Genomic DNA, 62,363 nt, shown 5'->3' on the forward strand with positions numbered 1-62,363 from the left:
TGACATTTGAGTATGTGGAGGGTGAGCTGAGCTCCCCAATTGATTATATATTGTGTTTACAGATCAGGTGAGTCAAAAACTCCCCATTGAAAGGTCCATTTTATGGCCGGACTCTGTCCGGTTGAATTCTTGAAATTGGGCCCAAATGGGCCTTAGAGTTGGGTGGAGGAATAGTTAGACTTACTACGGGCCTCGAGGGCTTTAGGCTGGCCCAGGTCCTAGTGCCGGTCCAGCCCATAGGTTGGGTCGTGACAAATGTGGTATCAGAGCTTAGGCTCCAGATTCATAGGGAATAATTGTCAAAAGTATTGGAAAGAGTCTAATAGGAGTCACATGTGGAAAATAGGGTCCACATTCGTCTTGCATTGTCATCTTTGCTTCTAGTTTCTACTTCATATATTGTGTGTAAATATGAGTCTATAGAGTTATGTAACATGCCGTTTTGAAATTTTGTGGGCTAATACTGCTGAATTTCAGGAAAATGCATAGAAGCAGGAGAGCTACCACTACACCAGAACCAGATGTGCCTGATGAGGTGTTGGCATAGGATGAGGCTCCTGCCCCGAGGAGGCAGGGTAGGAGGCCTAGAGCTGCTCAAGTAGAGAAGCAGCCACCACCAGTTCAGGAACAGTCTTTTATGGCACAGGGTCCCATGGACCCAATGGCAGCTACTCTAGCTAGTTTGCAGAGAACCATCGATATGATGGCACAGTATATGGTCCACCCTCCCCAACAGCAGCAGTCCACCGCACCAAAGGGGGAACCTTACAAACAGATAATTAATTTCAAGAAATTGGTGCCTGGTACTTATGATGTGTCAGACGATGCCTATCGGTTTTTGGATTCCTGCAAACAGGCAGGGATGGAGTTGCAGTTGACTGATAGGAGGCTCATAGAGTATGTGCAGCATGTATTGGGGCCTATGCCTAGACAATGGATGAATGACTACATATTACCTCGGATGGAAGGTTTGTCATGGACCCAGTTTGTGGAACTGTTTATCAATAGATTTGTGCCAGAAAGTTTTAGAGATCAAAAGCAGTGGGCCTTTGAGGCTTTAAGACAGAATGGCAGGTCTGTAGATGAATATGATACAGAATTTCTGGAATTGAGTAGATATGCTCCTACAGCAGTGGCTACTGAAAGTATGAAGGTAAAAAGGTTTCTAAAGGGGCTTGACAGGAGGTATGCAAACCTGGCCATGATGTCTGATCATTCTTTTGATGTGGTAGTTGATCGAGCCCGACAGATTGAGATTAGCTACACCGGAGATGACAGTGGGAGAGCAAAGAAAAATAGAGCAGAGGGTTCTTCAGGTGTTCCACACATGGGTGCTCCAGACAGCGGAGGCCAAAGTAATTACAGAGGAAGAAGCAGGAATAAGAGGAGTGGTTTTAGACACAAATCTTGAGGATTCAGACCAGGGTACGGATCTAGCAGTGGTCACAATTTGGGATACAGTAGTTCTGGGTCTAGTTCAGGATCCTCCTTGGCACCTTGCGCACAATGTGGAAGAAGACATTCAGGACCTTGTCTAATGGGTTCAAGAGTATGTTTCAAGTGTGGCCAACTAGGTCACTTTGCTAGGGAATGCTCGGTGTTTAGCGAGCCACAGATGGGGCCACAGCGTTCTGTTGCAAATGTTCCTCGTCAGTTTTATCCTGGTGCTTCCAGCATGGCAGGCAGTCAGTTCAGTGGCCAACAGGGCCAAGGACAAAGGGGACGTGAATTTGGAAGCAGATCAGGAGGTAGGAGTCAGTATCAGGGTTCTGCAACCCAAGGTAGGGGTCAAGCTCGGGTTTTCACCCTGACCCACCAGGATGCTCAGGCTTCCAATGCAGTTATGGCAGGTATTCTTCTAGTATGTTCTTATGAGGCTCGTGTTTTAATAGATCCAGGTGCTACACACTCATTTGTCTCCCCAGTGTTTGCCATGAGATTGGGTAGGAACCCTACAACTTTAGAATGTCCTTTGTCTGTAGTTACCCCTCTTAGTGACAACATAGATGTAGATATGATTTTTCCGGGTAGCCCAGTAGTAGTGAATGGAAAGATCCTCCCAGCAAACTTGGTTCCTCTACCAGTAATGGATTTCGATATAATTTTGGGAATGGATTGGTTGGCAACCCATTATGCCACATTAGACTGCAGGAACAAAAAGGTGTATTTCCACATACCTGGTGTGGAAGAGTTTAGCCTTGATAGTGACAGGAGTGTGGCTCCATATAATTTGGTGTCAGCAATTAGTGCTAGAAAAATATTGAGGGGTGGATATCATGGGTATTTGGCATTGGTGAGAGATACATCTGTAGAAGGTGTCAACATGAAAAATATTCCTGTTGTTAGAGAATTCATGGATGTCTTCCCTAAGGAGCTTCCAGGATTGCCACCAAGAAGAGAAATAGAGTTCTGCATTGATGTTGTTCCGGGTACAAACCCCATATCAATGCCGTCTTACAAGATGGCACCAGCAAAATTGAAAGAGTTAAAGGAGCAACTACAGGAGCTTTTGGACAAGGGTTTCATACGTCCGAGCACTTCACCCTGGGGTGCTCCTGTTCTATTTGTGAGAAAGAAAGATGGGTCCTTGAGGTTGTTTATTGACTATAGACAGCTGAATAAGGTGACTGTGAAGAACAAGTATCCACTTCCTCGGATCGATTATCTGTTTGATCAGCTCCAAGGGGCTAGATTCTTTTCCAATATAGACCTACGACCATCAGTTGAGAATCAGGAATGAGGATGTGTCCAAAACAGCATTCAGGACAAGATATGGTCATTATGAGTTCTTGGTGATGTCTTTTGGACTCACTAATGCACCAGCAGCCTTCGTGGACTTGATGAACAGAGTGTTCAGGCCATTCCTGGACCATTTTGTCATCGTATTCATAGATGACATTTTGGCATACTCTCGGACCAAGGAAGAACACGTGTCACACTTGAGGAAGGTGTTGCAAACTTTGAGGGAGCACCAGCTATATGCCAAATTTTCAAAATGTGAATTTTTCCTAGAAAGCATCTCATTTTTGGGACACGTGATTTCTAATGAAGGCATTCAAGTGGATCCTAAGAAAATTGAGGCTGTAACTGATTGGCTTAGGCCTACAATAGTCACTGAGGTGCGAAGTTTTCTGGGCCTAGCTGGCTACTATAGGCGTTTTGTGTAGGATTTTTCCAGGATAGCAGCTCCCCTAACTAAGTTAACTCGGAAGAATATTCTATTCATTTGGACAGATGACTGTGAGGAGAGTTTCCAGAAGCTTAAGGAGTGTCTAACCACCACCCCTGTGTTGACGCTACCAATGAGTGGTGAAGGATATATCGTGTACTGTAACGCCTCCAGAGTTGGCTTAAGGTGTGTTTTGATGCAGAATGGTAAAGTAGTGGCTTATGCTTTAAGACAGCTAAAGAGGCATGAGCAGAACTACCCCACCCATGATTTGGAAATGACAGTTATAGTCTTTACACTAAAGATCTGGAGACATTACCTGTATGGTGAAGTGTGTGAGATATACACCGACCACAAGAGTTTGAAGTACATCTTCCAACAGAGGGATTTAAACTTGAGACAGAGGAGATGGATGGAGCTTCTGAAGGACTATGATTGTACCATCCAGTACCACCCTGGGAAGGCCAATGTAGTAGCAGATGCTTTGAGCAGAAAATCTTCTGGCAGCTTGGCGCACATATCAGCGGAGAAGAGACTGTTGATTCAGGAAGTACATGAGTTGATGGATCAAGGTCTGATCTTAGATCTTTCAGATGAGGGGGTATTGTTGTCTCATTTTTCAGTGAGACCAGACCTGTGAGACAGAGTTAGAGTTTCCTAGCACAGAGACCAACAATTGATGAAGATCATAGAAAGAGTACAGCAAGGTGAAGGTGGTGAGTTTGGATTTGCCAGTGATAGCGCCCTTATGCAAGGTTCCAAGATATGTGTGCCAGAAGTGGAAAATCTCAAAAATGAAATAATGCCAGAGGCACACTATACACTATACAATGTTCACCCAGGCTCCACCAAGATGTACCATGATATGAAAGATAGCTATTGGTGGAATAGCATGAAGAGAGACATAGCAGACTTTGTGTCCAAGTGCTTGACTTGTTAGAATGTGAAGTTTGAACACCAGAGGCTGTCAAGGAAGCTGCAAGAGCTCCCTATCCCAGAATAGAAGTGGAAAATGATTACTATAGATTTTGTGACTGGGTTGCCTCATACCACGCGGGGATATGATTCGATATGGGTGATTATAGATTGTCTGACTAAATCATCTCATTTCTTGCCTGTGAAGACCACATATTCTGTTGCACAGTACGCTTGGCTCTACATTCGAGAAGTAGTCAGATTGCATGGGGTTCCTTCTTTCATAATATATGACAGAGGGCCCCAGTTCACTTCTTGGTTTTGGAGAAAGTTGCAGGAGGCACTTGGCACACAGTTAAACTTTAGTACTGCTTTTCACCCTCAGATAGACGGGCAGTCCGAAAGGACAATTCAAACACTAGAAGACATGCTCCGCATATGTGTTTTGGATTTTGGAGGTCAATGGGGTGATCAGCTACCTTTGGTGGAGTTTGCCTACAACAACAGTTATCATTCTAGTATAGGGATGGCACCCTATAAGGCACTATATGGTAGAAAGTGTAGGTCTCCTCTGTGTTGGACGGAGATGGGAGAAGCAAAGGTACAAGATGTAGACTTAGTGCAGTACACTTCAGAGATAATTCCTTTAATTAGGAAACGATTGAAAACAGTTTTCAGTAGGCAGAAGAGTTATGCAGATCCTAGACGGAGGGATATAGAGTTTGCAGTAGGCAACTACGTATTCCTAAAGGTTTCTCCGATGAAGGGAGTCATGAGATTTGGGAATAAGGGCAAGTTGGCACCTCAGTATATTGGATCTTTTGAGGTTACTGATAGAGTTGGGGCAGTTGCCTACCGGTTGAAGCTACCACCCAACCTTTCCCACATTCATCCTATATTCCACATTTCCATGCTCAGGAAATACATTCCTGATCCTTCTCATGTATTACAGCTGGACGTAGTAGAGTTGAAAGAAAACCTCACGTTTGAGGAGCAACTTGTAGCCATAGTGGACTACCAAGTGAGGCAACTAAGATCAAAATAGATCCCTATGGTTAAGGTTTTGTGGAGGAGTCAGTCAGTGAAAGAGTGCACCTGGGAGTCAAAGCGGGACATACATAGCAAGTACCCTTATCTATTCAATGTGTAATTCTGTACTTTATTCTGCCTTGTATAAAATTCGAGGACAAATTTTCTGTAAGGGGGGGAAGAATGTAACACCCCTAATTTTTAAATTTATTATTTTGTGAGTAATATTAATATTTTATTTTATTTAAATTTTAGAAAATTATTTGAAATTTTTAGATTTTAGGAATCGGGTTGGATTTTTTGAAAATATAAAACTTTGATGATTTTTAAAAATTAATTTAAAGACCACGTGGCAAAACTAAAAATATATTTGGACCCTACGAATTTTTCTGAGTTTTCTAGAATTTTTTCGGAATTTTTAGGCCTCGTTTTTGGTCTCAAGGTAGAGTAAAAATTTAAAATTTTGTATCCTGAATCGGACCGACCAAATCGAACCGGACCGGATCGGACCGATCGAATCAGACCAACTTTTTCTTATCTTCTTCTTTCCTTCCCCACGCGTCTCGTCCCTCTTCCTCTCTCTCCCATTTTCTCTCTCCTCCCTCCTCCCCACGCCGCGCCGCCGCCACCCAGCCCTCCCCACCTCGCCGGCACGCTGCCCCGGCCTTCCCCCACCGCTGGCTGGCCTTTCAGCTGGCCGAAAATAACGCGCAAAAAGGCGCAACTCGCAGTGCGCCATTTCTGCTTCCCTGCCGATCTAGCCACCGATTGGGCCGAGTCTTGTGTCAAACACCATCTACACCTCGAGAGCTTTCCATAGACACTAAGAACACAAAAATCCATCGAGCGGTTTGCCCAATTTTTGTCCGGAAAGCTTTAGCCCATTTCTACTTTTGGGCTAGATTTCTTGCAAAGCGTGAACCCCACGAGAAAACTGAGAGTACCAGAGCACTCCACTCGTCGAGAGCTTCGCGACAATATAAATTTCAAAATTTTTCGACACCGTTTTTTGATGGGTCCCACGAAACTTTGTAGTGTTTTTCCTAGCATTAAATGAGCTTAGAAAATTTCGTAAAAATTATATACTAACCCTCGTATTGTGGGCTTCGTGTAGGTACATTCAATTCGAGGAAATTCGACGGTTGCCCAGGTTTGTGAATTTCTGGCCAGACAGACAGGCTACCAAAAAAGTCTCAAAATTGGGTCGAGATTTTGGCTACCCCATCATTGTCAGACATCCCGAGCGTGATCCTGAGATCGGAATCGGCATAGGTAAACCCAAACCTTACTTTTTCTTAATTTTTCTAGTGCTTAAATAGGATTAAAAATCCATAAAATATCCGTGGTAGCTCAGAAAATTATGATTCTTTTTGCATTAGCTTAGTAATGTTGCTAAGGACCGCGGGGCAAAGTTTTAGAATTTTTAGAACTCATTTGAGTAGTTTTTACAAGAAGGTTAAATTATGAGGACTAAACTGTAATTTTACATGTTGTGATTGATGCCTGTTTGAATGGGCCTAGGAGGGGCTGTGTGATGTGATTGAGTTGTGGATATATGGTTTTTGGATATGGAAGTGTTTTTTAAGCCTTTTTGCAGGTTTGGTAGGTCCTAGGTATAGGGGAGACTCTGTCGGATTTTCGGCACGACTTAGAACATATTTGGTCTTTTCTTGGTTTGTATTGAGTCAATCGTATTAAATAATTATAATAAAATTGTCAGGTGAGCAGGGACAGCCTTCCTCCTCCGCTCAGTAGCCATAGTGACTTCGGTTGAGTCTGTAAGTAAAATATTAATTTTAATTATAATTTCGATATTATTATATGTTCAAGCATGCCCATGCATCACTTATAAATATGTATCTATGTAGTTAAATACTAGGCACATTTTATGTTGTATTCATAATTGTTAAAGTGCCATGGATGTTGTTGTGGTAATTTGGAGAAGTGTGCGTGAGTTGGCATGCATGTGGTATGGTGTTGGCTATGGACAGAACGAGTAGACACGGCTTGAGATCTTCACTGGGACCTGATCCTTCGGGGTAGACACGCCTTGAGTTCTTCTCTGGGACCCCGATTTGGTTTATTAAGCGAAAGTCCGGCTTGAGTTCTTCGCTGGCACAGGTTGGATTAAGAGGGCTGTATAGGGGATCAGCTCCTATATATGTATTGTTTAACATTATCGGGTGTGTGAGTGCTCTAAATTGCCTTTTTTATGCGATTTGTATGAAATTATGACGATGTTGTATTTCACTTTACATGGTGCATTAGCTTTAGATAGCTATAGAGATTATGGTTAAAATTGATATTTTACTCTCTGAGTTGAACGCTCATTTCTGTTCATTATTTTTCCAGGCTACAGGAGGATATTTGTTGTGGTTAACCTGCTTTTCTTCTTCGCAGGTCGTTCATTTATGTTTGTGTAATTCTGTTAACTCCTAGAATTTTTGCATGTGTTAGAAATATTTATTTGATTTGGGTCTGTAATATAATTACCATGTTGGACCTATAAACTTATTATATGCATGTATGTTGGACTGGATGAGGGAGCTGAGCTCCCATTTATTTTTGTGACATTTGAGTATGTAGAGGGTAAGCTGAGCTCCCCAATTGATTATATATTGTGTTTACAGGTCGGGTGAGCCAAAAACTCCCCGTTGAAAGGTCCATTTTATGGCCGAACTCTATCCGGTTGAATTCTTGAATTTGGGCCCAAATGGGCCTTAGAGTTGGGTCGAGGAATAGTTAGGCTTACTACGGGCCTTGGGGGGTTTAAGCTGATCCAAGTCCTAGTGCCAGCCTAGCCTATAAGTTGGGTCGTGACATAAATAATTTATTAAGTGGGTTATTTTAAATTTTTTAATATATTTTGAGATTTATTTGAAAGATTTTAAATTTAAATTTCTATTATTTAATTTAAGCAGTATAATACTATTTATTTATAACTTGAAAGACTAAACTAAAATAATTATATTTTCTACATATTACCACCAATTATTTTATTTTATTTTTCTTTCAAATTACAAACAAATAGTATTATAATAAATCCACTCATAGTTACAAATAAATTTATTTTACTTTAGAATAAATTATATCTTATCTAATTTAAAATCTATTTCATATATATATTCCGTTTCCGATTTATGGTGAGGATATATCACTTTTTACAACAATAGCGACCATAATTCATATTGTCGAGATTGTTATTAGTAAAACCTAATTTGTTAATTGCTGTAATATATATTTAAATTATAAGTCAATAACAATGATTTGAGAATTGTTATATTCCCGTTTATTATTGTAGTATAATGTAATGATTAAATTATATTTTCACAATAGATAAAAATCGTTGTGTTAAATAAGTGCACATCATTATTATTGTAATATCCTTGGTAATAACGTAATTTATCAATTAATTTGCAATAATTTTAAACTGCCATAAAATTATTACTTTACAAAGGCAACAATTTCACAGCTGCTTCCAAGAAATCGTTGCCTTAAATCTAATATGGAGTAGTACTATTTTCGTATTAGATTTTATTCAAATTATATATTTATTTATATTGTTAAGGAATTTTAAGGGATGCCTTTGTTCGACTGACTACAACACAAGCACATAAAAAATAATGCAACAAGTATTGGCGAGCCTTACATCGCACTCTCTTCCAAGGCCAAATAGAATAAACCAATCTTTCTTATAATTAAGAAATTGTTTTATCATTTGATTGGTAGAGTATTTAATTTTTTTTTTTTTAATTATGAATCTGATAGTTAGACACCAATTCAAAGTTATAAGTTTTGGAGAGAGGCCATCAAACTCAAATGATACAGATAAATAGAAGCAATCATTCTTGTTCACACTGAAAATAATTTATTTCAAGGACTATTAAATTATATCCTTAGGTCTATGATTAATTTAATTAATTTTTATGAAGTTATTTTATTTTATTAATTAAATTATAAAGTTTAAATTATTTAATTAAATTATTTTTGGTGGTTAAAAAGGAAGAGAAGTTAATTTTTGGTGGTTAAAAAAGAAGAGAAGTTAACTTAAAGCAAGGAGTTAAGTAGTTAGCTGAAAGTGGAAGTGTGAGTGGTTAAAGAAACCATCAGCACGTACAGGAATATCATGGGTCGTGGGGAAGTTAAGCTTCCAGGTGCTTCCTGGTGTTTTCAGTGGAGCTTATAAATAGAAGATGTCCAATGTTGTGAAAACTCCAACTCAGCCAGCCGATCAATCAACTTGGTCAATCATCCTTTATTTCATTGTCAATTTAAATTTCCAAGCTGTCTTTACATTTTCAATCACTATCTTTAATTTACAAACTTTTATAACTTATAATCTAAGTAATCAATTTCAATTTAGAGAGTATTCGTCTTAACTTATAAACTAATCAAATTTGCTCATAAACTCTAAAAATATATTACTGACTTATTTATTTATAATAATTTTTAAATTTATAAATTAAGCTTATAAACTAAAAAATAATAATAATAAGTTAGGGGACTCAACTTTTTATTTTGGTACTTATAAATCTTATACTTATAAGCTAATGTGACAAAATATTTTACTCTATTATTTTTATTTAATTTTTAAAATTTCATTATGAATCTCATTTAATATCTTTTTTAGTTATTTTAATAATAAATGTGCTTATAAGCTTTTTGTACTAAATACATTAATTACTTATTGGTCAATTATAAGCACTTTAACTAAACATGTAACTGCTTAAAATTTTAAATGTTTATAAGTTTAAATTAACTTATAAGATAAGTGCTTATAAACTGATTTTTATAAATCAAATCAAATAACCGATTAATTTTTGGTATATACTACTTTCCTCAATTCCAATATCCTTTATTTTAAGTTTCAAGTAAAACCATTATTCAATATAATCAATTCTAGTAATTGTTTAATTTAGAAGTTAAAAGCACAATTTAATAATTGATACAATCAATATCTGATAAATCCGTAATTTTTAAGTCATTAGATAGTGAATGATTTTTCAAGCAAACAATACTAGAATAAAATCATCTATCAAGCTCTCCCATCGCTCTTCTTTACTATAGGAACAATGCCACTTTAAAAGGCATCTTTCTAAATTATAATATGGTTCATTTTGTCTCTCATGAGGCTTCATTTGGTTTCCTATCTTCTTTTGTTCTTGAATGTCTTTGGATCCAATGCCTAGCTTATTTGGAATTGACTTGGGTGTATATAGAGATCAGTTTTTTTATTATTAAATTAAAGAAGTTGTATTAATTAGTGTAAAACAGTTACTCATAATCAGCCAACCTAGTGCAGATTCATGTCAATAAGGAAAATATTAAACAATAATTAAAATATATTTCTCTTAATGATATGTCCCTACCGCAAGTGAACGGGTCGTACAAGTAATATAGAAAAGATATCGTTCCCACGAGGAGTTGTGTTAATGATTGAATTTTTGATATAAAAGTTCTAACTAATTTGGACTGTTTTTGAAATTAAAGTAATAAATTGATGGTTATTGGAGGATGAAATCTATTTGTGCAAAATTAATAATCTATCCAACAATGTATTAATTAAACTAAAATTGCATCAAATTGAAATAAGCAAGTTCAAGTATGACAAAATTTAAAATGGCAAGCAATTAAATTTGATTGGAAATTAACAATGATAAAAAGGCAATTCCGGAGTTCGGGATTTCATATTCGAGCTATTTTGGGATTTTTAAATTGGTTATCCAATCTCGTGGAACTTACGAATTTTAAGGAGATTAATTCTTAAATCCTTTGAATACCCTTTCGAGTGAGACAAAGAGTGCCTTAATCAAACTAATCCTACTTTCGTGGAGTTAGAATTAATTAAGACCCATTAAGTTCTTTAATTAATCTGTGAATCCTCTTAATCCTTAGTCTATTTCTAGATCTAAGTTAATTAAGTCCAATTCCTTGATTATCTATCACAAGGCCTTCTCCTTTCGGTGCCTCAACCATGGATTAAGAACATCACTTAATGGAATCCTACACTAAGCATGTCATTAAGCACACAAGAAATGAATAAAACTCATTAAGACCACAAAATATGGATTACCCAATCAAAATCCACAAAATATCTCAAATATTACAACCCTTACTCCAAAATCAAAGGTAAACTACTCACTACCCATAATGCTTATAAGATATATTGAGTTTAAATGGAAATAAAGCTTTAATCTAAGCTAAGAAACAAGAAACTAAGCACTAGAAATGTAAGGAAAGAAAGAAATATGCAAATCTTGGTTGAAAATGGTGTGGAAGGTGAAAGTGACTCTTCAAATTCTGCCTCTCCTCTTCCTTTTCTTTTCTGCTCCTTGTCTTCTCCTTTTTCTCCCCTTTTCTAAAATGGGAAATGGGACTATTTATAGCATTTCCTGACATGAAGCCCTAAAATGGTGTGTTTGAGGAGGGATTTTCTGAGGGAATCTTCTGCCAGCTCATTAATGAACTATTTATGGGACTGCATAAGTGGACTGTATAAGTCATGCAGTCCCTTATGCAGTTTTCGGCTGGTTTCTGGTTCACTTATGCAAAATTGCATGACTTGGTGCATAGGTTATGCACAATTCCGTGAAAGTGCATAAGGGATGCGTGAATGTGCATAAGCTATGCAGTCTCCTTATGCACATTTCGGCAGGTATTGGAACAGTGATTTTTATCCTTATGCAGATCCGCATAGCTTATGCAGCAAGTTATGCACAATTTGGTCAATGCATATTTCAGCTTGAAAACTTGTTTTTGACATCTTTGGCTGTAGAAGTCACTCCTCAATGGCAAAATTTCTCTTCAGTCCTTCAAAAACACCATTTTTCCTACAAAACAAAGTAAAAATTACAAATTAATGCAAAATTGACAACTATGAAAAACTAACTAAATAACTAATGAAATTGGCTAAAAATGATTAATAATAAAATAAAATGGCTATGAAACTAGACCTAAATGACTATGCAAAATGTATGCATCAAATACCCCCAAACTCAAGCTTTTGCTTGTCCTCAAGCAAACTTTAAAATGTGATGCAAAAAATTTTTGGGGTGCCTTATCCAAAGAGCTATGAAAATCACCTATTAAAGTAACTTAACACACCTTTAGCCATACCAGCAATCCATATGCCCATCCTTCAAAATGCAAAGAATCTAATGCTTATCCAAGATTTCACCGCTTAGCCATCAAGTCAATTATCATTCAAAGTCCCCAAACCAACCAATCAAAAGAGAAAGTCATGCTCAAAAGAAATTCTAGGACAATCAATAGGCAAAGTGTCTCTATATAGAATGATGGAATTAAATGAATGAATAGATAATTTTCCAATCCCATAGGCAAATTCCCTACTCCTATCTCCACTAATGTAGCAAGTACTATCAAGAAATCAAAGGTCTTTTTAGGGATGCAATGGGGCCATGGGGTTTAAAATGAGGCTAAGAAAAAAGATGGGTAAAAAGGATTCAAAGCATGAGAATATTTTCAATTTTTGACAACATAAGGTACATTTCTTATTTTATTTTATATTTTTCTTTTTTTATATATATGGGGGAGAGAAATACACAATGAGGATTGTCAAGTGCTAGCATAGTTTACAAAACACATAAAAATGGAGGGACATTTGATTCTTTAAACTTGTATTTTGCATTTTCTTTTGATGATTGTCCCTAAAATTTGCCACCCCCAAACTCATTTCCTATAATACTTTGGGTGGATTTCTTTCATTTCGAATGACAATGGTAAAAAGCACATATACTAGCACCTTTTTTTACAAGATGACAAGCATTTCTTCTCCCTTTTATTGTATTTTTTCTTTTCTTTTTTTTTCTTTTTTTTTTATGTACCTAATATTATGAATAGTTATTCTCATGAAAAGGGTTGGAGTGTTTGGTTCATTGGCTAGGTAGTAATAAGGATTTCAAGAAAAAATTAGGGACAAAAAGGCTCAAAGGGGTTTGCAATGGTCAATTTTAATTGGGAAAAAGGGCTAAAGGTTTAAAATGAGAAGGTTTAAATCAAAGAATGCCTAATCATTTCTTTTTTCAAGTACAAGCTGGTATTTCGCCTTGAAAGGTTTAGAAAATTTGTTCTAGGATTGGTGAGACATCATTTGACTACCTTATATCCAATAACTCCCTCTAACACTTCCATCTCCAAATGACTAGTTGGGTGGCTTTTTGGCTAAGAAGATATAGACGAGGGATAGACACTTCAAAACCTTGCATCTCTTAGGAAACTTTCAATCCACAAACCCAACTAAAGGTAAGTCAAATCACTCTCATAAGTAGCTTTTCAATACTCAAGGGATTTGGCAAAAGATTTTAATGCATGATGCATGATTCCTAAAAATGAGTAATGCATTAACTAAATGGAGGGAATCTATTTGTGTGCAATATATACAATTTCTAAGTGATGTATAATGTGTGTGTAAATGTGTAATGTATATGTATGTATGGATGTATATGTAAAATATTTACAATATATGTAAATGGAATGGGATGGGATGCTTTATACTCAAAATGTGAAAAATGAAGCAAAAATCAAAATGCACCCCCAAACTCAAAATTAGACATTGTCCTCAATGTCTCAAGCAATGCAATATCAAAACTCAAAGCAAAGGGAATAACCAGAATTAGTGAAAATTAAGAGCAAAAAGAAAGAGTTACCTGGTATGGAGCAGAGGAGAATTCAAGATATAAAGGGATGCATAAGAAGCTGCACAGGTTATGCAGAGTAAAGTGCTGTCCAGAACATGTGCATAAGTAGGGTGCATAAGCCATGCGGTTCTGCATGAGTGGCTATAAGGCTGCATGTGCTATGCAGGACATTTGCATAAGGGGGTTACACTGTGCGATTATGCATAAGTGGCGTAAAGGGGCTGCATGTGCTATACAAAATAATTGCATAAGGAATTCACACAGGCAAGATATTCAAAAGTTGCTGCATGATGATTAGCAAAGAAAAATGTGCAACCACCAGTAGAAGCATGCAAAAATATACAATATATGGACAATTATGCACAAAAGGGCAGTAAAGGCAGTGAAAATCAATGAAAAACTAATGTAATGGCCATCCAATAGAACTTTAAGAAAAAGTAATTCAAGACAAACTAATTCAAAACAAACTAATGTAATTCAAAACAAACTATAATTGTTTGAACATATGTACAAAGAAAAAGTCCTATAAGTTTGAACAAAAGTAAAACAAAAACTAGTCTAGTTCTATTGTTTTGCCCTTGTCCATAGATGTTGCTAAGAGGCTGGTTGCATCTGGCTGCTGTCGAAATGATGGTGCTGGAGGAGGTGATGGAGGTGGAGGTGGCATTCCCAGAAAAATCATGAGTTTCTTCACCATATCCTTCAATTCTTTCTGCTTGTCCCTGGTTTCCATGACAAGGTCAAATAGGTGATCATGACGATCCTTGAGAGTATCAAGACCAGTGTCAAGCTTCCTATCCACAAAGTATATATCATCACTAAGCCTTTCAAGATAGGTGAATAAGGCTTTAGTGTTGAATGCAGGAGGGGCTGTGGATGAGGAGGGTTCAGCTGTAGGAGGTGTGGGTCGTGCGTGGCCTGGGGTCTCCTGTTCAGATTGAAGGGGTTGTGTATGTTAAGTAAATTTTTGTTGGAATTATGGGAGAGGTTGGGCTTCTGGTTGTGCAGTGGGTTCTGGCCACATCGGATGTGCAATGTCGAATGTGGCAACCGAACCTGCTTTTGGATAGATGTGCAAAGATCAAAATATAAGGTGTCCTCATGTGCTGTTATTGGTTTCTCTTCAGGATTAAAACCAAAATGCTTGGCTATAACAGTTATGAGCCCACCCAAAACAATGTCACCTATGGATTTGGTGGCAATATGCAGCACATGCTCACAAAAGAAATAACCAGGAGAGACCTTGACCTTGTGAAATGCACACCATAACATAAATAATTCAGATTTCCCCACAGCACCAGAACTAGTCCCTCTGCCCAAAATAGTGCTAGCAATCAGTCTATGAATAAACCTAAGTGCAGGGTCAAGTATTTGAGAGGTTTTTGATCTGCCAGCAGAGAAAGTTTGAGGTTGGTTTGTGATAATTCTCCAAAATTGGGCAGCATTCCAAATACCCTTGTTTGCTACCTTTACCCCTGTATATGGCACTCTAAATAGCCCATCAGTTGCAAAACCAAGAATGCTATGAAATTGATCCAATGATAACTCTCTGTTTTGCCCCAAACATCTAAATTTCATAGTTGGCTTAAAATCTACATCATGCAATTTCAGGGTGGCAGAGAATGAGGAAATAAACTCCAAAACTAAAGCTGGGTAAACAATTTCTTGCTTGTGCACAAATTCCATCCAACCCATACCATCTAGATAGTCAACCACATTGTCAAATAAACCAAGTGACTGGAGAGAGTCCACAGAAATATACCTAGTGGGTTGCACCTTCCTTTCCTTAAGTCGTTTAAATGTTGCTTTGTGAGTTGCATCAGAAAGGGACCAAGGGAGTTTTGAGACCTGTGAAGTTGCTGACAATTGCTTTTTGCTGGAAGAGGGTGTGGAGGCTGAAGTCTTTGGCTTTTTGGGTGGAGGCTCTGACCTTGGGGTGGTGGGTGGTTCGTTGCGCTTTGAGAGAGGAGGTGCAGATGACATGGGCCTAGTGGATTTCGACCTTATTTTTCGTTTATATGTGGTTGTGGAGGGTGGTGGGGGTGTCGCTTGTGGAGGGGAATCGGGATTGGGAGGTAGCGTTGACAATGGTGAAACCTGGAGAGGGGAAACTGGACGGGAATGGGGAGGCGACTCCATTGCCGATGGAGAAGATAGAGGAGATGAGGGGAAAAGAAAATATGCACGGGGTAATTAGGGCTGGGGCGGCGGAAATGGGTGTGGAGAAGAATAAGAGGAAAATGTCGGGAGAAATGGAGGGGAACGGAAGGTTGCGAACAGAAAAGACGGGAGGCGGGAGAAATGGGTGCCGACGAAAATTTTTGGATTTGGTTGTGTAAGACTGCATAAGGGGATTAATGGGTGTGCATAACTTATGCACCCTGCTTATGCATGTTTCAACTTGTTTTGGACTTCAGAGAAATAGCTCATGCACAAGTGCATAAGTCATGCACTGTCCTTATGCACCTCTCGGCAGCTTTTGGGATTTTGGGTTGGTGGTCATGCAGTTGTGCATAAGCTATGCACTCTGCTTATGCACCTCTCGGTGGGTTTTGGTTTTCAGATTTTCCGGTTAGGCAGTAGTGCATAGGTTATGCACTCTGCTTATGCAAGTCTCGGCAGCTTTTAGGATTTTGGGTTGGTGGTCATGCAGTAGTGCATAGGTTATGCACTCTCCTTATGCACCTCTCGGCAACTTTTGGGATTTTGGGTTGGTGGTCATGCAGTAGTGCATAGGTTATGCACTCTCCTTATGCACCTCTCGGCAACTTTTGATTTTTGGAGTTTCTGGTTATGCAGTAGTGCATAGGTTATGCACTCTCCTTATGCATTTCTACAGAGAGAAAATGCAGAATTTGAAGTTATGCAAACGTGCATAAGTCATGCACTCACCTTATGCAAGTTTTGACAGATATGAAATTTGACAAAATGAGGTTATGCAGAATTGCATAAGCTATGCACTCTCCTTATGCAGTTTGCAACAGAGATGAAAATGGCAAGAATTGTGGTTATGCAGGATTGCATAAGCTATGTAGTTGCTTATGCACAATTCAACAAGATTGAGATTGCAATGGAAAATGTTTTGCAAGTGTGAAAAATACCCTAGGATGAAGAAATATAATTCTATTAACCATAAATCATGAGAAATTATCATCAAAAACACATCAATATATACAAAGTCCATCAAAATTGCATCACATAAACTTGTAGAAATGAATCCTGCATAAAAGCCTTTGTGAACCATGCCATTTTGACTCAAATTCTGCAAATCAACATTTAACACATAAAACTCAATAAAATCTGCATAAAGTTGCATTTTTCCACAAATGAGAAATGAACTCTCCAAGTTATGCCAAGAAAATGCAATATGTCCACCTTGAATCTCACAATCCAAATAGGCTCAAAACTACAAAGATGACCCACTTACCACCATATTAACATTAAAAGCACAAATACTTAAAAGTTACACACCCAACCTCACCAAGAAACATAAGTCATCTGCTGCAGACACCCTCTTTACTGCAGAATTTCTTCTTCCTCTCTGCATAAACTAGGTAATGTACTCAGACAGTTATGCAAAGAAAAACCAATCAGTTTTTGGGAGAGTTTGAAGGACAAAATTTTCAAGTTAAGAATCACTCCCCAGCAGTTCACCAACCTTCCTCCATTGAAATACATCTACAAGGGACAAAATTCAACAATGTCAAAAATTGAATTTGGGGAGATTCAAGATAAAAACAAAAATAATGAAAGTAAAAGTAAATCAGCAAAAGCAAAATAAAAGGACTTGGGATGCCTCCCAAGAGGGCTAATTTATAGTCCTTAGCTGGACTTTTCATGAATTTCACTGAAAAGAGGTGAGGGATTGGAGAGCTTGTAACAGCTTGCTCCCTTTATCGGGTCTCCAGTTATGTAATGTTTCAATCTATTTCCATTGACCTTAAAATTCTCAGATTTTTCACTCCAAATTTCAATTGCTCCATAAGGGAAAACCTTAGAAACTCTATATGGGCCAGTCCACCTTGATTTAAGTTTTCCAGGGAACAATTTCAATCTTGAGTTGAACAATAAAACTGAATCACCTTCTTTGAATTCCTTTTTTCTAAAATGCTTATCATGCCAAACTTTAGTTCTTTCTTTGTAAATACGGGCACTTTCATAAGCATCCATCCTCAATTCTTCAAGCTCATTAAGTTGCAATAGTCTCTTTTCACCAGCTTCCTTAAGATCAAAATTCAAGGTCTGAATGGCCCAATATGCTCTATGTTCTAGCTCCATAGGTAAATGACAAGACTTACTATACACCAACCTAAAGGGAGTAGTTCCTATAGGGGTTTTGTAAGCTGTCCTATATGCCCATAAAGCATCATCTAGTTTGATAGACCAATCTTTCCGAGAATTGTTCACTGTTTTCTCCAAGATATGTTTGAGTTCTCTGTTAGAAATTTCAACTTGTCCTGAAGTTTGAGGATGGTATGGGGTAGCTATCTTGTGCACTACACCATACTTCCTCATTAAGCTCTCAAATTGCTTATTACAAAAATGTGAACCACCATCACTAATTACAGCCCTAGGAGCTCCAAATCTACTCAAGACAAATTTTTTCAAGAATTTCACTACCACTCTAGCATCATTAGTTGGAGTTGCAATAGCTTCCACCCACTTTGACACATAGTCAACTCCAACTAGAATGTATTTATTACCAAATGAAGGAGGAAATGGCCCCATAAAATCTATTCCCCAGACATCAAATAATTCTACTTCAAGAATACCATTTAGGGGCATTTGATCTCTTTTTGACAAGTTTCCACTCCTTTGACATTTATCACATTCCAACACAAATTTCTTCACATCCTTCAAAAAGATTTGGCCAAAAGAAACCAGCTTGCAAAATTTTGCTAGCTGTTTTAGAGATTCCAAAATGTCCTCCATAATCAGAAGCATGGCAATGATGCATAATACTCTGTGTCTCCTCATCAGGAATACATCTTCTAATTAGACCATCACAACATCTCCTAAAGAGTAAAGGATCATCCCATCTATAAAATTTTACCTCATGCAAAAACTTTTTCTTTTGTTGCCATGTCATTCCTAGAGGTAAAACTCCACAAGATAGATAATTCACAAAGTCTGCATACCAAGGTAGTTTAGCAACAAGAGAGAAAAGTTGTTCATCCAAGAAAAACTCATCAATAGGGATTTCATCCAATTCTTCATCATCCAATTTCAACCTACTAAGATTATCAGCAACTACATTTTCAGCTCCCTTCTTATCTCTAATCTCTAAGTCAAACTCTTGTAGCATCAAAATCCACCTAATGAGCCTAGGTTTAGCCTCCTTTTTACGGAGCAAATACCTGATGGCTACATGATCTGAAAATATAACCACCTTTGAGTCAATTATGTAAGGTCTGAACTTTTCCAATGCAAAGACAATTGCTAAAAATTCCTTTTCAGTTGTTGCATAATTTGTTTGAGCCTCATCCAGTGTTCTACTAGCATAATAAATAGCATAAGCCTTTTTGTCCTTTCTTTGACCAAGAACAGCTCCAATTGCATAGTTGCTAGCATCACACATAATTTCAAAAGGTAGGCTCCAATCAGGTGGTTGCATGATCGGTGCAGTGATAAGAGCTTGCTTCAACCTGCAAAAGGCATCCAAACACTCTTGGTCAAATACAAATGGTGTGTCATTACTTAACAAATTAGACAAAGGTTTGGCTATTTTAGAAAAATCCTTGATAAAGCGTCTATAGAACCCGGCATGTCCTAGAAAACTTCGAATTCCCTTGACATTGGTAGGAGGAGCCATCTTCTCTATCACTTCAACTTTGGCTTTATCAACCTCTATTCCTCTGTTAGACACCAAATGTCCAAGCACTATCCCTTCCTGAACCATGAAATGACACTTTTCCCGTTTAACACAAGGTCGATTCGCACATCTTGCAAAACTTTAGAAAGGTTAGCCAAGCATATGTCAAATGAAGATCCATAAACAGAAAAATCATTCATAAAAACCTCCATTATATCTTCAATGAAATCTGAGAAGATTGCCATCATGCACCTTTGAAAAGTGGCTGGTGCATTGCACAACCCAAATGGCATCCTCCTATAAGCAAAGGTTCCATATGGACAAGTGAAAGTGGTTTTCTCTTGATCATTTGGATGGATAGGGATTTGAAAAAAACCTGAGTATCCATCTAAATAGCAAAAATAAGAATGCCTAGCCAATCTTTCTAACATTTGATCAATGAAGGGAAGTGGAAAATGATCTTTTCTAGTGGCTATATTTAATTTTCTGTAATCTATGCACATTCGCCAACTAGTCACTGTTCTGGTGGGAATTAATTCATTATTTTCATTTTTGACCACTGTCATTCCACCATTTTTTGGGACAACATGTACTGGGCTCACCCAAGTACTATCTGAGATGGGATATATGATCCCTGCATCAAGCAACTTCAAAATTTCCTTTTTAACAACTTCTTTCATATTTGGGTTCAACCTCCTCTGATGTGCAATAGATGGCTTACAATTTTCTTCCAAAATAATTCTATGCATGCAAAAGTGTGGGCTTATTCCCTTAATGTCATCTATGGAATATCCTAAGACTTTCCTAAATTGCCTCAACACTCTTAACAACTTATCAACCTCTAAGGTACTCAAGTTTGCATTTACAATTACTGGATAAGTGTTATTAGTGCCAAGAAATTCATACCTGAGCTGAGAAGGAAGTTGCTTAAGTTCTACCTTAGGTGCATCTTCTTCCTTGAATGATGGTTGCTTAGATTCTGCTTTTTCCTTTTGTGTAAGTTGAAAAACTGGAGCAGAGATGAATGGTGGACTTCCCTCTAGATGTTGAGCATATGCAGCCACATGAGGGTTGTCATAGTCTATGCCTTCTCCATGAACCAAACAATTTTCAAGTTGATCTTCTGGATATCTTTTTCTGAAGTGTTCTTCAACCAGCTCATCAATGGTATCAACTCTTAAGCAAGTATCAGCTTTAGAATGATGCTTCTTCATAGTGTTATTAATATTGAAAACCAGTTGCTCTTCACCAACTCTAAGAGTCAATTTTTCTCCCTTAACATCAATTAATGCTCCTGCTGTAGCCAGGAAAGGCCTCCCCAAAATGATTGGAATATTAGAATCTTCCTCCATGTCCAAGATGACAAAATCAACAGGTATGTAGAACTTCCCAACCTTCAGAGGCACATTCTCCAAAATCCCTTCAGGATATTTAATTGATCTGTCAGCTAACTGAAGAGAAATGTGGGTTGGCTTAAGATCTCTCATGTTGAGCTTCTCATAAATAGAGAGGGGCATAAGGCTTACACTAGCCCCTAAATCACATAAAGCTTTTGTAGAACATGATTCCCCAATGTGGCATGGAATTGAAAAACTCCCTGGATCCTTGAGCTTTGGAGGAAGTTTCCTTTGGAGGATAGCACTGCATTCTTCTATCAAAGCTACAGTTTCATGATCTTCAAGCTTCCTCTTGTTTGAGAGAATTTCTTTCAAGAATTTTGCATAAGAGGGAATTTGTGAAAGAGCATCAATAAAAGCCACATTTATGTATAGCTTCTTCAAAACCTCTAAAAACTTCCCGAATTGCTTATCAAGCTTGGCTTTTTGAAATCTTTGTGGAAAGGGAAGCTGTGGCTTATAAGGCTCTGGAGGTATGTATTTCTCTTCTTTCTCTTCAACCTCCTCTTTACCTTTTTCTGCACTCTCTTGTTTTTCACTCTCATCAGTTTCTTTATCATTTTCTCTCTTCTCACTATTTTCACTTTTCTCATTTTTTTTCACTCTTCTCATTATTTACAACTTTCCCACTTCTTAAAGTAATAGCTTGACACTGCTCTCTTGGGTTTTCTGGTTGACTTGGAAGTTTTTCAAAAGACTTGGTACTTGAGGAAGATGCTTGTTGCGCAATTTGATTTTCCAGCATTCTGTTATGTGTTTGCATCTGCTCTAGCCTTGCTTTCATCTCTCTCATCTCCTCATCATGCTTATTTTGGTTAGCAAGAATCTGTTGTAATAAAGCTTATGTGGTGGAACTTTGTTCTTGCTGTTTTGGTGGAGGGTTCATATTTTTCTGCTGAAAATTAGGCAATGGTTGCCTATTTTGCTGATATGGAATTCCTTGTTGCTGTTGTGGTTGAAAATTCTGATTTGAGACTTGACTTTGCTGATTTCCCCATGAAAAGTTGGGATGATTCCTCCAAGTTGGATTATAGGTTTGAGAGTAAGGATTCCCCATTTGTTTGTTTCCATAATTACCAACATATGCTGCTTGCTCTCCATAGTCTACTCCACAGCTGGTAGTTCCCTCTGCATAAGCCACTTGTTGTGAACTTCCAGATGATAATGATGAACTAACCAACATACTCAAATCTTCCATCTTCTTAGCCAAAACATTTGTAAGTGCATCGAACTTTGCATTAATCATGTTGAACGGATCAAGATCATACATTCCAGCAGCTTGCCTCCTTTGAGTTGGAGCTGGTCCTCTTGGACTACTCCAAAGATGAGTATTCTTTGCAATTTTCTCCAATAGCTCATAAGCTTCATCTTCATGCTTCATAATAAATTCTCCTCCTGTTTGAGCATCAATAATTCCTCTAATTGCAGGAGTAACATTTGTGTAAAAATTCTGGTTTATCATCCATTTTGGAATGGCATGATGTGGGCATTGTCTCTCTAATTCCTTCCATCTCATCCATGACTCATAGAGAGTTTCATCTTCTCTTGGTCTAAAAGCTGTCATTTGATTCCTCAACTCTTGAGTTTTTCCAGGTGGAAAATATTGTGCAAGAAATGCATCAGTGAGTTGCTCCCAATTTGTGATAGAGTTGTGAGGTAAAGAATCAAGCCAATCCAATGCTCTATCTTTCAAAGAGAACGGGAATAGCTTCAATCTTGCTGCATCATCAGACACTCCAGGTTGTTTTTGTATATCACAAATCATAGCAAACTTTTTTAGATGTGTGTGTGGATTTTCAGAAGGATGTCCCCCGAATTGAGAATTCTGAATCATTTGAAGAACTCCAAAATCCATCTTGTAACTATTTGCATTAATTCTTGGTCTTGCTATGCTCTCTCTCAAATCATCAAAACGAGGAAAAACATGATCCATCATACTTCCCCTAGGCACATTAGCATTTACAACCTCTTCACCTTGGGCTGCATTTTCATTGTTTCGATCATTTCCAGCATTATCACCAATTCTCATTCTTTCATCAGCCATGTCTGCTTCTAATTCAGTTTCTCTCAAAGCTTCTTTTCTTTTCCTGGTTTCTTTCTTGTTGGCTTTACAAAATTTCTCAATTTCAGGATTGAACAATAAGGATTTGTCACTTGTGCTTCTAGCTCTTCTCATAAAAGATTAAAAGTACCTGAAAAAGAACAAACAAACACAAAATGAAAAGATAACAAAAATAAAACTAAAAACAACTAAAATAATCAAGAATTCAATCTTAAACAAACAACTCCCCGGCAACGGCGCCAAAAACTTGATGTGTCCCTACCGCAAGTGCACGGGTCGTACAAGTAATATAGAAAAGATATCGTTCCCACGAGAAGTTGAGTTAATGATTGAATTTTTGATATAAAAGTTCTAACTAATTTGGACTGTTTTTGAAATTAAAGTAATAAATTGATGGGTATTGGAGGATGAAATCTATTTGTGCAAAATTAATAATCTATCCAACAATGTATTAATTAAACTAAAATTGCATCAAATTGAAATAAGCAAGTTCAAGTATGGCAAAATTTAAAATGGCAAGCAATTAAATTTGATTGGAAATTAACAATGATAAAAAGGCAATTCCGGAGTTCGGGATTTCATATTCGAGCTATTTTGGGATTTTTAAATTGGTTATCCAATCTCGTGGAACTTACGAATTTTAAGGAGATTAATTCTTAAATCCTTTGAATACCCTTTCGAGTGAGACAAAGAGTGCCTTAATCAAACTAATCCTACTTTCGTGGAGTTAGAATTAATTAAGACCCATTAAGTTCTTTAATTAATCTGTGAATCCTCTTAATCCTTAGTCTATTTCTAGATCTAAGTTAATTAAGTCCAATTCCTTGATTATCTATCACAAGGCCTTCTCCTTTCGGTGCCTCAACCATGGATTAAGAACATCACTTAATGGGATCCTACACTAAGCATGTCATTAAGCATACAAGAAATGAATAAAACTCATTAAGACCACAAAATATGGATTACCCAATCAAAATCCATAAAATATCTCAAATATTACAACCCTTACTCCAGAATCAAAGGTAAACTACTCACTACCCATAATGCTTATAAGATATATTGAGTTTAAATGGAAATAAAGATTTAATCTAAGCTAAGAAACAAGAAACTAAGCACTAGAAATGTAAGGAAAGAAAGAAATCTGCAAATCTTGGTTGAAAATGGTGTGGAAGGTGAAAGTGACTCTTCAAATTCTGCCTCTCCTCTTCCTTTTCTTTTCTGCTCCTTGTCTTCTCCTTTTTCTTCCCTTTTCTAAAATGGGAAATGGGACTATTTATAGCATTTCCTGACATGGAGCCCTAAAATGGTGTGTTTGAGGAGGGATTTTCTGATGGAATCTTCTGCCAGCTCATTAATGAACTCTTTATGGGACTGCATAAGTGGACTGCATAAGTCATGCAGTCCCTTATGCAGTTTTCGGCTGGTTTCTGGTTCACTTATGCGAAACTGCATGACTTGGTGCATAGGTTATGCACAATTCCGTGAAAGTGCATAAGGGAGGCGTGAATGTGCATAAGCTATGCAGTCTCCTTATGCACATTTCGGCAGGTATTGGAACAGTGATTTTTCTCCTTATGCAGATCCGCATAGCTTATGCAGCAAGTTATGCACAATTTGGTCAATGCATATTTCAGCTTGAAAACTTGTTTTTGACATCTTTGGCTGTAGAAGTCACTCCTCAATGGCAAAATTTCTCTTCAGTCCTTCAAAAACACCATTTTTCCTACAAAACAAAGTAAAAATTACAAATTAATGCAAAATTGACAACTATGAAAAACTAACTAAATAACTAATAAAATTGGCTAAAAATGACTAATAATAAAATAAAATGGCTATGAAACTAGACCTAAATGACTATGCAAAATGTATGCATCACTTAACTTATAAACTAGTTAAATGAATAACTTATAAACACTAAAAATAGATTGATACGTTTGTTTATAATAATTTTTAAACTTATAAGTTGAGTTTATAAGTTAAAAAAATTAAACTAAAGGATCAGTTTTTTTTAATTTGGTATTTATGAGCTAGTTTGACTAAATATTTTATTATATTATTTTTATTTAATTTTCCAAATTTTATCAGAAATTATTATTGAATATCTTTTTAGACATTTATTAATAAATGTGCTTATAAACTATTTTTTACCAAATATATCAACTATTTATCGATCACTTATAAACAATTAAACCAAATATATAACTATTTAAAATTTTAAATGCTTGTAATCTCAAAGTGCTTATAAGCTAGTTTTTATAAATTAAATAAAAAATTTTTAAAATTACCATGTAAGTTATTGATAATGACCTTAATGGAAAATTCTTAACTAAATTTGATTTATCATGAATTTATATATTTAACAGAGTTCATAACATACATCTTATATATTAGATTCACAAGAATTAAATCTAGACAATTCTATCCATAATAAACGAAGGGAAAGGACTTAATCCTATTAGTTAAGGAAAAAACAGTTTATAAAAAAAATGTACTTTTTTTTCTTTGTTTTCTCTTTGTGACTATTTTAAAAAAAAAATTAACATAAGATAAATAAGAATTTATTTTTTTTTATAAAAATTTATTATTTGAGCTTTTATTTGAAAGGTTGCTCTCTTTTTCTCTCTAAAAATTTCTTTAAATAATTCTTTGTGAATCCTCCATAAATCAGGAGACTACAGAAATATAAATATAATTCTTTTGTAATATAATTCTTTTTTTTTTAATATAATTCTCTTTTTTTTTGGAATTTTGATTTACCAAAAACAAATCATGAAATTAAATATCTAATTTAATAAATAATAGGCTTAATATGTTTTTTTATATCTTTAACTTTACTTCAAAAATTTATTAGATTCTTATACTTTTATTTAGATTCATTAAAATTTTTACTTTAAATTTATATAAAAATTAGGCTTTTCTTAAAATACAGAAAATAAAACAAATAGAAGTTATTATCATTCGGTGAAATGATAGTTTTAAACTTTTAATGGATACATAAAAATAAAAGAAAGGTATTTTTTAAATGCCCAAACTATTAGCTAAGAGTGACTTGATTTTTTTTTTTTAATGTTACATATGTGATTTTTTTTTTTAATTAGGTTTTTCATTATTTTTTTAGCAAATACTGAAAATTTTTAGAATAATTTTGTCTTTCATGATATGGAATGAGTAAAATTTTTATATAAATAAAAATTTAAAAGATTAATAGTTTGAAATAGTTAAAATTCAGAATCTAAATTATATATATATATATATTAAATCTAAATAAAATGATCTTCAATATAGCTTAAAGGCTTCGAATAATTAATGGGTTAAAATATTAAATTAAAAAATTTTAAAAATTAAAAAATCGATATTTATCTTTTGATATTCTAATTAAATTAGTACAACTTAATTAATCAATCTAAAATAGTTAAATTTGATTTTATTAAATAGTTTATTCAGTTTTAGGGTTTTTATGGATTAATTGCATCAATTATTTCTCAAGTTAAACAGTCGTTTTATTTTAGTCACTCAACTTCAATATATTAAAATAAAATTCTTAATTTTAGTTTTATTTCATAAGAAGTCCCACTAACTTTTTTCAAGTAAAAAATAATAAAATAATAATTTTTTCTCATTTGAAAGCTTGCTATTACAAACTAGAGATTTTTTTTTTAAATAAAATTAAAATTGAAATTTTTTTTTGATAAATTGAAATTAAGTAATTAAAATAAAAAAAATACATAAATTAAGGGACAATTAGTGCAATTAACTCAAGTTTTTACAGGCATTTAATTTTGCAGCCCAAAAATAAAATGATTTTTTTGGAATTAATTAAGCATGTTTATTAAAAAAAAACTAAATATATAAAATTATATATAAATTAAATATAATTAACGAATCATTATGAAATATATTTTATCAACTCAATGATTCTAATTTATAAATGTAAAAATCGAATCTAATTAATTAAAATAAATAATTTTAAAAATCTAACTGAATTAACAATAATAATTGGTTTTTATAAAAGCTCACTCCTTTTAAAAGGGAAGCAACCTGCTTGCTATAATGATACCTAACAAGCTAATCATCATTTTTTTTTTCTCAACATTATTCTAAATATAATTTAATAAAAAAAAATCTGTTTGTTTATAATTTATGAATATGAAGAACTATAAAATAAATACTAAATGAAAATTTTATAGTATTTTGAAGATTTGGATGTCATTTCTGAAATAATAATGATATATTGCAATAATAAACTAATTCCATTTTGTTTAATTTTTTAAAAGCATCCTTCTATATTAATTACATTATTTTTTTAATATATATATATAGAGAGAGAGAGAGAGTGCAACTTAAATATACAGGTGGGTTAATGAGTCAAAAGCTTAACTAACTTTTATAGTCTAACCTACACAAACCAACTACCTAATTTTTGATGTTTTTAAGGTTGTGTTGTCTGGATTATTTAAAACTAACTTAATTGGTTTATTTAAAATAATTATTGCTTCACTTTGCTTTGAAAACTGAAACTCTCATACCTTATTTTTAATATATATATATATATATATATATATATATATATATATATATATATATATATATATTACTTTGCCCAAAGAGTAAGAACATTCCATCGGTTTAGAATTGAAATTAGAAACCCCAAAAGCATTTCATGTAAAATGCCAATCGAAATTGAACCGAATTAAGTGAATTATTGAATTGAATAGAACTAAATTAATTTGATTTAATTTGATTCAAAACCATCAGTTTTAAGAAATGTTCAAACGTTGTGTCGTTAAATTCACATGCAACAAATTCAGTTAATCAACCATTTTGATAGTTTGCAGATTTAATCTATAATAAGTATGTATGAAAGAGGAGGGGGACATTGGCATTACACAAACTAGCTTCAAGAACTTTATTTTTCTCAATGAGCATTTCACAAGTTTCTTTTGAGGTTTTTAACTCTAAGTCTAGTTCTTTAAACAAAGCAATTTGTCCTTTGTAAAATTCATTTTCTTTATACACATTGGACATGGCAATATTTTGTGATCTCAATGATTCAATCTCTAAATTCATTTTACTGCATTTTCTCTTATAATTTCTATACTCATCATATACTCTAGCAAATGCAAGTTCAAGTTCTTCTACATTAGGAGATTCATAAGAATTTACCTCATTGTCACTTTCTTCTTCCTTTTGTGAACTCTCGACTTTCTCTTCAAGTGCCATCATACAAAGAAGAGCAGTCTCTTTGTCGCTTGATTCATCATTTGAAGATTCTTCACTGTTGCTCCATACTACTTTCATAGCTTTCTTGCTCATATCTTCTTTTCCTTTCTTCTTTTTGAGTAATGGACATTTGGGCTTGATATGTCCAGGTTTGTGACACTCATAACATACAATTTCTTCTTTTGAATCCCTGAATTGTTTATCTTTTGGAGTATACTTTTTCAAGAATTTCTTGTATTTGCTTCCTCCCTTCTTGAAAGCTCTTTTAAATTTTCTTGCAAGCATAACCATTTCATCATCATCATCACTAGAAGCACTTGAGTTGTCACTTGAGTCAACTTTGAATGCAACTCCTTTCTTCTTATCTTCATCCTTATTTGACTTGAGAGCAATGCATTTCTTCTTCTTTTGCTCAATTTCAACTTCATCCTTTTTATATACCATCTCATGTGCAATGAGAGAACCAATAAGTTCATCATAGGTGAATGTTTTAAAATCTTTGGTATCTTGGATAACTGTTGTCTTTGCTTACCAAGACTTTGGAAGTGATCTAAGAATTTTCTTCACAAGTTCAGCTTCCTTAAATCTTTTACCAAGTGCTTTGAGAAGATTTACAAGATCAGTAAACCTTGTACTCATATCCGCAATTGACTCCCCTGGCCTCATTTCAAACAACTCATAATCTCGAATAAGAAGGTTTGCTTTGGACTCTTTAACAACATCAGTTCCTTCATAAGTCACTTCAAGCTTATCCAAAATTTCCTTAGCAGATTGACATCCTGAAACACGATTGTATTCATTAAGGTCAAGTGAGCAATGCAAAATATTAATAGCTTTAGCATTTATAGAAATTTTCTTCCAATCATTGCCATCATATTCATCTTCAAGTTTTGGAACCTTTGTAGTTCCTGGACCATTCTTTTGAGGAACATGTGGACCATTTTTAATAATTCTCCATGCATCAATATCTACAGATTGTATGAAATTTCTCATTCTTACTTTCCAAAATGAATAATTAGTGCCATTGAAGAGTGGTGGTCTAGTGATTGAGTAGCCTTCAACTAATGGTGCGGGTATACCGACAGAATTACTAGATGAACTAGCCATTGTGGATCACTCTAAGGTTGTAAGACCCTAAGCAAGAGAGACAAGCTCTGATACCAATTTGTTGTCCCAAAATAGTCCAAGAGGGGGGTGAATTGGACTTTAATAATTTTTCGACCCTTGCTTGTAGCCTAATGAAAAATTATGGCTTTGTTCAACTAGGTGCTTCTCTATATAAAATGAAAGTAATATGTGCTTCAACAATGTGTTCCTAAGTTGCAATTCAAGCCTCAATCAATGTATATGGCAATATCTAACAAAGCATGCATCATACAATATATAACTAATTTCTCAACTCACTCAATAAGTCCACAAATTTATCAATTCAATCTATTCAACCAACATTCAATATCATGTATAACAAGAAAAATTTAAATTGCACAAGAGTAAGGAGGTCAAGGTTAGAGAGATCAAACACAATGATTTTTATAGTGGTTCGGCTTAACTAGCCTACATCCACTCTCTCAAAGAACCCTCTTTGAGTCTTCTCTCCACTATTTGCTCTTTTGAAGGCAAGAGACCAAAAGCCCTTTACAACTTTTCAACACCAAGCTTTTACCAAGGTAGCTTGAAACCTTCACAAATGCTATCACAAGCACTTTCTCTCTCAAGCTTCAATAGGTGCTTGTACAACCTCTCTTAAATGCAATTTAATGTTTCAACACTCACTCTTACTCAATACAAATCAAACTATAAAGAAGAGATGAGTTGATTTGCCAATGGTAGCTCAAAATCTTTAAAGCTCTTGAATAAAAGCAATAAATGAAAAATCAAAGTTGGAGTTCAAATGTAAGCTTTCATCAAGTGTAAATGAAGTGAAGAATGTGTATTTATAGTCCCAAATCATTTTAGACCGTTTAAAACCCTTTTACAATGTTATACACACTGCCCAAGATAAAATAGCCGTTATTTTTTCCTTTTGTGCGAAGTTGAGCAGCTCTGATAAATTAGCAAAGTAATGAAATTTTAGGAGCAGTCAGTAAACTGGTTAGTAAACTAACGTTTTTAGCAAACTCATTAGCAAACTAAAAAATTTAGCAAACCAGTTAGCAAACTAAGTCAACAGCTGCATATCTCAACTTGCAATGTCAAATGATTTAGACCTTAAAAAATATTTCAATGGTAGTATCCAAGGTCATGATGAGAAAAAGTAATCAGAAAATAAAATTTCATTTTTGAGCTCCATATGACTAAATTCTCATCCATTCTTTTCACAAAAGACCTAAGACTCAATCTCTAATACTATGCCTTTCATACCTTTTCTTTGAGTCTTGGCTTCTATAGTCTTGTTCTTTTCTCATTTTGGATTTGTCTTGAAATGCCTTTGAGTATCCTTTCTCCTTAGATGTAACTTCAAAAGTTCTTTAGCAATAAGACAAAAAATCTACACATCACTTTAAAGTTGGGTTAGATAGATTCCCTTTGAGTTTTGTTATCATCAAAATCAATGCTTATTTTGAGCTACACGGGGTCAACATGATGCTTTTGTTCGACTGACTACACAACAAGCACATAAAAAATAATGCAACAAGTATTGGCGAGCCTTACATCGCACTCTCTTCCAGGGCCAAATAGAAGAAACCAATCTTTCTTATAATTAAGAAATTGTTTTATCATTTGATTGGTAGAGTATTTAATTTTTTTTTTTTTAATTATGAATCTGATAGTTACATACCAATTCAAAGTTATAAGTTTTGGAGAGAGGCCATCAAACTCAAATGATAAAGATAAATAGAAGCAATCATACTTGTTCACACTGAAAATATTTTATTTCAAGGACTATTAAATTATATCCTTAGGTCTATGATTAATTTAATTAATTATTATAAAGTTATTTTATTTTATTAATTAAATTATAAAGTTTAAATTATTTAATTAAATTATTTTTGGTGGTTAAAAAAGAAGAGAAGTTAATTTTTGGTGGTTAAAAAAGAAGAGAAGTTAACTTAAAGCAAGGAGTTAAGTAGTTAGCTGAAAGTGGAAGTGTGAGTGGTTAAAGAAACCATCAGCACGTACAGGAATATCATGGGTCGTGGGGAAGTTAAGCTTCCAGGTGCTTCCTGGTGTTTTCAGTGGAGCTTATAAATAGAAGATGTACAATGATGTGAAAACCCCAACTCAGCCAGCCGATCAATCAACTAGGTCAATTATCCTTTGTTTCATTGTCAATTTAAATTTCCAAGCTGTCTTTACATTTTCAATCACTATCTTTAATTTACAAACTTTTATAACTTATAATCTAAGTAATCAATTTCAATTTAGAGAGTATTCGTCTTAACTTATAAACTAGTCAAATTTACTCATAAACTCTAAAAATATATTACTGACTTATTTATTTATAATAATTTTTAAATTTATAAATTAAGCTTATAAACTAAAAAATAATAATAATAAGTTAAGGGACTCAACTTTTTATTTTGATACTTATAAATCTTATACTTATAAGCTAATGTGACAAAATATTTTACTATATTATTCTTATTTAATTTTTAAAATTTCATTATGAATCTCATTTAATATCCTTTTAAGTCATTTTAATAATAAAGGTGCTTATAAGTTTTTTTACTAAATACATTAATTACTTATTGGTCAATTATAAGCACTTTAATTAAATATGTAATTACTTAAAATTTTAAATGTTTATAAATTTAAATTAACTTATTATAAGGCCTAAGTGCTTATAAACTGATTTTTATAAATCAAATCAAATATCCGATTAATTTTTGGTATATACTACTTTCCTCAATTCCAATATCTTTTATTTTAAGTTTCAAGTAAAACCGTTATTCAATATAATCAATTCTAGTAATTGTTTAAATTAGAAGTTAAAAGCACAATTTAATGATTGATACAATCAATATCTGATAAATCCGTAATTTTTAAGTCATTAGATAGTGAATTATTTTTCAAGCAAACAATGCTAGAATAAAATCATCTATCAAGCTCTCCCATCGCTCTTCTTTACTATAGGAACAATGCCACTTTAAAAGGCATCTTTCTAAATTATAATATGGTTCATTTTGTCTCTCATGAGGGTTCATTTGGTTTCCTATCTTCTTTTGTTCTTGAATGTCTTTGGATCCGATGCCTAGCTTATTTGGAATTGACTTGGGTGTATATAGAGATCAGTTTTTTATTATTAAATTAAAGAAGTTGTATTAATTAGTGTAAAACAGTTACTCATAATCAGCCAACCTAGTGCAGATTCATGTCAATAAGGAAAATATTACACAGTAATTAAAATATATTTCTCTTAACTTATAAACTAGTTAAATGAATAACTTATAAATACTAAAAATAGATTGATTTGTTTGTTTATAATAATTTTTGAATTTATAAGTTGAGTTTATAAGTTAAAAAAATTAAACTAGAGGATCAATTTTTTAATTTGGTACTTATAAGCTAGTTTGACTAAATATTTTATTATATTATTTTAATTTAATTTTCAAAATTTTATCATAAATTATTATTGAATATCTTTTTAGACATTTATTAATAAATATGCTTATAAACTATTTTTTACCAAATACATCAACTATTTATCGATCACTTATAAACAATTAAACCAAATATATAAATGCTTAAAATTTTAAATGCTTGTAATCTCAAAATGCTTATAAGCTAGTTTTATAAATTAAATCAAACATTCTTTAAAATTACCATGTAGGTTATTGATAATGACCTTAATGGAAAATTCTTAATTAAATTTGATTTATCATGAATTTATATATTTAACAGAGTTCATAACATACATCTTATATATTAGATTCACAAGAATTAAATCTAGACAATTCTATTCATAATAAAGGAAGGAAAAAGACTTAATCCTATTAGTTAAGGAAAAAACAGTTTATAAAAAAAAATGTACTTTTTTTCTTTGTTTTCTCTTTGTGACTAGATTAAAAAAAAAATTAACATAAGATAAATAAGAATTTATTTTTTTATAAAAATTTATTATTTGAGCTTTTATTTGAAAGGCTGCTCTCTTTTTCTCTCTAAAAATTTCTTGAAATAATTCTTTGTGAATCCTCCATAAATCAGGCATATATAGACTACAGAAATATAAATATAATTCTTTTGTAATATAATTCTCTTTTTTTTTTTTAATATAATTCTCTTTTTTTTGGAATTTTGATTTACCAAAAACAAATCATGAAATTAAATCTCTAATTTAATAAATAATAGGCTTAATATGTTTTTTTTATATCTTTAACTTTACTTCAAAAATTTATTAGATTCTAATACTTTTATTTAGATTCATTAAAATTTTTACTTTAAATTTATATAAAAATTAGGCTTTTCTTAAAATACAGAAAATAAAACAGATAGAAGCTATTATCATTCGGTGAAATGATAGTTTTGAAATTTTAATGGATATATAAAAATAAATAAGAGTGACTTGATTTTTTTTTTTTTTAATGTTGCATATGTGATTTTTTTTAATTAGTTTTCCATTATTTTTTTAGCAAATACTGAAAATTTTTGGAAAATTTTGTCTTTCACGCTATGGAATGAGTAAAATTTTTATATAAATAAAAATTTAAAAGATTAATAGGTTGAAATAGTTAAAATTCAGAATCTAAACTATATATATATTAAACCTAAATAAAATTATCTTCAATATAGCTTAAAGGCTTCAAATAATTAATGGGTTAAAATATTAAATTAAAAAATTTTAAAAATTAAAAGATCGATATTTATCTTTTGATATTCTAATTAAATTAGTACAACTTAATTAATCAATCTAAAATAGTTAAATTTGATTTTATTAAATAGTTTATTCAGTTATAGGATTTTTATGGATTAATTGCATCAATCATTTCTCAAGTTAAACAGTCGTTTTATTTTAGTCACTCAACTTTAATATATTAAAATAAAATTCTTAATTTTAGTTTTATTTCATAAAAAGTCCCACTAACTTTTTTCAAGTAAAAAATAATAAAATAATAATTTTTTCTCATTTGAAAGCTTGCTATTACAAACTAGAGATTTTTTTTAAAATAAAATTAAAGTTGAAAATTTTTTTTGATAAATTGAAATTAAGTAATTAAAATAAAAAAATACATAAATTAAGGGACAATTAGTGCAATTAACTCGAGTTTTTACAGGCATTTAATTTTGCAGCCCAAAAATAAAATGATTTTTTTGGAATTAATTAAGCTTATTTATTAAAAAAAAACTAAACATATAAAATTATATATAAATTAAATATAATTAACGAATCATTATGAAATATATTTTATCAATTCAATTATTCTAATTTATAAATGTAAAAATCGAATCTAATTAATCAAAATAAATAATTTTAAAAATCAAACTGAATTAACAATAATAATTGGTTTTTATAAAAGCTCACTCCTTTTAAAAGGGAAGCAACCTGCTTGCTATAATGATACCTAACAAGCTAATCATCATTTTTTTTTCTCAACATATTATTCTAAATATAATTTAATAAAAAAATCTGTTTGTTTATAATTTATGAATATGAAGAACTATAAAATAAATACTAAATGAAAATTTTATGGTATTTTGAAGATTTGGATGTCATTTCTGAAATAATAATGATATATTGCAATGATAAACTAATTCCATTTTGTTTCATTTTTTAAAAGCATCCTTCTATATTAATTACATTATTTTTTTAATATATAAATAGTGCAACTTAAATATATAGGTGGGTTAATGAGTCAAAAGCTTAACTAACTTGTACAGTCTAACCTACACAAACCAACTACCTAATTTTTGATGTTTTTAAGGTTGTGTTGTCGGGATTATTTAAAACTAACTTAATTGGGTTATTTAAAATAATTATTGCTTCACTTTGCTTTGAAAACTGAAACTTTCATACCTTATTTTTAATATATATATATATATATATATATATATATATATATATTACTTTGCCCAAAGAGTAAGAACATTCCATCGGTTTAGAATTGAAATTACAAACCCCAAAAGCATTTCATGTAAAATGTCAATTGAAATTGAATCAAATTGAGTGAATAATTGAATTGAATCAAACTAAATTGATTTGATTCAAAACCATCAGTACGAAGAAATGTTCAAGCGTTGTGTCGTTAAATTCACATGCAACAAATTCAGTTAATCAATCATTCTGATAGTTTGCAGATTTAATCTATAATATGTATGTATGAAAGAGGAGGGGGACATTGGCATTACAAAACCTATCCTTTATTATTTATATTATTTACGGTTATATTACTTTTTATTATTTAAACTAGTTTTAAAAATTTTTTTTAAAAAAAATAATTTTTAAAATTTATATAATTTTAAAATTCTTAAAAAAAAAATGTTTGTTAGTCATTCTATTACTTGGCGCCATCCTATGTCTGCTAGTCGAGTAGACATTGAAGAAGCAACAGCCTTTGCAGTTTCTGGTCTGTTTGTATTTATATGCTCCTTATCTTAGTTAAAATCTCACTTAAAGTATTAGGATTTAAACATCCATCATAATAATTATGTATCATGCAAAAAGCTGTTTGTTTAGTGGGATAAAAGGCTTCAAACACCTAAAAAAAAAATTAGTAGTAACCGATTTAACAACAGATTCAATTGATTACAATGAAACTAGTTGCAAATAGTAATCGATAATCAAATCGGTTGCTAAATTAATTAAATTTAAAAAAATAAAACTTTTGATAAGAAATAATCAATTGCTAGCAATCGATTTAACAACCGAAATTAGTTGCTAGCAACCGATTTAGCAACCGAACTCGACTGCTAATAGTAATCAAAACATAATCAGTTGCAAAAAATTTAGTACCTTTAATTTTGCAATTTTGCAACTATGATGTAAATCGATTGCTATTTGTAACTAATTTAGCAACCGACTTTAAAAAAAATTATAAAAAATTAAATTTCTCAATAATAAATAAAAAATTCAAATAATAAATTTTTAAAAAAATTACTAAAACAATAAATTATTAAGGGAAAATTAGTACTAAAAAATTCATATAAAAATATTATAAAAAATTACTAATAATAACTATTATAAAAATATTAACAAAAAAATTAAATATAACAAAATATTTGTAAGATAAATTACTAAATTATATATATATATATATATATATATATATATATATATATATATATATATATATATATATATATATATATATATATATATATATCATAACAAAAGAATTTCTAAAAATTAATGTTACAAATAATTTACTAATAAAAAATATATTTGCACAAAAATTTTTATTTTATGCCAAAAAAAATACACTACAAGAAAAAATGAGATTTGAAACCGAATATTCGGTTTCAAATTAGGGAAAATTGGTTTCTAAATGAATTTAGAAACCGATTTGAAACCGAAACATTTGGTTTTAAATCCGCATGTTTCTAAATAAATTAGAAATGGAATATGACGTTCGTTTCAAATTTTGAAACCGATTTGAAACCAATATTCCATTTCAAAATTTATAAACCACATTATTTCAGTTTCACAATCCGTTTTAATTTAGAAACTGATACTTTCGGTTTCAATTTATCTGAAACGGATTTCCATTTCCAATCAGTTTCAAAATTGTAAACACAAATAAAACAGGTTTTTAAATGGAAACGGAAATTATGTTTCAAATCCGTTTGTAAATTTTTTTACTTTGAAACCAAAATGTTTGGCTTTTGGATTAGAAACGGAAATCCGTTTCAAATTACTAAAAAAAATTATTTTTTTATTTAATTCATTATTTCCTGCATTGAAGCATATAATATAATATTAATTTTAAATGCTCAATATCATAATATTTATAATATCAGGCTATTAAATATCAAATATCAGTTAATATTATATATAGATATGACAATGATGGGTTATGAAAATAATGTACTGTATGGAAAAATAAAACATCATAATAACAAAAAAAAATAAGCTACTTGTAATCAACAATATCATCACTTATCACCACTATCGGCCTCTCTACCATCATCCTGATGAGCCGCATCAGGAGCTGGAGCTATAAATTGCGTAACCTGTATTATTTGTGCCATCATGTTTTGCATCATTTGTTGCATGCGCTTCTCCAACGTCTGCTCACGTCGTCAGTATCTCTCCTCGAACATCAGCTCGCGCTGTCGGTCTCTCTCCTCCATTGCAGCCAGACTATCTTTTAGCGTTGCAACAGTTTGATGCAATTGTTTTATCTCTTCCTCCATTGCCTCCGACTGAGCACGATGGGATATAGTAGAAGATGATCCATGCAATGAGCTAGGGTAGAAAATTGATGCTTGGGATCCAATGCTATAAACCCTGTTCTTCTTCTCCCCCCCTACAACTTGATAATATAGTGCCACCTCATCCAGAGTAGGAGGGTCGCTGCACCCTTCTTATGGTTGAGACGATTGCTCCTTAAGTGCCAAAAATGCATCCTGCATAAGTCAATACACATGTTTTAAATACATTTATTTCAGCAATTGAATATACAAACTCGATTATTCTTTTTTTTCCTACAACTGAAAGACAAATAAAATTCTTGTTTACTTACCTTAATTGATTGCGCTCATGCATCAACCATATCAGAAGTGCCTTTCCTTGTGTGGGTCTTATGGAAAAGCTCATAAGGAAAAGGTCTTCCGCTAAGCTGGGCTTCCTAAAAAGATATAATGATTTAATGATGTTTATAATAATGTTGAATTAATCACTACTATTATGTAGATAGATACTTACAAAACTAGTAAATATGAAATCATTACCATTCTATCTGCGTGAGTAGCATGTGAAACTGAACCCCTTGTGTGTCTAGAAATGCCTGCCCCAACTCCCCCTATCTCACTACAGCGGTTAGCAGTGAACTAATGGCTCTTGGCTTTGAACTCTGGGTTACTCCATGCCTCCTTCCATTTTTGCATTGTGGAATTAGGCACGATGACCTTGGACTTTCCTTTCCTGACATTGCACATTAGTGCCTTGTAGCGCTCTGCAGCTTTACGCCTCCATGCTTCCTTTATGAGTGGAGTGTCCTCTTGCCAGTCAAAGTATTTCTGTAGCAAAACAATAAAAATTAACATAGTTGTATTAGTATGATAAAAATTTTAAAAAAAAATTGACAGCATTTTCCATTAATTTTGGACAATCCAGCCTAGTTGTTAGGCATTAATTACACCTATTAAAAACACTTCATATATTTTCAACAATAAACAACATCCACCCAAACTATGGCAAGTCACAACAATATAAATTTTCAACATCCTGAGCACACAAGCTGTACATATAACTTTTAAGTATTAATATACTTCAATTGTGTTCTTTTACATTAATTCACCAATTCTCATCACTTAAACAATATTTGTTTGCAGCATTCTTTTTTGAGGTTTCATAAACTATGCAAATTAGTTATCTGATAGCCAATTATATTTAAATATTTGTTTTATTACTTGAAATTCATCCCAGTAAAACTCCTTTGTCTCAGGTGTGACAGTCTTCCAACTGTGCCCCTCTGGGTCCATCCTCTCCTTGAAGATATTCTCCATTTTCTTAGCACATTCCTCAGATGGATGTAACCTGTACATAAGAAAATCAGCAAACATGTTATTTTATGCAAATGTAAAAACATGGTACTTCAATTGCCAATGACAAGTAATACCAAATCATACATAAAGTTAATTAATTTTTAATACTATATATGGAGTTCTTTTATTCTTTAATTTTATAATTTTCTTTTACTTAAAAATCATTATATATCAAACCCAATATTTGCAATAAACTTCACCCATAGGTTAAAAAAATCTAAATATTTCAAGTTGATCTTTGTTATTAATGCTAACTCTATTTTATTTTGAATTTAATTAAATTAATGTTCAATGGAGTAAAAGAAATTAGTTTCTAACCTGAATTTAAATTTTATTAAATAAAATATACAACAGATAAATTTTGAAATCAAAAGTTTTTAGTTTCTAAGTGTAAATGAAGAAATTAAAAATTGAAAGAAATCGGTTTGTATTTTGACTTTAAAATTTAGTAAATAAAATGAAAATTATATTACTTTTGAAACCGATATAAATCGGTTTCTAAATATAATAAGATAACACTTTAATTTTTGAAACTGAAAGTAATCGGTTTCTAAATAACAAAAAAAAATAGAAACCGATATAAATCGGTTCCTAATTAACCTCAAAATTTCATCAATAATTTTATTTTGAAACGGACACAAATCGGTTTCTAAATATACCCATAGGAAATAAAAACCGACAAGAATCAGTTTTTAACTTGGCTTTAAAAATTATTAAAATAAAATATGTGATAGATAAATTTTGAAACCGAAAACAATCGGTTTCTAAGTCTATGAAGAAATTAGAAACCGACAGAAATCGGTTTCTATTTTGAATTTAAAATTTAGTAAATAAATTAGAAATTATATTACTTTTGAAACCGATATAAATCGGTTTCTAAATATAATTGGACAACAATTTAATTTTTGAAACCGAAAGTAATCGATTTTTAAATATAACTAAGGGAAATAGAAACCGACAGGAATCGGTTTGTAACTTTCCTTACATAAATTTTGAAACTGAAAGTTGTCGGTTTCTAAGTCTGAAATTAGAAACCGATAAAAATTAGTTTCTATTTTGACTTTAAAATTTAATAAATAAAATAGAATTTATATTACTTTTGAAACCGATACAAATCGATTTCTAAAATAATTAGATAATAATTTAATTTTTGAAATCAAATGTAATCAGTTTCTAAATAACATTAGGAATTAGAAACCAATACAAATCGGTTCCTAAGTTGTAATTAAAATGTAATAAATAAAATTAATAATAGATTTATTTTGAAACCGACATAAATTGATTTCTAAATGTAACAAAGGGAAATTGAAACCAATAGAAATCGGTTTCTAACATGACTTAAAAATTTAATAAATAAAATGTAGAATAGAGAAATTTTAAAACTGAAAGCTATCGGTTTCTAAGTGTAAATGAAGAAATTAAAAACCGACAGAAATCAGTTTATATGCTGACTTTAATTTTTAGTAAATAAAATAAAAAATATATTAATTTTGAAACCGATATGAATCGGTTTCTAAATATAAATAGATAATAACTTCATTTTGAAACCGAATGTAATCGGTTTCTAAATTGAAATTAGGAACCGACGATATTCGGTTTCTAATATGATTTAAATATACTGGAACTAGTTTGAGCCTTGAAATTAGAAACGGAAAATGATTCAGTTTCAAATGTCGGTTTGTAATCGGTTTCTAAACTGATGCAAAATTTACCTCCAAATTATGCCGCGTAATTTAGAAACCGATTTGCATCCATTTCAAATTTTGGTTTCAAATCGGTTGCTTATTGGTTTCTGATACATTTAAGTCGTTCTACTCAAATTCCGTTTCAAAATCCGTTTCAAATTATAATTTGATGTAAATCTGTTTCTAAATTCGGTTTCTGTTTTAATATTTTCTTATAGTGATAAATAAAATAAAAAAGATGAGAAATAAAAAAATTATGAAGAAGAAAATATATGAGAAAGAAAAAAAAAGAAAGTAAATAAGAAAAAAAATGATGAAGAAAATATATGAAAAAGAAAAAATTGAAGAAAATATGTTAGAAAGGAAAGATGATGAATAAAATATATGAGAATGAAAAAGATAAAGAAAATGAGAGAAAAAAAGAAAAAAAAGAGAAAAAAAAAAAAGAGTAGTAAAGAAAAAAAATGAGTTATGGAAAAAGAAAATTAGTAGTGGCTTATATAAGTGAATTAGCAATCGATTGTCGGTTGCTAATTTCTTTTAAAAATTGAGAGGGCAACTTTAGGAAGAAAATTTTACAATCGATTTGCAATTGATTGATCATAAAAAAAAAAACAAAAAAAAAGGGCTTGAATTTTTAGAGGGAAAAAATTAGTTTCAAAATTTGATTGCTATTAGCAATTGATTTGTAAATCAACTACAAATTAAAATAAAAGAAAAAATGAAAAAAAAAATTAGCAGAAAATTTTTAGAGGAAAAAATCAGTTACTAATAGCAATCTATTTTAATTAGTTTTAAAAATCTGTTACTATTAGTAACCGATTCGCAAATTGATTGTAAATAAAAAAAAAATTAGAAGGAATTTTTTGGGAGAAAAAATGGGTTGTAAAATCAGTTAACAATAAAATCGGTTACAAAAATCGGTTGCTATTAGCAACCAATTCATAAATTTGTTAAAAAAAAAACACAATTTGGGCAAGAATTTTTTAAGAGAAAATTTAGCAACCGATTTATAATCGGTTGTAAAAATCAGTTGCTATTAGTAACCAATTTGTGAATCGGTTATAAGTTAAAAAAAAAACTTGGGCAAGAATTTTTTAGGGAAAAAATTTAGCAACCGAATCGACAATGAATCGATTGCAGATAACAATTGATTTTAGCAACCGATTGCAAATCAATTGCTATTTAGCAAATGATTTGTAATTGATTGCAATTAGCCATATATTTTTTTCAATCAATTGTTATTAGTAACTGATTAAAAAAATCAGTTGCTAAAATTTGTTACTAATAGCAACCAAATCGATTGTTATTAGTAATAAATTTTAGTAACTAATTTAGTAATCAATTATAAATCAGTTGCTAATAGTAACCGATTTTAGCAATCAACTATAAATTAGTTATTAATAATAACTGGTTCTTGAATCAGTTGCCAAATTTTTAAAAATTAACCATTTTACTAAAAAAAAATCAAATCACAAATAAATTGTTGAAATTAGTTGCTAATAATAACTGATTTTAGTCCATTGCAATAATTAATTGCAAAATTAATTTTTTTTTATTGAAAATAGCTAACTAATCATAAACAGTTATAAAACTAGCGAGATATATATATATATAAAATAAAAGAGATAGAAAAAATTCATATAAATTTCTTTTTAAAATATTAAAACTAAAACATTAACAATAAATTTTAACTTTCATGGCCATAATTTTTTTTAATAGCCATAATTTACTCTTTAATAATAATAATAATAATAATAATAATAATAATAATAATAATAATAATAATATCATTTTAAAATAATAAAAAATGATATTAAAGTAAGTTAAAATTATTAAATATATAAAAAGAGAGAGAAAACTTTTAAGTGTTGATTTTATTTCAAAGTAAATATGGGTTTTGTTACTTTTTCAAATTAAAAATTAGGAAATATGATAATGTGTTATAATTATATTTAATAATTATATATTACAGCTGTTTAGGCAATACAGAAAAAATTTATTTTTGATTTTTCTCTTTTTCAAAAAAAAATAAAAATTAATGGATAAGAATTATTTTTGATAATAAGATATGTTTAAAAGATAATAATAATAATAATAATAATAATAATAATAATAATAATAATAATAATAATAATAATAATAATAATAATAATAATATTTTAAAATAATAAAAAATAATATTAAAGTAAATTAAAATTATTAAATATATAAAAATAGAGAGAAAACTTTTAAGTATTAATTTTCTTTTAAAGTAAATATGGATCTTGTTATTTTTTTAAATTAAAAATTAGGGAATATGATAATGTGTGATAATTATATTTAATAATTATATATTACAGCTGTTTAGGTAATACAGAAAAAATTTATTATTGATTTTTCTTTTAAAAAAAATAAAAATTAATGGATAAGTATTACCTTGGATAATAAGATATGTTTAAAAGAAATTTTAATCATTAATTTATCACAAAAATTCAAATATCTTGTATATTTCATGTTAATTTGGAGTAATATTTTAAAGAAAATTAAACTTTTAGTTGTGCCAATAATTAGAAAATTATTATAATATTCATTGAATTTTGAAATTAAATATCTTGAGTTAGCAAATTATTAGAATTAAATATTAAATTTAATTACAATAAATGTATTTAAAATTATTCTATTAAACGACTTTGATTTTTCTTTAAAATAAACATGAGTTTTAATTTTATTGTCATTGATATTTTCAAATTAAAAATTAAGAAACTGTATAATGAATTATAATTATATTTAGTAATCAATGGTTTTTCATTATTTAAATTTAAAAGATCAAATTAATTAATGATTATATTTAAAAAATAAAATTATATAATAATTATATATTACAACTATTTAGAAAATATAGAAAAATTTGTCATAATAAATTCAATTAAAAATTGTCACTTGATATAAATGTGATAGTTTTAAAATTCTATATCATCTTGAATTTGTTTTACAAAAATTTGGACCACCTCTTCATCGTGAAGTAAAAATAGAACATATATAAAATTAGCATATATGTTTATTGGGTATAATTAATAAATTAGTCTAATTAACTATTAATTTTTTCTATTTCTAATTAAATTGAACTTTAATAATAATAATAATAATAATAATAATAATAATAATAACTTATTATAGAATTAAAGTATAATAATTAAATAATTTATAACTTATATATATATATAATTAGAAAATTAATAACTTAATCATAATTTAAAGAAATTATATAATTAATTAATAAAAAATTGAGATAATTTAATGAAATTACCGGCATACATATATAATTTAAAAATTTTTCTAAACAATAATAAAATAATATAACATAATTAATATTAATAAAAGTAATAATATTAATTTTTTATTAATTATGCTATTAAAAATAAAAAAATAATAAAAATTAAATATTAATATAAATTTTTTGTTTGCCATGAAAATAAAATTATATATATATATATATATCTCAAATTGAGAGACTATGGATATAATTAACTCAGGTTTTTATAAGGCTTTAATTTTGCAGTACAAAAATAGAACAAATTTTTTGGAATTAAGCTTGTTTGTTTAAAAAAATGTCTAAACGTATAAACTTACATTTAAAATTAAATATAATAAATAAATTATTATAAAATAAATTTTATTAATCAATTGTTTTAATTTGTAAATGTGAAAAATCGAATCTAATTATTAATCGAAATAAATAATTTAAACTGAATTAACTATAATAATTGGTGTTACAAATGCTCGCTCCTTTTAAAAGGGAAGCAACCTGCTTCCCTTTTATTGTTATAATTTAATAAAAAAACAGTGTTTGGTTATAATTTATGAATGTGTGAAGAACAACAAAATGAAATACTTAATGAAACTTTAATATTTTCAATAATAATAATGATAATAATAATAATAATAATGATGATGATGCTATCGTTAAATGTTTAATTATTCATAAGTACGTCTCTCAACTTATAAATCAGTCTACAAATGACTGGAACAGGCAAATCCTCAAGGAGAATTTTACAGAAGAGGAAGTAAAACATATTCTCTCTATTCCTTTGAGCTTATTTCAGCAAGAAGATAAATACATCTGGCACTTTGATAGATATGGTTTATATTCGGTGAAATCTGGTTATTATGTAGCCCGTGATATTCAAAGGATAATGTCTTCTTCCCATCATTTAAATGCAGGTTCTAGTTCTCAAGTTGCAGTTGAGGTTTTTTGGAAGAGTGTATGGAAAATCCATTTGCCTCCTAAATTAAAAATTTTCCTCTGGTCTTTGCTGCATGACAAATTGCCCACTAATGACCTGATTCATGCAAGACTGCCTCACTTTGATCCAAACTGTAGATTTTGTGGTGAAGTGGAGAATGTCAAACATTTATTGTTTTCATGCCATCATGCAGCATCAATTTGGATTGACTCCCCTCTCCGGCTTAGATCTTCATTGTTTCAAGCTCTAGATATTAAAGATTGCTGGTTGGAATTATTATCGCCTCTTAAGGATCATTTTGATAGACAGAATCTTATCCAGATTGCTGTTTTTATTATGTGGCACATTTGGAAAAGCAGGAATGCTTTTATATTTCAAAATATCAGGCATAATCCTGCAGAGACTATAGCTCTAGCCCTTCAGCATCATGAAGAGTTTGCTAATGTGGAATCCCTTCAGATTCGTGCTCCTGTGGAATCTATTGATCATGCTGTGTTATGGACCCCTCCTCCTCAACATTGTATTAAGCTGAATTTTGATGCTGCAATAGACAGGCTTAGACAGAGAGGTTCTATTGCTGTTATTGCTAGAAATTGGGAAGGCAAGCCTGTGGACTGGTGCTGTAAAGTTTTAGATTCAATTTGGGATCCATTAGTGCTTGAGGGTCTGGCTTGTAGAGAGGCTATGCTACTGGGTATTAGTAGGAATTTTCATTCGATGATGGTGGAAGGGGATTCTTTAATGATCATTGAAGCCGTTAGCAACAATATGGCTCCGTTATCAATTCAAAGCATTATTCAAGACGTTTGTCAGCTTGCTAATAGGTTCAACTTGGTTTCTTTTTCCCATGTAAAACGATCAGGTAACCAGTTTGCACATGATCTAGCAGCTCATACTTTGAGAGATCCTTCTTTTTCATGTAATAGAGTTGCTCAACAACAATTTGTACTTGACTATATGCTTATATAATTCCCAATCGAATGCATGATCTTTAGACAAAAAAAAAATTATTCATAAGTACTTTTGTTTTTTAATTAAATAAAATAGAATTAAATAATGAAAAAATAATTTATATAATTAATTTATTTATTTACCATGACTTTTCAACAAATTGAATTTCAATTTTATAAATAAATTAAATTTAAATCATTTTAAATTTTAGACGAGTTGAAACAGATTAACAATGGCTTTAAATCAAACTTGTTTGAATCAAATTTTGAAAGAAAGTTGATATATATACCATTTCATTTGCATGGGGTTATATAATAGAGGTCTACAACGAAGAGACAGAACAGCAATCCCTTGACGAGTTAAGAGGGAAAAAAAATTGCAGACATTTTGAAAGGAAATTTAAAAAAAAAAAAAAAAAAAAAACCCAAAAATGTTGTAAAAAAATTAAAAATAAATAACCGCCAACCAATTTGTATACGTCCATTAGTAATAGTACTCAATATTTAATTTAAGAAAGCTGCATGCAGGTCTGTAGTGGTACAGTGCAGGTGTTATGTAGTTATGCATCAGAGAGAGAGAGAGAGAGAGAGAGAGAGAGAGAGAGAGAGGGTCATCAATGTGGACTGTTTCTTTTCTCATTGATTATAGCCCAACAGAAAAGGACATCATCTTCCACTAAACACTTGATTAATTAGAGCATTATCCATTGAAAAAGACACCCACTACTCTTTATTATAACTTTTCAACTTGAAGAATGGCGTTTGACAAGTCCTCCACCATCTCCTCACCAAGTCAACAACACTCATAACTCACAAGAAAGAAAAAAAGATGGAAAGAATCAAATTTGCAGATTCTTTGATATTGCATTTCATCATGATATGTGATATAAAGAAATTTTTAACCTTTTTTTTTTTCTTTAACCGAAGAAGAAACCGTCAAACTGTAACGACTGGTGGAGTGATCATGTCAAGTTTAAAAGTGCCCTTTTGAAAATCCCTGGAATGGTGCTCTAAACCTATAGCGATATATCCAACACTCTTTTTTGTAACAAAACAGAGCAAAACAACGCAGGTGGGCACAAAATGGGAGACAAGAATGGCTGTGCAAGAACTGACCAGTTAACGTGCTGGTGGCGCACTTAACATTTCTGCTTCGTTCAAAATCGTTTTCTGGATGATGATGATGATGAGAATATATCTCAAGTAAAATATCTTATTTAAAAATCAGAAAAATATAATTATAAATTTATAAAATATTTCCTTTTATTTTCCTTCAGTTAGAACAACAGAGAAAAATAAGAAAGAAAAACAGCGGCAACGTTGATGAAATCTATGAAAGAATTGCTGGATTTGGGAGCGAACGGAATCCTCTGCTTATTCTTTGTATTTTTACACTATTTAATACTGGGGTTAAAATCATATACAAGTGACAAATGGCAAGCTTAGGACCCAAATTCCTAAACTTTCCTCAAAGAGAAACGTGTCCATTGCCCAAATAAACAAAGACTTCTTTTAATTTTCATTCTTTTTCTTTACCAAGTGTCAGAAAACTCAAAGCGTGTCACTTCAACTATTCCCATATTTCCCCAACTCTCATGGATTCCATATCAAGAAACAAAACAACAAGGCAAAGAAACAAACTTCTTTTTTTCTTTTCATTAATGCTTATCATACAAATAGTTTTTGAAGTTCTTCCTTCTACAATTCCCCTCTCAATTAGCACTCTCTCTATGTTACGTACATACTTAGCACTAAGCAACATTATAGTAATTATTTGATCCCTTCAATGTTCCCCCATCATCAAGAAAACTAAAAGAAGACCCAACCAAGTTAATTAATCTCTTCGTAATAAGGAATAAGAATATAGTAAACACTAAACCCAAAACGACCCTCGTCGTTAACACCTACCTCGAGTTGCCGGAGCCACCTTTTCCAACACCCATCTGATGATGATACCCACCGGCGCCGTACACGTGCCCTTGATGATGTCCCATCATCATCATCCCTCCATACATACCTTGACCACCGCCATTAAACCCTCCTCCTGCTCCACCAACACCGCCTGAACTCACCCCTCCACCAGACCCACCTCCACTAGCAGCGGCACCACCTCCACCAGACCCACCAGCACCATCCTTTTCTCCTTGCCTGCCCATGGAGCTCTTCTCTCCTTCCATCTCCCTATACTTCTGCAAATAAATCTTCAAGGGCTCCACGTACTCCTCGAACCCTAGCGTGGTCATGGCCCAAAGCAGATCGTCGCCGTTGATCGTCTTCCGCTTTTCGCGCTGGCACTTGTCGGAAGCTTCTCCGGTAATAAAGCTGATGAATTCAGACACGCACTCCTGCACCGTCTCTTTGGCATCTTTGGAGATCTTAGCGTTTGCTGGCAGAGCTTTCTTCATTATTCTGCTAACGTTAGCGATGGGTAAGAACCTATCCTGTTCGCGAGCCGACAGCTCGCTGTTCGTGTTGCTGTTGTTGTGCCCACCTGATTCATTGTCTGAATCCGCCATTAAAATCAAAATTCAAGAAAAATAAAACCTAGTTAGATCTCAAAAATCTCAAACTTTCACCAGTGGTTTTAGAGGATGTAAGGGGTATAAGAGGGTGGGGGAGGGGTAAATTGGGAAACGAAGAAAATCGCCGGCAAATTGCAGAAGAAGACTGCGGGAGGGAAAGAGAGAGATGGGTGTGTGACTGTGTGGAGAGAGGAGGAGGAAGAGGTGTTGAGGTCCGTCGGATTGGAGAGTTAATATGATATCATGTATGACACGTGGTTTATCATAGGCCGTTTATTTGTCGATAACAGTGGACGGACGTGGAGGTTCAAGGACGGTTGGATGAGAAGTAGGCCCAAGGAATTTGGACGGTGAAGGAATGGACACGTGGTGAGGGGAGGATGTTGTTATGCGTATTTGAGATTCTTTGGGCGGCTGCTGCGGCTTGGCGCCAGCCGAGGATGCGTGAGAGGTGTTGATCCGTTGGATCATGCACATCTCGTGTGGCCGAACGTGGCTTTATATATATCGTTGGTGTATATCAGGCATTAATTTTTCAGAAAGAGAAACTTTTAAATAGATTTAATTTATCACATTATTTATCAATTAAATTAATTGAATGTATATTATTTGATTGGAGATTTAGAAATACAATTCTCAGAAGTTTTATGCGTCTCTTCCTCAGGTATTGCTTCTACAAACAATTATAATTTTGTTATAGCTACTTAATAGACAACTAGCAAGATATTCTGATAAAAAAAAAAACTAACATGATATTTAATTCGGGAGGCGGCAATATTTCTCTCTAGAAAGAGATTCCTTTCTCCCAAAATGCTTCGATTCATTTGGGTTTCCAAGGCCCCAGTTCTCGTTTGGGTAAAGTCGTCCCTTGCCCTTTGGAGTCTGGGTGGTTTCCCCTCCTAAGTGTGTGGGTGTCCCTTCTTGTCATTAGGTGAGGCTATATATAGTTTTAGTGTTGGTTTTGGTTGGCAGGATGAGCGATTTGAAGAGAGATTGTTAGGTTTTCTATGTTGTGGGTTGGTCGGTGGAAAGAACCATGGTTATCGTGGCTATGGTCTTCTCAACACCATTGGAGTTAACTTATCAATGGGATGAGCAAGCGATCGACTTAGGAGGGGTTCCAAGGAAGGTGTCACCACCTTGATCATTTCTTCATTCTTGACATAATAACTATGCACTCACGGTCATTCTCACCTCAGAAAATTATGTGCGAACTAGTGGCTACTAAATTTTCAATTAATTGGGTCACCTCAACACAATCTCCCTTCTTAATATAATCTTCTAGAATCAAAAGCATGAGCTAACTTAGAAAGGAAAACAGTTAACAGTATACCATTGTCTAATAAACAATGTTTAGCTCACATCTCTTAGTCTTCCTCTTCAAATTTCATCATTTCTTTACAATTATTGGGCTCTTTCTATAAGATATCAACCGCACTAACCCTTTGTTGTACTACTGTCTTGCCTAACATATCATCTTATAATTAATATCCCTTCTGATGCTCTATTTGTCCTCTATTCCTATCATTATTTTTCTGGTGTCCCTATTTTTTATTGTTTTCTAGAAGATATCTCTCACTTACAGATTCTTCTACAACCAACTCCAATTATATCTACTGACCTTACTCTAATTCTTGTGCTTCCCTGCAACTTGTGAATATTATCTATGCTTGTCTCTTCCTATTTTCTTTTCCTCTACTATTATTCCATCATTAATACTTTTGCACAAGTGACTCTATTGTTCACACTAAGAACATCCGTTTGATTCCTCATAACAATCTCTGCCTACTGTTTCACCATCTTTACAATCGAACCGAAAGCCTCTATGTCATTACCCATCCTTCTATTCTCTCATCTTACCTATATTATCCATTACACTAACCTTAATCAGCTTACTATTTACTAGTTTTGTTCCTCAATCTGACAAGACCGTTCAGGACACTGTTGTACACTATCTAGTCACAATTTGCTCAGGTTGTATTCCTTGCCTAACTTTTCTTGTATTGTCAGTAGGTTAAAGGAATCTTGTCCCACTGTTACCTACTTCACCTTAGGAACAGGAAATAGGTAGAGTTTGATCCAATCCTACAACTCTAAGGTCTACATTCTGGCCTCTAGCACTGCCCTAACTACGTCATGCTCTGATCTCACACTGCTAGGATCTGTACATCGATCCCTATTCTCACTTATGTGGTCCCATTCTAGGTTCTCCATCCTTATCGTTTACCTTACCAAAACAACACATAGCTTAAACTATATCTTAACTTTGTTCTTCTTATTTTGGGCCCTTCAAGTTGTCCTTTAATTTATTTCTTTAATCTTATCCAGAATAGAACTTTGATTAGTCATTCGTAGCTCTATTCTTCTTCTTGACTTGACAGCCATACTAGATAATCGTATCTTTTAGTGTCTTTGCCAGGTCATCACATCTATGCTACTCAAACTTTATCTTTTGACCACTCTAGTTAGCACTTCCACTAGCATTCAGGTTATGTTGCATTTGCAACCAATTGTCCTAATTCTCATTTCTGCGCTTCCTCTATCCATTGGTATTCTGTGATTTGTCTTCGCTGACTTACTGCCCTTGACATTATTCTGTTTAGAGTATACTTTTGTCTTGGGCGGTAAGAAGCTGAGATGCAACTCAAGAAACAACAGCTATGCATACATTACGTGATCTCTATTCCTATTTGCTAGACTACAGACTACCTTCTACTACCTCAAGGAGGGGGATCCATAGGGTTCCCTTCGTCCATTGCTACTTATTCAATTGAACTTAAGGTACTAAGTACCCACTTCCCATCACTAAGCTCAAAAGAACTACATCTATCCTAATTTGATTACTAATGATTCCTACAATGGAGCTTGTACCCTTCCTAGGGTACTTGAGCCAACAAATCTCTATCACACTATAGTCCCATCTGGGATGTCATTCAATAGGTCACCAATATTGGTAATACTCTTCTGTCTCTCTTAAAAAGATATTATACTTTGTAACACAATTGACTCTAAGGGAGGTATTACATCTACCACATTGCCACACAAATGAGATACTATTCTCACTAAACTTTAGGCAAAACGTCTATCGTAATGCAAAAACTATTCAAGATCCCATAACAAAGACTAAATTATCTCACTTATTAGGTGTCATCCTTACACTGCAACCATATTAAACCTTTAATCCTATGATAACTCATGATATAACTCTAGCTCATGTTAGGGTAACCAAGTCACTATCTCTACTTACCGCCCAACTATGACCTTTGATAATCTAGCATAAGGGTTAAACCCTTAACTAGGAGTTCTAAACTTTTTTTGCAGAAATAAAACTCTGTTCTAGTATAACTATATCAAAACAAAGGTTATTTTTCATGACCCAACCTATGGGCCAGACCGGCACTAGGACCTGGGCCAGTCTAAAGCCCCCGAGGCTCGTAGTAAGCCTAACTATTTCTCAACCCAACTCTAAGGCCAATTTGGGCCCAATTTCAAGAATTCAACCGGACAGAGTCCGACCATAAAATGGACCATTCAATGGGGATTTTTTTACTCGCTCGACCTGTAAACAGAATATATAATAAATTGGAGAGCTCAGCTCACCCTCCATATAATCAAAATGTCATAACTCAAATAGGAGCTTTGCTCCCTCATCCAATCCCATCATGCATACAGTTAATAATTTTACAAGTCCAACATAACTTTTATAATACAGGCCCAAAATAAAAATAAGTGCCTCTAACACATGCGGAATCTAAAAATTTAACTCAATTGTACAAAATTCATTAAATACTATCAATGGACCTGCGAAGAAGAAGAGCAGGTTAGCCACAACAAATAATTCTCTTGTAAGAAGAGCAGGTTAGCCACAACAAATAATTCTCTTGTAGCGTGGAAAAATAGATGAACAGGAGTGAGCGTTCGACTCAGGGAGTAAAATATCAATTTTAACCATAATCTCTATGGCTATCTAAAGCTAATGTACCCTGAGGAGTGAAATGCAACATCATTATAATTTTCATATCATAACAACAAAAAGGCAATTTGGAGTACTCACACACCCAACACTGTCAAACAATATATATATGGGAGCTGATCCCTTATACAGCCCTCTTAATCCAACATTTGCTAGCGAGTGTCTCTCAAGCCGGACTTTTGCTTAATAAACCAAATGCGGGGTCCCAGCGAGTGTCTCTCAAGCCGTGTCTACCCCGAAGGACCGAGTCCCAGCGAGTGTCTCTCAAGCCGTGTCTACCCGTCCTGTCCATATCCAATACCATACCACACGCACGCCATGCACACACACTGCTCTAAATTACCACAAACAACATCTATGGCACTTCAACAATTATGAATGCAATATAAAACGTGCCTAGTATTTAACTATATAGATACATATTTATAAGTGATGCATGGACATGCTTGAATATATAATAATATCGAAATTATAATTAAAATTAATATTTTACTCACAAACTTAACTGAAGTCACTGTGGCAACTGGGTGGAGGAGGAAGGCTGTCCTGACTCACCTGACAATTTTATTACAATTATTTAATACATTTGACTCAATACAAACTAAGAAAAGACCAAAGACGTCTTAAGTCGTGCTAAAAATCCGGCAGAGTCTCCCTTATACCTAGGACTTACCCAACCTGAAAAATACTTATAAACTCAACCCATATCTCATCATCATTATATGGCCCCTCCTGGACTCTCCAAACCAGGCAATAATCACAACATCAGACAACTCAATTATAAGACTTCAAAACTAATATTTTTCAAAAACTATCCAAACTAACTTTAAAAATTCTATAAACCTGCCCCGCGATCCTTAACAATATTATAAGGCTATTGCAATAGGAATCGTAATTTTCTTATCATTCACGAATATTTTATAAATTTTATTTTAACCCAGTACAAGGCAAAAATTGAGTAATGTAGAGTTCGAGTTTACCTATGCCAAATCTAACAACTGGAACGTGTCCAGAACATCTGAAAATGGTGGGTTAGCCTATAATCTTGATCCGGTTCTGAAATAGTTCTAGCAGTTTATCTGCTCGGCCCGAAATTGTAGGTACGAGCAACGATCGAATTTCCACGAAATGAAAGCACATACGCGAAGTCCACAATACCAAGTTTAGAATAAAAAAAAAAAAATATATATATATATATATATATATATATATATATATATATATATATATATATATATATATAATAATTATTTAAAAATTAGGGATGTTACATTCTTCCCCTCTTATAGAAAATTCATCCTCGAATTTTACACAAGGCAGAATAATGACACATAGTTGCATATCAAACTTATGAGTACTTGCTGCGCATATCCCACTCTAACTTTGTCACACCTTACCCCTCCGTAAGGTATAACATGATCCCGTAGAATACTTAATGAACTATCGAACTTCACCTACCGATAACTCATTAAGTACCTTACAAGGGATTTTAAAACGATTTTCTTACATTTTGGAAGTGGTGAGCATTTTAGTGAGAATTAAAACTATTTATTCAAAGCTTAAAGACTAGTAAAAATTTTTGTCCATTTAAATTTTGCCGCAAATTTTATAAAAATTTTGACAGAGTTCCGTTTGAAACTGGAGAAAACCGTTCTTCAAATACCTAAAAAAAACACTTCCAAAAATATTTCACAACTCCCAACCTTCAATAACTCAATCATCTCAATTCAATGCACTTCAAAATAATTTCACAATACAAATCAAGATTTCTCATCTCAAAATATTTAATATCTCCATTCACAAAGCATAAAGCAGAAAATTCATATGTACAAATATTAAATTTACAGAAGAGAATCCAAAATAATATTATTACAATTTATTTATAACTGCTCAACTACATTGATACATACAACATTTTTATATTTACATCAAGATTATCTACAAGGGTATAAAATAATACCCATACAAAATGGTCAGAGTAGTCCTCGATTTAACAGCAGCTCACTCTGCTGCTTTCTCCTTGCTCTTATCTGCGACAGCAAAATAAGCTATCGCTGAGTATAAAAATACTCAGTGGTGCACAATAAAAATTTAAAATACAATAAATAAATCATTCATTGCCAAACACAATTTAAATATTTGTCAATCATATTTCACAAATATCAAAGTTCATAATAACACTATTTTGTCAAATAATCTATTAAACACAGTTTAGTCAAACAATTTCATAAACACAGTGTTGCCAAAGTCATACACAACTTAAGCCATGACACAAAATTTCCGATCAATGCCGCGTTGTACACCACGACAAAGCAATCTCAACCCCATTAATCGAAATCAATGAGGGAGGTGGCTAGCTAGCTAATGAGTACTCATCCGATCTACAACCTCAACTGGCAAGCCAGAGAGGGAGGAAAATAAACGATCTCAACCCCATAAATGGAGGAGGAATAATGTGGTACTGTCATGCTAAGTGTGAACATAAAATCCATTCAAAACAATTTATGCAAGCAATTTATGAGAAATCTGATCACTTTCCAAAGTCACATTTACGATTATAAAATGGCAACACAATACATAATTAATCAAAAAAGTCAAATTTTTGAGATTTAAATATTTAAATAATTATTATTGTGCACAAACCTGACTGGAGTCGCCTTGAAGCCTTGACTCAGTCTCTTTGAGTTTCCAAGTCTTTTTCAGCTGAAACACATAGTTTCACAGTGTTTCAGTACCATAACTTAGCATAAATCCAAAAATAAATTTCACTTCATTTTTACCTAGCTTTAATGCACTAATTTCGACGTTCTCGAATTTTTTGTGTTTCGGGTTACTATTCATTACACTATTCAAGTCAAATTGTTGACTTTTTAAGGCTTAATAGGTATGGGAACTCCAACTTCTCCCACATACCACATTTTGGTCACCAAACTTGTTGGTTTTGGTCATTTTCTCAAAGCTTAAGTCCTTTTTGCAAAATTGTCAAATTTTAGTTTTGGTGCTCTTAGTTGCACTATTCCATTGGTCAATCTACTGTTAGAATTTGGCAAACCTTCCTCCATAGAAAATATTCCTTATTGTCTTAAGTGTATTCTCATTTTTGGATCACCCCAATTGGAGTTTTGTAGCTCAAGTTATAGCCAAAATACAATTACTGTTCACGTGCACTATTCATACTGCTATTTTGGTTCTGGCAAATTTTTGATCCAACTTCATTCAGTAATTTGATCAAGTTAAGTCCATAATTTGGTCTAATTTCCTTCATACGAAATGTTCTACTATGTCTTAGGTTTCCATCGGTTCAAGAATCGCCTAAATCAGAGTTTTCTAGAGAGAGTTATAATCATTGGAACTTTACTGTTCAAATGGAAATCTGCAGTTTTACAGGTTCAGTAACTCAACTTTGCCTAATAATTTGATTAGGTTAATGGCCTAATTTGGGTTGGTGTTCTTCATAAAAGTTTTAGATCTATATCTTATCTAATTACTGGTAAAATTTCAGGTCATTTTGACCTGCCTAACTCGAGTTATGACCAAATGAACTAATATTGTTCATTTGGTCAGTTTGTGCAGTGGCAGCCTGCACTTATCCAACTTTGGTCAATTGGTTCACTAGGTTTTGGTCAGTTTTTGGGCATGGTTCCTTAATGAAATTGTGCCATTTTATGTCTATTTTCATCCCCAATTGGTGCCATATCAATTGGACTTGTAAAATTTCCATTTTGGTCCTTCAAAGTTGGCTTGGTCATGCTGCCAGCAGCATAACCATTTACCCTACGAATTTGACCTCCATTCCAATAATTCCCACACATCTCCTTTGATCATTATTGACCATTTTTCAGCTCACAATAGGTCAAAGTCATCATTTATGCATTTCTCCAAATTTTGGTTCACAAACCCTAACATTCAAACCCTAACTCATCCATCTCATGCATTTAATCACAATTAGTGCACTTAACCTTAACCATTCAACTAATCAAAGCTTTTAAACTCATTCAAACTCATTAAATTCATGCAATTCATACTCCCTTTAACAGGTCAAAATTTCAGTTTGGTCCCTCACAATCTTTTTCTTTTAATTTTAAGTTAATATCTAAGTTACTTGAGCTAAACACATAAATAAGAAACTAAAATTTTCAAAGTAAATTGCTTACCTTCACTTGAATTTCAATTCTTCAATTTCACTCCCTTATTCCCTTTCTTTCCTTCTTCTAAAGCTTCCTGAAGTTGAACTAACAAGTTTTTATGGTTTATTTTGAGGTCAAAGTGGATTGAAGTAGTTGGAAGAAAGCTTAACTCAAGCTTTAATGGAGTTCTTCAATGGAGAGGTGAGGGAAAGGTGGGCAGCACAATAGGAAAAAGAAGACCAAAATTGATTTTTTTCATTTCTTTTCTTTATTTATTTTAGTTGATGGAAGACCACAAAATCCCATTTAATAAATAATTTAATTATTTCTTTTATGACATCATGCATGAGGTCATGCATGATGTCATCACCCTTTTTACTTTTTCATTTTCCTCTTTTCTTTTTTTTTCTATTTTTCTATTAGTTTTTTAATTTAATTCTCCATTCTGAAATTTTCTTTTCTCCGATTTTATTTGACAGTTAGGTCAGGAGTCAGCTCTCGGGGTCAATTGACCAAATTGCCCCTCGTCGGTTCATCCCGGTTTGCAAATAATCCAATATTTCTTCCGGCTCCCTGACCTAATTATTTGACTGGCTTAACAGTTCTTTTTCGTGATTTTCTCTTTTCCACTATGTTTATAATGGTCCTAAGGACCGCAGCGTCACATTTTACGGTTCAAAATTTGAGTTTAAAATGACTTCGCAGTCGTTCCTGAGGAGGTCACCCATCACTGTGACTCTCGGCTCGTTTAACTTCTTATGTTCTATTTTTTTTATTTATACTTAACTAATTGGACATTACTAATTATTTGTGTTTATGATTTCTCTGGTTGTCTTAAGTGTGGTTCTAATCTCCTTAATTGTCCGGACCGACACTGGTCACCGGAACAGTGAAATATACCAAGCTATACAAATAGGGATGTTACAAACTTCCAAGTGCATTCCTCCATAGATTAACTCCTCCATAGGACTAACCATAGGGATTTGCCTTAACCAAAGTTGTCTCATCTGATAGTCTACTATGGCTACTAGTTGCTCCTCAAAGATCAAATTCTCATTTAATTCCACTGTGTCTGTGATGCACACATTTTGCATAATCATTTAGGTTTAATTTCATAGCCATTTTATTTGATTATTAGTCACTTTTAGCTAATTTCATTAGTTATTTAGTTAGTTTTTCATAATTATCAATTTTGGATTAATTTGTAATTTTTACTTTGTTTTGTAGGAAAAATAGTGTTTTTGAAGGACTGAAGAGAAATTTTGCCATTGAGGAGTGACTTCTACAGCCAAAGATGTCAAAAACAAGTTTTCAAGCTGAAATATGCATTGACCAAATTGTGCATAACTTGCCGCATAAGCTATGCAGATTTGCATAAGGAGAAAGATCATCGTTTCAGAACCAGTGAAATGTGCATAAGGAGATCGCATAGCTTATGCACATTCTCGCCTCCCTTATGCACCTTCACGGAATTGTGCATAACCTATGCACCAAGTCATGCGTTTCGCATAAGTGACTCGAACCAGTAAAATCGCATAAGGGATCGCATAACTTATGCACCCACTTATGCGATCCCATAAAGAGTTCATTAATGAGCTGGCAGGAGATTCCCTCAAATAATTCCTCCTAGAACATACCATTTTAGGGCTCCATGTCAGAAAAATGCTATAAATAGTCCCATTTTCCCATTTAAGGGAGACAAGGAGCAGAAAAGAAAAGGAGAGTAGAGGCAGAATTTGAGGAGTCACTTTCACCTTCCACACCATTTTTCAACCAAGATTTACAGATTTCTTTCTTCCCTTACATTTTTCTACATTTCTAGTGTTTAATTTCTTATTTCTTAGCTTAGATTAAAGCTTTATTTCCATTTAAACTCAATATATCTTGTAAGCATTATGGATAGTGAGTAGTTTACTTTTGATTCTGGAGTAAGGGTTGTAATATTTGAGATATTTTGTGGATTTTGATTGGGTAATCCATATTTTGTGGTCTTAATGAGTTTTATTCATTTCTTGTATGCTTAATGACATGCTTAATGTAGGATCCCATTAAGTGATGTTCTTAATCTATGGTTAAAGCACCGAAAGGAGAAGGCCTTGTGATAGATAATCAAGAAATTGGACTTAATTAACTTAGACCTAGAAATAGGCTAAGGATTAAGAGGATTCACAGATTAATTAAAGAACTTAATGGGTCTTAATTAATTCTAACTCCACGAAAGTAAGATTAGTTTGATTAAGGCACTCTTTGTCTCACTCGAAAGGGAATTCAAAGGATTTAAGAATTAATCTCCTTAAAAGCCATAAGTTTCATAAAATTGGATAACCGATCTAAAATCCCAAAATAGCTCGGATATGAAATCCCGAACTCCGGAATCGCCTTTTTACCATTGTTAATTTTCAATTGAATTTAATTGCTTGCCATTTTCAATATTGCCATATTTGAACTTGCTTATTTCAATTTGATGCAATTTTAGTTTAATACAATACATTGTTGAATAGAATATTGATTTTGCACATATAGATTTCACACTCCATTACCCATCAATTCATTACTTTAATTTCATAAATACTTCGATTTAGTCAACTTTTATATCAAAAATTCAATCATTAACACGACTCCTCGTGGGATCGATATCTTTTCTATACTACTTGTACGGCCCGTGCACTTGCGGTAGGGACGCATCAAGTTTTTGGCGCCGTTGCCGGGGAGTTGTTTGTTTGAGATTGAATTCTTGATTATTTTAGTTGTTTATAGTTTTATTTTTTGTTATCTTTTCATTTTGTGTTTGTTTGTTCTTTTTCAGGTACTTTTAACCTTTTATGAGAAGAGCTAAAAGCACAAGTGACACATCCTTATTGTTCAATCCTGAAATTGAGAAATTTTGTAAAGCCAACAAGAAAGAAACCAGAAAAAGGAAAGAAGCTTTGAGAGAAACTGAATTAGAAGAAGACATGGCTGATGAAAGAATTAGAATTGGTGTTGGTAATGCTGGAAATGGTCAAAACAATGAAAATGAAGCCCAAGGGGAAGAAGTTGTTAATGCAAACGTGCCTAGGGGAAGTATGATGGATCATGCTTTTCCACGTTTTGATGACTTGAGAGAGAGTATAGCAAGACCAAGAATTGATGCAAATAGTTACAAGATGGATTTTGGAGTCCTTCAAATGATTCAAAATTCTCAATTTGGAGGGCATCCTTCTAAAAATCCACATACTCATCTGAAGAAGTTTGCTATGATTTGTGACATGCAAAAACAACCTGGAGTGTCAGATGATGCAGCAAGATTGAAGCTATTCCCGTTCTCTTTGAAAGATAGAGCATTGGATTGGCTTGATTCTTTACCTCACAATTCCATTACAAATTGGGAGCAACTCACTGATGCATTTCTTGCACAATATTTTCCACCTGGAAAAACTCAAGAGTTGAGGAATCAAATGACAGCTTTCAGACCAAGAGAAGATGAAACTTTATATGAGTCATGGATGAGATGGAAGGAATTAGAGAGATTATGCCCACATCATGCCATTCCAAAATGGATGATAAATCAGAATTTTTACACAAATGTCACTCCTGCAATCAGAGGGATTATTGATGCTCAAACAGGAGGGGAATTTATTATGAAGCATGAAGATGAAGCTTATGAGCTATTGGAGAAAATTGCAAAGAATACTCATCTTTGGAGTAGTCCAAGAGGACCAGCTCCAACTCAAAAAAGGCAAGCTGCTGGAATGTATGATCTTGATCCATTCAACATGATTAATGCAAAGTTTGATGCACTTACAAATGTCCTTGCTAAGAAGATGGAAGATCTGAGTATGTTGGTTAGTTCATCATCATCAGCTGGAACTTCACAACAAGTGGCTTATGCAGAGGAAACTACCGGCTGTAGAGTAGATTATGGAGAACAAGCAGCATATGTTGGTAATTATGGAAACAAACAAATGGGGAATCCTTACTCTCAAACTTACAATCGAACTTGGAGGAATCATCCCAACTTTTCATGGGGAAATCAGCAAAGTCAAGTCCCAAATCAGAATTTTCAACCACAACAGCAAAGTCAAGTTCCATATCAGCAAATTAGGCAACCATTGCCTAATTTTCAGCAGAAAAATATGAACCCTCCACCAAAACAGCAAGAACGAAATTCCACCACTGAAGCTTTATTGCAACAAATTCTTGCCAACCAAAATAAGCATGATGAGGAGATGAGAGAGATAAAAGCAAGGCTAGAACAGATGCAAACACATAACAGAATGCTGAAAAACCAGATTGCACAACAAGCATCTTCCTCAAGTGCTAAATCTTTTGGAAAACTTCCAATTCAACCAGAAAATCCAAGAGAGCAGTGTCAAGCTATTACTTTAAGAAGTGGAAAAGTTATAAATGATGAGAAGAGTGAAAACAGTGAGAAGAGAGAAAATGAGAAAGGAACTGATGAGAGTGAAAAACAAGAGAGTGCAGAAAAATGTAAGGAGGAATTTGAAGAGAAGGAAGAGAAATATATACCTCCTGAGCCCTATAAGCACCAACTTCCCTTTCCTCAGAGATTTCACAAAGCCAAGCTTGATAAGCAATTTGGGAAGTTCTTAGAGGTTTTGAAGAAACTTTACATAAATGTGCCTTTTGTTGATGCTCTTTCACAAATGCCCTCTTATGCAAAATTCTTGAAAGAAATTCTTTCAAACAAGAGGAAACTTGAAGACCATCAGACCGTAGCTTTGAAAGAAGAATGTAGTGCCATCCTTCAAAGGAAACTTCCCCCAAAGCTTAAGGATCCAGGGAGTTTTTCAATTCCATGCCACATTGGAGAATCATGTTCTACAAAAGCCTTATGTGATTTAGGGGCTAGTGTTAGCCTTATGCCCCTTTCCATTTATGAGAAGCTCAACATGGGAGATCTAAAGCCAACCCACATTTCTCTTCAGTTAGCTGACAGGTCAATTAAGTATCCTGAAGGGATTTTGGAGAATGTGCCTCTGAAGGTTGGGAAGTTCTACATACCTGTTGACTTTGTCATCTTGGACATGGAGGAAGATTTTAATATTCCAATTATCTTGGGAAGGCCTTTCCTGGCTACAGGAGGAGCATTGATTGATGTGAAAGGAGAAAAGCTTACTCTTAGGGTTGGTGAAGAGCAATTGGTTTTCAATATTAATAACACTATGAAAAAGCATCATTCTGAAGCTGATACTTGCTTGAGAGTTGATATCATTGATGAGCGGGTTGAAGAACACTTCAGAAAGAAATATCCAGAAGATCCACTTGAAAATTGTTTGGTTCATGGAGGAGGCATAGACTATGACAACCCTCATGTGGCTGCATATGCTCAACACTTAGAGGGAAGTCCACCATTCATTTCTGCTCCAGTTTTTCAACTCACACAAGAGGAAAAAGTTGAATTTAAGCAACCATCATTCAAGGAAAAAGATGCACCTAAGGTAGAACTTAAGCAACTTCCTTCTCAGCTCAGGTATGAATTTCTTGGCACTAATAACACTTATCCAGTAATTGTAAATGCAAATTTGAGTACTTTAAAGGCTGATAAGTTGTTAAGAGTGTTGAGGCAATTCAGAAAAGTCTTAGGATACACCATAGATGACATTAAGGGAATAAGCCCACACTTTTACATGCATAGAATCATTTTGGAAGAAAATTGTAAGCCATCTATCGAACATCAGAGGAGGTTGAACCCAAATATGAAAGAAGTTGTTAAAAAGGAAATTTTGAAGTTGCTTGATGCAGGGATCATATATCCCATCTCGCATAAGATTTGGGTGAGCCCAGTACATGTTGTCCCAAAAAAGGGTGGAATGACAGTTGTCAAAAATGAAAATAATGAATTAATTCCCACCAAAATAGTAACTAGTTGGCGAATGTACATAGATTACAGAAAATTAAATGTTGCCACTAGAAAAGATCATTTTCCACTTCCCTTCATTGATCAGATGTTAGAAAGACTGGCTAGGCATTCTTAC

The 62,363-nt window shown here is 32.8% G+C and overlaps 1 protein-coding gene and 2 non-coding genes across 3 annotated transcripts; 1 reads left to right on the plus strand and 2 right to left on the minus strand.

Annotated features, from left to right (window-relative positions):
* Window positions 1-22,451: 22,451 nt before the first annotated feature.
* On the plus strand, window positions 22,452-22,559 carry LOC131181730 (small nucleolar RNA R71). Its single transcript, XR_009150209.1, has one exon. It is a non-coding gene; the product is annotated as a small nucleolar RNA R71 (small nucleolar RNA).
* Window positions 22,560-47,395: 24,836 nt separating this feature from the next.
* LOC110668397 (nuclear transcription factor Y subunit B-3) lies at window positions 47,396-48,659 on the minus strand. Its single transcript, XM_021829604.2, has one exon. It carries the CDS (start codon window positions 48,277-48,279, stop codon window positions 47,668-47,670), a length of 612 nt encoding a protein of 203 aa, XP_021685296.1. The 5' UTR covers window positions 48,280-48,659; the 3' UTR covers window positions 47,396-47,667.
* Window positions 48,660-59,806: 11,147 nt separating this feature from the next.
* Window positions 59,807-59,914, minus strand: LOC131181814 (small nucleolar RNA R71). The gene has a single exon (XR_009150291.1). It is a non-coding gene; the product is annotated as a small nucleolar RNA R71 (small nucleolar RNA).
* Window positions 59,915-62,363: the final 2,449 nt, after the last annotated feature.

Source organism: Hevea brasiliensis, chromosome 7 (assembly GCF_030052815.1).
Source record: "Hevea brasiliensis isolate MT/VB/25A 57/8 chromosome 7, ASM3005281v1, whole genome shotgun sequence".
Lineage (NCBI taxonomy): Eukaryota > Viridiplantae > Streptophyta > Magnoliopsida > Malpighiales > Euphorbiaceae > Hevea > Hevea brasiliensis.

What these genes read in the sequence shown, in the direction of transcription:
- LOC110668397 (XM_021829604.2), bottom strand. Translation starts at nt 48,279, where the DNA reads ATGGCGGATTCAGACAATGAATCAGGTGGGCACAACAACAGCAACACG.